This window comes from Phaenicophaeus curvirostris, chromosome 3 (assembly GCF_032191515.1).
Source record: "Phaenicophaeus curvirostris isolate KB17595 chromosome 3, BPBGC_Pcur_1.0, whole genome shotgun sequence".
NCBI lineage: Eukaryota > Metazoa > Chordata > Aves > Cuculiformes > Cuculidae > Phaenicophaeus > Phaenicophaeus curvirostris.
In genome coordinates, this window is record NC_091394.1 from 1,155,271 (window position 1) to 1,227,359 (window position 72,089).

At 36.6% G+C, this 72,089-nt stretch overlaps 1 long non-coding RNA gene across 1 annotated transcript; it reads right to left on the reverse strand.

Annotated features, from left to right (window-relative positions):
* Positions 1-17,506: 17,506 nt before the first annotated feature.
* Positions 17,507-33,286, reverse strand: LOC138718519 (uncharacterized). The gene is made up of 6 exons (XR_011337098.1): positions 33,176-33,286; positions 30,193-30,247; positions 28,386-28,571; positions 25,586-25,707; positions 19,736-19,771; positions 17,507-18,978 (listed from the first exon to the last, which is right to left on the reverse strand). It is a non-coding gene; the product is annotated as an uncharacterized lncRNA (long non-coding RNA).
* Between the last annotated feature and the right edge of the window lie 38,803 nt (positions 33,287-72,089).

The following is a 72,089-nucleotide window of genomic DNA, read 5'->3' on the forward strand; positions in this document are numbered from 1 at the left end:
CAACAAAGTCTTTGTCAGTTAGAGCACAGAAGTGACCATCTTTCTTCCTGAAATCTTTAAAGCATTTGTCAATGTCTCTCTGCTCCTAATAGACTCCTCATTGAGCAGGATCCTTTCTTTGCCCTGCCCTCAAACAAGCATCATTTCTTTTAAGCCTGCAGAAAAGTGAGAGAGAAATCGTTGTTAAAAGTTAATGCTTGGTGAACGATATTCCTCCTGCCTTTCCAGTGAACATCTTCCCTCAGGAACAAAGCATTTTCCAGCTCCGAAGGGTCATTATACTCCAGTCTACTTCTTGTCTAGCTAGGATTTAATGCATTCTTCCTCTGAGAAACACCACACTTACAGTGAAGGAACTGAAGTCCAAGCAGTGAACATGAAAATATCACCAAAAAAATCATGCATTCTCCAAAGACCTATCCAGTCTTCAAATTAGTCTGACATGGAAAATGATTCAAGATCTCTAGATATTTTCCACTTCAAGTAATTTGTGGTGAAGAAGGTGAGAGGAATGATTAGGCCTTGGCCTGTTTTCCTTTGTACTTTTCTGCTTGGTGACCTAAGCTAACCCTAGTATTGATCCTAAAGAAAATAGTGCTATGGTTGAAATAGGACTTGAAAAAGTGAGATTCTGCAATATATTTACTAACAGTCTGTGTGGGTTTACACAAACCAAATCTTGTCGACCTAACTTAATATTTTTTATGAGATTATGGATTTTGTTGGTAAAGGTATTTCTATTAAAGTAATTCTCTTATATTTCTGCAAGCCATTAGATAAAGAAACAGGACATTTCAAAACCAAGCTGCAATGCTTTAAGTGGTATTAACCCTGACAAGCTGGGAAGTCTCAAAACAAGGTAGTAAACCAGCAAAATAAACAATATGACTTTAATTATGGTAAGACAAAAAGTCATTGAGATCAAAGGTTTTATGGCAGCAGCAAATTCCCTTTATGGGAAGTGGTGACAAGAGGTTTTTAAGTTGAATCCTTAGACAGCCTAACAGATAGGTAACTTTTTATTCAGCTTTGCGTGTCAGCATTTCTATTGATATGAATAATGAAAAGCATACAAGAAACTGTGAAGAGTTCACAAGACTTTTTCTTAAATGAAAGTTGAGCAGCATTGGCCTGTGTGCCCATCAGCCCCTCCAGCATATGGTCTGGACTAGTCCTGTTTAGCCTATTATACACAACTCTGCAGTTCAGTAAAATCTTCCATTGAATATCCCCTATTTCACATGTATTCTATCACCTATGCATTGAAACTGAAGATTAACCTCTGAATCTCACTGAGATACAAAATTAACTCTGAACATGATATCCATTCCCTGCTCTGCTCCTTGGGGCATCTAGGTAACGCTTCAGCTTCTTCCATGCAATCAGGAAAAAAGTCCTGAAAAAAAAATACTTGCTCAAGAATAATTCATTTCAGAGCTTTGATAGTTAATTTTAAAGCACAGAGGGATCCACTGCACTCCCATGGTTAGAACTGAACTGAATTTGCAGATAAAGGGGAACTCTTGCAGTTTCCAAGCTCAGCCTTTGACTAGGTAGCAAAGACGTAGTGCATGTCCAGTGCTGACATTCACTAAGTATTCAGTGTGTATTTCACACAATTCTGCATCCTATTTCACATTCCTATTTCATTCTACTAGTTAATGTAAAATCCTTCTCATGTTACTGTTGATAACTTTTCTTCAACTGTGCAGGCTAGAAGTAAAGAAAGAAAGATAATAGACATAGTGGGTTAAATATTTGCAGTGCAGTGCTAGATAATATCCTGACTCATTTGTCCAGGACCATTTTCACATAAATTTGAATGTATTTAGCTAGCTTTTTGGGAAAACACCATTATGAACAGGTTCCATAATAGCAGGTCAGGAATATTCCTTGTGATTGTATACCTAAATAGTTTGATGCTACATAGCTATACGTAGCTGCTCCCTTACCACAGCAGAAAAAAACAGAGCCTTTAACACAGCAGTAAAGATGATATTTAGTGGTACTGGTGTGCAAATTCAAACACATGCTTAAATTTGATGATTTGAACAGGCAGACAGTCATCTTGTGGGAGACACCTAGAAATGGAAAGGCATCATGCCATCTGTTGGTTAGCCACAGTGCTGCCGCTGGGAGGGGTACAAACCCATGCCTCATGTATACCACCACCAAGCAAATTAGAAAAGATCACAGGGAGTCCTTGAAAACAAGCAAGCATATAAAAGAGCAATTGGCACAAAATCTAAATTTGGTTTTCTCTTTATTTGCTCACATCTGCTAACTGAACACATTGCAATTTAATTACACAGCAAAATTACCATTTCCTCACATAGGCTCTGTTGAGAGATTTGCTTCTTCCAAATACGAGTTTTCCTGCATCTCTGTTGATATATGGGGACAGAATGAATGGACATAAGCAGTGCCTGGTGCCCTGATGATTTCCCTTTGTAAGACAATGCTATAAGAATATAATAAGAATTACTTTATTTCCATTTATAATGAAAGTATTTAACATGCTTATTAAGATTGCCCACATTATGGGTGTTAACTGCAGGATATTTTTTTTTGCATACAATATGGGTATGCACTAAGTAAAACACCAGAATACTATCTTATTTTGTAGCATCTACTCTGCAAATATATTTTTATGTGTACTGAATTTACAGTCAAAATATACCAAAAAACACGTTTAAAGGTGCTATAGATTGAAATAAGCGGATTCCTTTTGCCTGGTCCTTCCTGGTGATGGGGGTCTGGGCTCACCAGCTGCTTCCATCACTCCTGAGCTGGCCTTAAACTATATGTAACAAGTGCAGCTTCTGTCTCTACTCCGACAACTCATAATTCTGCTCTCATTTCCTGTGTAAATATTTGAATCACTAAGCTGTAATATGATAGGAATACAATATCCACTCCCTCCAGTACTTCTGAAGATAAAAATTATCTCTACTCAGTTCTTTGGAAAATAACAACACAGTCACCTACTTTTAGTAGGAAGTCTGAAATTGTAAATCCCAAGTGTGTAGAATTTCTTCTCTGAATCCCTGAGAATGCTACCCAAGCCCAAAGTGACCTCTTGTTCCTGTCAACCATTCTCTAAGTTCGGCATCACCGTACTGTTTTCAACCTACGTAGGGCAACTCAATTTTTTTGTACCCAGTACAGAGGGTTTTGGTGCTCAGAATACAAAACTCCATCCCACTCTTGGGACCAGAAATCTAAAAGTTTTCTAAATATCCTACTAGCCTCAATGTCCCTAAGGCTGTCTACATTTTCTTGCTACAGTTATGTTCAGGGAGCTTCAGGTTCCAGGTCCCTTAAATGCTGAGATGGAGCACATGCTGCTGATATCATCTGCTCTATGGGCTTGTGCTTTTTTCCTGTGGAATGAGAATGAGAAGAGATCGGGAAGTGCTGCTGCATTCGTGGACCTTTTATCACTACAGATTTGGGGTGGAGGCAGGATGAATATCTGGAGCCAGGAAAGTGTTGCAGGTCCATAATACCTTCAGTCTGAAATATCTTCTCTGAATTGGGAATAGGATGCCCTAAGAAGGCTAATAAAAAGTATATAAAATACAAAGCCTCTTAATCTTTTCCTATTCCATAAGAGAGAGTAAACAAATCTTTTTGCCTCAAATGGAGCTGAAGCAGTCTTTATAGACGAGAAAATGCTGCCAAGGTGTATGTAATGTTTCTTGTCCTCTGCATTGCTACTTTGCAACTGAACTATTCTACAGTTTCTAGATAAGAATACTTTTTCTGACACAGCACTTTCCTTTTGGAGGCAGGAAAGAAATCCCAGATGTTCCTAGATTTTTTCTTAAAGCATATGCATCTTTTTTTTTTAAAAAACCCTGTCCTTCTGTTGCAGGAAGAGGTCTGACAATCCTTAAGTCTTATGAGATAGTAGACAACACGACAGGACTAAGAAATGTAAATCACAATAATTTCATCTTCCACAAATAAATTTATAAACAAATAAAGTAGTCAATAGAAATATTCCAGCAATATCCCTCTGGTGAATTGCCTTTGTCTGGCTGCCCACCAAGCCGCTCTGTCACTTCATCTTCTTCACTGTATCTCCTCAACAGGACAAGGGGAGAAAATAAGATGAAAATCTTGTGGGTCAAGACACAGACAGGGATATTGCTTACCAGTTACCACCAACAGCAAACCGTAGATATGCTAGGACCTCAGCACCAACAAACCCACACAGGTCAAAGTTCTAATAGCCTCCCTGTATTTACTCAAAAAATGAAGGGAGGAATATCAACAGTTTATTCATGCTAAATTCTATATTTGCAGAATAACTTGAAAGCTAGCCTGCAGAAATAGCAAGCTGGGAAGACAACTGGGCTTCTGCTAGTTATAATTTGAACTTAGGGAATTAGGATGTGTTTGGGCTATTTATCATTCCTTTACTGCAGAGTCTACAAGACCAGTGTAACATAGCCTGTGAAATTTGTTGCAATTTAAAAAGACTAATTTTCCTGTCTCCTGAGGTACCCGTCTCAGTGTCAACTCTAGCTGTCAGCTAAGATGGCAGTAAACATAGGTGGGTGTTGCTTTGGGTTTGAAACACTATGAGGCTGGATTTGTCATAGGGACATGCTATAATCTGTTTTCCTCAGCTAACTTCTTATACCTAAGTATAGACAGTCATATATTCAGTTAAGTAGAGCACTCTGTTCAGTCTACACTGCATTATCTAAGATATCAACTGTCACTTTCCTGGATATTTACGGCTTTAAAAAGCTAAATGTATAGGCTAAATGTATGTATGTTCACAAGGCTTCATGTATGGCATCTCTTATACACTACTGGTTATTCTATGATTCTATGATTCTATGATTCTATCATCACCATAAACTTTATAGTTGCAAGAAGTGAAACTAGCATCTTATGAAGACAAATGTGATATTGTATTTAGCATTTATACTTATGTTTTACTTTACCATAAGCTGAATTTTCTTTTATTCCACTGAAAAACAACAAGACCAATCTGAAACTCACAGAGGATTTCATTATTGTCAGTTTGTTCTAAATGGAAAGAATTTAGATGAGTACCTCGTGGAAAGGTAAATAAAAACAAGAACAAAAATATATTTCTTCTATAATGCAGACCAGTAAATTAATGCTCCAATATTTTATTAACATTTAAAATCTCCTTTCTTCATGCATCAGTTTGCATTTGGGTCATGATCCCACATATCCTTGTAGTCCTAAATCTGTCTATCTTACTGACAAGTTTCTTAATAGCTAAAGTACTCTGTGAGAGAGATTCCTTTTTAAGGTTAGTGACATTTATGGCAACATACACATTAGCTAAAGAATTAGCAATTACACCTTATTCACAGTCATTTGTAGTAATATTACTAAACCCACCTATTTTCTGACTAGTTTTAATAAATAGGACCAAACAATTCTTTCTGGAGTCTTCAGTCTTTTCTAAACACAAGAGAGGTCATTGATAAGGAAAGAGGAAATACTAAATCAACCTGTTATATGAAATGTCTTTGTATTCCTCCTTCAGCACTTAGTCTCTTGTATTACATAAGTCCATAAATAAATGATAAAACCCCCTCAGATTTATTCCTGAGCCCTTCAATCTTATCATGTGTATATTCTGGCATTTTCATAACGTGATAAATGGCTACCGTGGCATTGAATTTATATTGTCATTTTAGTTGCTTGAAAGTAAGCTTCCCCGTAATGCTTTCATAAAACCCAGCAGTGTTAGAAAGATAAACACTGTTTAGCTGCTCAGGGGAAAGGTGAAGTCTCTTGGTCCTGGTTTAAATTATACCTAGTATTTAAAAACCTGTGAGATCACACCTCAAAGGGAGGGGGAGGAAAATCAAGGAACCTGTGCAGAGCATGCCCTGCTGGCAAACCACTGGCTTGTACTGTGGAGACAGCTGCTCTCCAGCCCTCCTGGCTGAATTGTGCTGGAAAGTGCTGCAGTACAGATGGGAAGGAGGGAGTAAAGGAAAAACAGAAAAAAATCAAGCAATGGCAACACTCAAGAAAACTATATTCATGTTAAGAGAGAGAGGAATAAATACAATAAATTATGTGTTAGGCAACAGCCTGCATTTTTACTGAAAATAAATGGCACAAATGGGAGAAAAATACTCTAATTCCTTACTTTATCATGATAGTTTTCAAATTAAACTTCATAGGTATTTTCTTAGGAACACTGTGAATACTCCTACCCCATATTAAATCTTGTAAAAAAATTTAAAGTAGCACACAAATAAATGCTGAAAGTCATAATATAGAAGTTTGACCATCATGTACAGAAGCATAAATATTTTTCATACAAAATACATAGTCACATTGTTATTCTCGTGTGATAGTTGATATCTATTCTATATATATATGTATATATATTACACATAGATGGCTACTTGCTTTCTTTGTTCACGCCAGTTGGACTTCTTATCCACCAGGAAATTTTTCAGTGACATAGGGAAGACTATCTGAGATAGGAAGACTGTCTATGCAGAAAAGATCAAAAATCTTTTGCTGGAACTCAGGAAAAAAAAAGGAAATATGGCCTTTGGAAGACAGGGAAGGATACTCAAAGATACTCAAGAGGACTACGAGGGTGTCATGAGGTTTAGCTGGGAGAAAATTAGAAGGGCCAAAGCCCATCTAGAACTTTATCTGGCTACCTTTGTAAAAGACAATTAAAAATGTTCTATAAAAATATTAGGGATAAAAGGAGGGCTAAGGATAATCTCCATCCTTTACTGGATGTGAGGGGAAAATTAGTAACAAAGGATGAGGAAGGAACTGAGGGACTTAATTTCTTCTTCTCCTCAGTCTTTATTGTTTGCCAGGTTCCAAGCCCTGTGAGCTGGAAGACAGGGGCAGGAAGCAGAAGAAAGACCCATAATACAAGGAGAAATGGTTAGCAACCTGCTACGCCAATTACACACACACACACCAGTCTGTGGGGTCAGGTGGGATCCTGGGATCCGCACAAGTTCACTAAGGGAGCTGGCAGAAGTTCTCACCAAGCTGCTTTCAACAATTTATCAGCAGCCTCCGCTAAATGGGGAGGTCCATGTAGGCTTGATGTTAGCAAAGTTGATACTCTCATACAAGAAGGGCCAAAAGGTGGATCTAGAGAACTACAGCCCTGTCAGCTCTACCTCAGCTCCAGGGAACCCTACAGAGCAGATCAACTCAATTGTCTATCACATTTCAGGATAACCAGGTGATAAGGTCCAGTCAGCCTGGGTTTATGAAAGACAGGTCCTGCCTGACTAACCTGATCTCCCTTTATCACAAGGTGACCTACTTAGTGGAATGACCATAGATGTTGTCTACTGAGACTTTAGTAAGCCTGGGGCACTGTTTTTCAGAGCATTCTCTGGGAGAAACTGGTTGGTTGCTTATAGCCTTCACCAAAAGTCTTGGCAGGCATTGGAACAAGGGAAGTGGTAGAGTCGCCATCCCTGGAAGTATTTGAAAAATGTGTACGTGGAGCTCTTAGGAACATGTTTTTGGGATGGACTTGGCAATGCTAGCTTAAGAGTGGGTGTCTACACTCTTAAAGGTCTTTTCCAATCTAAATGATTCTATAATTCTATTATCTGCACTAGCATCTCTAAAACTCAGCTTCGTCATATAACAAAGTTTTAACACAGTAGTTTTCCTGTGTTGGGCATCAGCACCTTGAGGTATCTGTGTACAATAAACTAGCTAAAAGGACTTATGAGGGTGTGCAACTAGATTGAAATAAAAATGATATTACTAGCTTTGGTAAGAATCAAACTTAACAGTGTACAGCAAATAAATCTACTCTTTGTTTTCAGTTTCATCAAGTTCTACATTTCCTTTATTAGCCTGATTTTTCAACATGGATAACAGCTGATGCATTTTTGAAGGCCCAGGCATATTTCTCACATTATTTTTTTGGGGAGTGAAGAATGTCCTTTCCTGCCTTTGAGGATGCTTTTCCATGTATCCCATAACACTTTCTGACAAAGCGACATAGATGACGCAGGGGAGATAAATCAGTCCATGTTCCTTCCCCAGAGGGGTCTGACATCAAATGCAGGAAGGCTCTGTGGTATATGTAGGTTGTGCCTTACAGCCACCCCAGGGTCAGTTATGTGAATGCATGGAGTGTGCATTAAGGAGCAATTTTTACACTGTTCTATCCTCTGGCCCATATTTCAGTAATCAGTACAAAAATAATACCAGTCCCTTTGTGTCACTGCTTATTTCTGCGAAAAATGCTGAAGCCTTCTTAGTGTTCTTGGTTTGACATATTTTAATCTTTACTAGTGTGTGGATGACTTGATCACTATAAATAATTTCACACAAGTATATGTCATGTACATCTATATCTATACAAAAAACCCACATGCCTGAGTTGCAGCTATTTGGTGAGACTTATCTGAAGCTCTGTATCTGTTCCCCTTTCAAAGAGGTACAGAGATGGCTCAAAAGAGGTCAGAAAAGCAGCAGAAAGGAAAAGCAGGAGATAGTCTCTTGGTCATTCCACAAGCCATGAAACTCCACCTTTCAGAGAGAAAGATTGAAGAAATCTTTGCAAAGGGAAGCTCACAGAATTTCACGTCCCCTTTGGTTCATTCCCTATGAATATCTATGCAGAAGGTAACATTTGACACTTAAAAACTAAGCAAATGAGAAGAGCTTAAGTGCTTGCTTTTGTCTTTGAGCTAATGTCAGGCTACTCTTATTAACGATGTGAATGGGTTCCGTGATTTGAATGTACAACCTGTAATAAAGTGCATTGATCTCTACAGCTCTGTAGTGGTAAAACACATGCAAAACAACTCTTTTTTCTTCATAGTTGGGATTGGGATCCAGAGATTTTGCTTTTCATCCAAATCATTTTCATGCCTTCAAGGTGATAAAAAAGGAAAAAAGAAAACAAACAACAAACCAAAGTGTGTCTAGTAACAGATATATTTATTCTTTATCCCATCTGTGTGTGGAATGGTCAAAAGGAAAAATACCTTGTGTTATTTTGGTACTTCTAATCTGTCAAAAAAGAGGATAAACTTCAAATAAAAAGCTATTTCAGCTGTTGTGAATCTTAGCAAAGGTGAATAGAATGTAAAGATTTGGGTCAAATTCATGCCTGGAATAAATTTTATGTTAATATGTGAATGGGAACTCATAATATTTTCAATGAAATTTGAGTTTCTGGTAGAGACACAGCTGTTTAGACTCTGAGCTTGCCTTTCCTGTTCTGTTTTCCTGCCCTATGACAAACATTATTGAATTCAATTAAGTTGTAAAAATTTGACATTTTATTTTTTAATCTCAAAGTCTGAGAAATGGTTGCAAACTATATTTAGGATTTTCAAGTAATTCAGAACGTTTTATTTCCTACTTTTGACACATCTTGGTTAGAATTCAGCTGTTTCAAAATTGTTTTATTTTAAAGCTGTTGGGTGCTTTCCTACATTGATTTACCTCTTTCCAAGTGTTCTATTTTCTTCTAGTAGTTGTGCTCTGGCTGAACTTTGACAGGTCGATAACCCTTATTTTGGGGCAGCTGCAGAAATTGCCTAGACAAATATTTTCCCAATTTGTCACGCTGGTAGGCATACCTGTTTCTTCCTCTATATCCTTTCCTTTTCTTCACTATTCCCTATTATAACCATCCTGTTAGCACTGTTACCTGTGAAGCAGGATCACTATGCATATCTCTACGGTTAGATTAACAAAAATACTATTAATAGAGAAACAAACTCTTCATAATCATCAACAGCTTTATAGCTCCATTTGTGTGTCTGAGGAGTGGTAATATGAATGATTTCAGGGTTCATAGCACTGCCCTGCTGATCTTGAACAGCATATCCACACTAGGCTTTATAACCCTCTTTGTAATAGACCTTAAAAAACGTCAGCTAGATGTGACTGTGACACATTTCATTTCTGTTTTTCAGAGAGCTGCAAAATTCAGTTACATATGCCGGTTTCCATAATGGAAGGATAACATGTACATCCATTTAATTCCAGCCAATGTCCAATGCACATTTAACATATGGAGGTATCATTCAACAAACATTTCTGTTGAGAAAATGGAATGCTACCTAGACATGCTAGAAAGAAATAAATGCCTTTCAATAAAAACCCTTTTAGCACAGTTGCTGAAAACAATTCCTGCTGGAGACTCAGTTATTACCTGGATTTTAAGAAAAACATCAATTTAATAAACATTTGCCAATGTTCTGGAAGTAAAAAAAAAACCAGCTCTGAAGAGTATCAGTGTTTGAAGACAGTTGATGACTGTCATGTTTTGCCTGAGTAAGGGAAAACGAGGGAATCCCCTCGGATTCCTTAGAATTTGACCAGCCTGCCAGGATCATGCTGACAGCACCACTGGGGCAAATACCTCATAGAAGGGGGATCAGCCTTCGGTCCTTTTCAGCTTGGCCAGCCTGCCAGGATTGCACTGGCAGCATCACTTGAACAAGTCTCTTTCATGCCCTGTATCGATTATTGAAGTTTCCGGGAACTTGTGTATGTATAAATCAAATTCTATTATAAAATTTTGTGGCAGGATAATGATTCGATTGTACCTGATGATAAGATATTGACTGTGAATACAGGTTTGGAGTGATATGTAGTCAAACCCCAAGCACTGATAAGCACCAGCAGCTAGCTTGATGTTAGTAGATAAGCTTGCATAGCAGAATTCTTACCAAACAGGCATCCCTATGGGGGCAAAGACAGGGTCCAATTCATCAGCTGATCCCAGATGTTCCTTTTGATGGGTGTATTCCCTAAAATTTCCTCTTTGTGTTTCATTTTTATAAGGTTTCTAACACTTTGGGGGGAGCTTGAGTGAGTTTAGTCTTCCCTGATAGCAGCTATGTGATTATCTTCACAGTTCCATGTCCATTCTGGTAACAGAGCCTTAATGTGCCACCTTATAGCATCACCCCTTTTTCCATTCCAGCAACCAGAACATTCTGCTTAGCCAGAACAGGCATCAAAAATAGCAACCATAATCCTCTGCTGGAAGCAGCAACTACATTTCACAAGTAAAATCATTTTAATATCACAGCATACCTAACCTTGGGGAAACTTTCAGGAAACCTGGGGTTCTCATACCCCCTTTTTTTCCATTAGTTTTCCACAGATTCCCTGTTCAAGTGGATTTTTAAAATACATTCCAGTAGCTTTTAACAGCAGGTTTCTTCACTGCCAAGGTGATAGACATGAAGCCTAAAAAGGCTGTTGTCATGGAAAGCCAAAATACTGCATTCATTTGCGTGCTATTAAAATAACACATTGATTTTTTTTTTCCTTTTTGTTTATGGCTCAATTCACTTTTGGATGATAAAAATGTTTGTAGTTGTGAGATCTAACATCTCTAGTTTTCCAAAGCATCTGCAGAAGTACACATTGCAAAGAACAAATACGTAGGTTTTCTTGGATGAATAGATGCCTAATTATTAAAAACAGATCATAAAGGTATTGTGGCTCTCAATCTTGAATATCAGCACAGGCATGTATTATTGGATTTGGTGTGACAGTTCTGCAGAAATTACTACACCACTCCAGCAGTTTCCCTCCAGTCTGGCAATTGTTTTGAGAATAATTTTTAAAGATTAACTTCATTAAAATACATTTCTATATATTTATTCAATAGATATATAGTTAAAAGGCTTGGGGAGATGAAAAATTCAGATTTATCTCAACACATAACTATAAACTCTATGCTGGAGTCCAATTTTAATGAGTATCAATCACAGTTGCACAAAATATTTAATAATTCATAATAAGAAATAATTTTGATTAGCTAGTGAGCTAATCCTTTATTTTGAGTCACTGTAATTGACAGTAATAGAAACACTGAAAACATACACCCTGAGAACATGAGCGTATTAACGTTCAGAGCTTCATATTGAGATGTATCTAGATGGGAAAGAACGTAACGGCATCTGAACTTCCTGAAAACTAGTGAAGGCTGGTGGTTGTAATTTCAGGATTCTGCATCATATTTCTAAATATCTTACTCATTAACTGTTGTGCAGTGACATTGTCAGAACAAGACATCCCAGTAGTGTGCTTCTTGTACACAGATTCACTCTGGCTGCCCCCTGCTGCCTTCAGCCCTGCACGTCTTCAGCCAATTCCCTGTGTTGTAAGCTAGAACAAGAATGGACTTAGCAAGCTTAGAGTCCATTTAACACCTCCCTTCAGACAGACGTGAGTGCAAGAACCTCTGAGCTCCACCTTGCAAAGGACCTGACTTTGTCCTTGTACCTTAATTCCTCAGAGGAGTGAAGCAATGCAGGAGAGACGAGGAGCGAAGCAATGCAGGAGAGACGAGGAGCCATAAAAGAAGCTCCCTGAAAACTGGGAAAAGAGGTCTGTCTATTGGCTCATAGTCCAGCCATGTATCTACAGATATTCTACAGTTGGTATCAGGAAGAATTGTGATACTGGCTCTGAAATCACACGTGCAGGTTACATGGAGATATTGAGGAAATAAGCAAATGCTGAAAAATTATAATTGATATTCAGTATTATAGCATGCAGTCATGCAACGGAACACCTTGAGGTTCTTATTAGATGCAGCTGCCTCACACAGAGCAAATTTAATACAGAACGTCATTTATGCTAACAGAAATGGCATTAACCCCCTTTAACATATAACAAGAGGAATTTCATTTATATGTGTCTTAAAATTTTGGATTCAAATTGTGATTTTCTTTGTGCATAAGTTGTCAGACAGGTAAAATCACACACATCATAGATGCTCAGTCTCACTGTGAAGAAAGGATGCCTGCCTTTTAGTCTACTTTGTGCAAAAGAAGGAGAGGATCTGCAGTCTCTTTACTTGTTCCCTTTTCAGTCTGGAAAACTAAACCAGAACTTCACTAAGCGTTATGTTTCTGACTCCAAATACATAAATTTGTAACCTTCTTGGAAATCTCATTGTACAAGAACCACCATCTCTTGAACTTCCTCATGCTGTCTGGTGGCTTTCAACACAAGCATTTTCAGGACCTGGCTGTCAAGAGTTTTGTATGTCTAGACTGTCTCAGTTTGCACGTGGTCATGCTGCTGAAGCTGGACACTACTTCTCAATAGAACAGAGCAAAATCTACATCTCTAAGAGATGCTGTTATCAGCAGTATGCTCAGAGCATATATAAAACAAAGAAAAGGTTGACTTCCTTAGAAATGTAGCCAGATGGGAAGGTAATATTTAGTTTATTTATGCTTTGCTATTCTAACTTCGTAGTTAGAACACCTGCTTAGAAACTTCAACATGGAGTTTTAATATTCTGGTCAATCAGACAAGATTCAAGACCACATTTCCCATCTGCAAGAAGCCTGCAGTCTGAATGGGAACTAGTCTGAATGTGAACTTTTCTTGGGAGTGGAAGGTGAGAGGAATTAAAAAAGAAATGGATGAAAGGAGAGATCTCTACTTCTCTGGCAGAAATAATGCAAAATTCAGAGCATGCAGGAGAATTAATAGAAGAAAAAGTCTGATGGAAAAAGCTAACAGTGAGGGTGCCTATCTGACAGCAGGAAATCTAGGTTCTAACATCTGCTCCCAAGATTCATTCTATTCTCTTTAATCCTGTGTGTCACTTGAAAAAAACTGTCAATTCTGGGAGCAGGAGTTGGCACACGGGACTTCCTTGCTTTCTGGCAGTTCCTCATACTTTATGACATTTTACTGGTGTTGATGTGACATATTACAAAATGTGTTCCTGTACAGTCAGCTTCATTCCCAAAACATATTTCTTGATATAAAATATGGAAAAGCTATATTTTTCACTTTTCATTTTTGTCACTTATGGCCAGATGTTTTCCTTGGTATTTGTAGTACGGTATCGCGTTGCTCACTGATTATTTCTGTCAGTGAGTGCCTGAGTTCTTGACCACATGGATTTCCAGGGAAAGGGAGGTAAGGTACTGCTTGTTTTGCATGCTGTTACTTGCTTCAAATAGCTTCGGGATCATTTTCAATGCAGGTGGTTTGGTTTTTTCTACCTAGGAATAAGAAGTTAAGTCCTCCAATAGTTGGTGTGTTCCTGGACTGAGTAGAGAGTATGAGTTTTATGAAACTAATTTGCTGAAAGTACAAGGAAAATAAACCAATTTGCATCAATAAAACTGAACCGCTTTGCACAGAGAAGTCACTCAGGGAATTGCATCTTTGTATATACCCAGTCTTCACTTCCTTCAAAGTAAGACAAATAAACGTTTTTGTATTCTAAAGAAGTACCTGTAAATGTACAAATTCATCTTTGGGGACTTGATATTTATTACCAGTATTGAATCAACATATGTTGAGCCCTTCCTTCTTTGTGATTTGAAATTAACACCAATGTATTAAGCTAGTTTAATGGCAGCATGGTCTAATGAGAAAACAGTTTACAATCTGCTTTCTGTTTGGTTAAGAGGGCAGGTTTTCAGCAATGGCCACTAAAGCTGTAATCATATTTGTACAAGCATTTATTTCATATATAAAATTCATTGTTGTGTTTGAAAACAACTATTTAGACATATGCATTACTATGGATGCTCTTATATACCAGAGTGGATTTTGAGAATTCAGTATATTTGATGCTTTAATTTGGTTCATGCCACTTAGATGTCCTCCAGGGAGAAAAAAAAATAAAATATCTCTTGTCCATAGGGCCTTTTACATAAAACTAAAACCTCCAGAAGGTGTTGTCTCTGTGGTGATAACTTATATGTTTATAACTTTAAGCTTGGTTTTTCATTCTCATGATTGGAAACAATAACTCTAAGACAAGGTTTTATAAATGTCAGTTATTAACTGCATGTTGTGATTAACTTGGAAGAAAAAAGACGCAGGTGATGTTGTATTGTCACATAATCCCATGGAGTTTAGATGTAGAATACAAGCACAGTTAACTTCATCCACATGACCACACTAAGAATGACCTTTCATCTGCTTGTCTCTGACTTGTAGAGCTTGTATAGCTGCCATCTCCATGAGGCCTCACGCTTTTTTCTTTGTTTGTTCCTTCATGCCACAGAAAATTGTGGAAGTTAATATTATTAACTGCTTTCTAATAATGGAGAATAGAGATGCCAAATAGAGTAATAGGTTGTATGGTTGTATGGTTAGACCAGTGAGGATTGGTATCTTTCGTTGTCTGTCATCATCAAAAGAAGGAAATATAACTAAAAAAATCTTCAAAGATGCATAGAAGGAAATTAAACAGAATTCAATAAAATGAGGAGTGGCATGGAAAAGGCAAATAAAGATTCCCTATCCACTGTCTCTGTTAATAGAAGAGCAAGCAGGGATTCATTGAAGCAAAGGAAAGCCTGATTTCAGACAAAAAAAAAATAAAAAAAAAAGGAGTAGTTCTTTGTTCATTGTATAAAATGCATGAAGGTGCTACAGGTGTCCTGGCTACGCAGTGTTGTGTATGCTTGGAGTTTACACAACCTCATGAACAGTTAATTAATGGAAGAAAAGTCTCAAAAGCAGATTTGTTTTTAGAGTCAGAATATCACGAAGTCCTAGAGAATATTGAAAGATGACAAGTAAATATCACTATGTGCTTCTCTGGGTCGTCTGCTTTTTCTTTAGCATGTGCTAATGGCTGCAGATAGGACACTGAATGGAAAGATTCTCAGTCTGATTTCTTTGACTGTTCTCATCCCTAGTCTGTGTGAAGGTGTCTAGATACATGCAGATCTGTGCACAAATGTTTTGACTGAAAGTTGAGTAGAAGCTCCGTATTAGAGAAAGAAGTTTAACATTGAAGTAATTGAAAACTAAATCTAAAACTAGAAAACTAGATCTTAAAACTACTTAGGAACATTTTTTTCTTCTTAGTCCTACGCTCTCCTATAAATGGAGGATGGGGTCCTGTTACTTATGTTGCAGGTTTTTCCTTGCAATAGATTCTAATAGATTCTAATCTTTGAATTGGACTCTATGACACCTCCTCAAGGAAATCTTCACAAAATTGTCTTTCTTATCTCAATCGCATCCTTACTTTCATGAGAAATGAACACAGTTTTTGCTCCTGCCTGGATTTATTTATATTGCCAGCATTTTCAGTTCTCCATTACAAGTAACCCTAATATGATTAATGCCAGAGCAGACTGTAAAAGTACTAAGAGGGAGGGAGGGGTAAAAACTGGATGGCTGGAATGAAGTCATTCTCTTGTCCTACACTACAAAAATTGAAAAAAAAAAGAAGTATTGTGAACAGATGACTACTAGCTGCCTGAAAAGCAGGCAAGTGAAGAATAACGTATGATGTACAGTTGACATCATAGACTCACAGGGCACTGCAGGTTTTCAGCTCTGCTGGTGAGACAGGATTGAAAAAGTCCAACAGTGTAAGGAGGAAAGATCTCCATACAAATATTCACTGGGACTTGGGGGGAGAGGAAGGGGAGCAGAATTCTGCTAAGACTGGGAGCTACAACAAAGAAAATTAAAATGTTATTAATCCAAAATCTTTTACAGCGCAGTAATCTCAACATCTCAAAAAAAAAAAAAGCATGCAGATTAATTGGTTTGAGACAACATAAATGCAGGGTAGAAACCCTGAGGCACGAGCAACAGCTAGACACTAGAAGTACAAAAAAACTCCCACAAGACCCCAATGCTTTGCAAGTATATTTTTCTTTTTATTTTCCACATTAGGCTGCAGTGGTGTTTAGCCTGTTTCATCGTTTACTGGGAATTTTCTCAGCAGGTTGCAGCTGCCTCGAGAGTGCTGGTCACTTGAACACAGCAAGGAGGCAATGAGGGCAGAGCTAAGCTATACTTCTAAATACCAGGTCTTGAGGTAAAACATATTTTGTCTCAACTTTCAAAAGATGAATGAAAAAAGAGATTTAAGTTTATATGTTTATCTTCTATAATAGGTTCTTTTGTGACAGAGCTTCTGGAAATCAAAGGTAGATAGATGGTTGTCGGCATTCCTGCTTCAGTTCCAGCATGCTGTGTCATCTATCATAGCTTGAAAATTATCATCAAGTGCATTGATAAAGTCAATTTGGTCACAATTTCTCAAATGATGGAAGACTGGTCCTACATTGTGTGTGAGTACGTGTGTGTATGCCTCTCTCTTGAAATATCTGAGGCAGAAGAGGTGACTGAAAGTGATATATTTTATAGAGGTGGTGGGGTCTAGGGAAATTTGATTATGAGGATAATACTTTTGACATCTGTGGGTCCTCAAAGTAAAATCCATGATGCACATATTGAAAATATTACTGAAGAACAGAGGTAGACTCTCTTTGTTAATTTTCTGAATGGTTTATTTATCAATCAGATTTGTTCAAACAAAATTATTCTTAAATTTACATTAAAATCGGCATCTTCTTTTGGGATAAAATAAATAAATAAGTAGATTTGTGTGAGACAGAATCTAGAAAAAAAATCAATGTTTGTCTTTCTTTTTTAAAAGCAATGTTTGTAGTTTTCATAAAACATCAGAAGCAAAACATTTCAATTGACAGAAATATATTCAGCTTGAAGACAATTCCTTTAAATGTTTGATTTTTGAATTTTTTAGAGGAAAAAAGCAAAACAATAATCTTTGAAAGTCTGCTATAAAAAAATTAGAGTTTACATGACAGATAAAAGATATCTCATGATAAAATTTTCTCACATGACCACTTCTAAGTACAAGGCTAAGAATAATTTTATGTCTGTTTCAAGGCTTAGAAAAAAATGACATTTTCAATAACAACTTAAAACAGTGTATAGTAAAAGGATAAAATGGCAACCTCAACAAGTGAATATGAGATACCAATTCAGTTTAGCCATTTTTCTTTCACTTAATTGCAAACCCTTTATGGTGACCTGGATTCAAAATGCTTGAATGCAATGCAACTAACAAAATTTTGTGTATTTCTTTCAATTTATAACAACATTTTAATCTTCAAATCTCTTTAACAATTATTTTGTTGTCTGACTATCCATTGATAAACTTAATCTGTTCTGTAAAGTTTATTTAATTTTTTTGCTTGGGGTGATAGATTAAAAAAAAAGAAAACAAATACGATAGTTAAACATAGAATCATAGAATAACCAGGTTGGAAGAGACCCACCGGATCATCGAGTCCAACTGTTCCCATCAGTCACTAACCCATGTCCCTCAGCACCTCGTCCACCCGTCCCTTAAGCCCCTCCAGGGAAGGTGACTCAACCCCCTCCCTGGGCAGCCTCTGACAGGGACCAATCACCCTTCCTGTGAAAAATTTTTTCCTGATGTCCAGCCTGACCCTCCCCTGGTGGAGCTTGAGGCCATTCCCTCTTGTCCTGTCCCCTGTCACTTGGGAGAAGAGGCCAGCACCCTCCTCCATAGCAAATACATTTTCCTTTCAGTATTGTTTTGCTATCCATATTTATTAAGTAGCTGACTGTGTTTATTTCTTTCAATGGAAAATATTTCTCAGAGCAATTTTAAGTTAGAAAATACTCTCTGAAGATTGCAGTATGCATTCTACAAACAGAAAGAAAAAATCTTAACAAAATGTATCTGGGTTGAAAAATGTTCCGAGATGATGGGGGAAAATTACACTGTTGTCAAAACACTATTCAGTATTTGACAGCATTCATTTTAATGGCAGAGTAGGACAGTCTGTTTGACCAAAAGCTACAGAAACTTTTAGCTATTTGATACATTATTTCTGCCATACACAAGCTTTGAGTGAGCTGCCAATCATTTGTACCTTGTAAGAAAAAAAGGAACTATCCCAGACAAGAGTAGGAGTTAAGCTTTAAGTCTTCCAAACCAAACTTTTCCAAACTCTTTTTTTTGGGGGGAACCTGGTAGAGAGATTCCTTGTGTTCTGTAAGCATAGAGTATACAAGTATTTAAAATGAATTTGTTGCTGAAATTGAAAAACTAATTCTTGTCCCGCACATTCAGTAACCTAAGCACTCAGAAGGCGATCAACTCTATGAGGTCTACTTGATTTGATCCGTCAGGTCTTCCGTGCTCTGTTGCAGAAAACCAGGAGGATTAATCAACTCATATATTCAGACAGAAAACAGTATCACTAGCACAGAAACTGCATAACAGTAATGCAATTTTGCTAGGAAGCCAGACAGCTTTCCCTACAACTCAATTTAGTAAAGCTTAGTGCTACTTCACCTCAGCTTGGTCAGTTGCATCACAGTTAGGAAAATCCTAAAGAGATGCAGAAAGCACTTAGCAAGATTTTCCCATCATTCCATATTTTTCACACCTTTGTTAGTCAGAGCTAACTATTCATAGTACAGTACTGTTTGCAAAAAATATTTAGCTATGTGTTTGTGTCTCTGTATGCAAACAAATTTCTATATTGCAAAAAGAAAACAAAAAGATGCCCTGGTAGTGCTTGTAGAGGATAGGCAGCCAGCACATGAAAATAACATAAGGTAACAATTAGAAGATTACAAGCAGCAGTAACGATAAACAGTGAGCACAGCTGTCTAGCTACTGTCAAGCTTTTTGTGAGCAGCAAGACAAAGGTATGTTTTAACAAATTACTTGATTGTGGATATTTTAAATAATTGGAAAAGAGGAGACGTCACTTGGAGAGTCTACCACTTTTGAAGGATAAAAGAAGAAAGACCACAGTTTTATGGAAAGTGGTCAATCAAGAAAGGCATATGCCAGCCATAAGTCTGTTAGTTCAATGATAGAGAAATATAGAGAAAACATTTCCTATTGAAATGATTTTATTGAGAAAATAATGAATAACGTTGTACTTACCAGTCTGCTCACATTCAGGACACTCAGGGAAGCATTCTGTTATGAACAGGTAAAGAACATATTGTGAGGACATAGGGTAATTCTCCCAAAGACACTGGCAAGATTTTGGGTAAGAGCTTAGCACTGTAATAGATAAAGTAGAAAACAGTAGTGAAGGTAATCACCCCTCCTTTCCCATCCTGCTATGCCAACTTCTCTCTCTTTCTTCCTTTTTCCTTTTTTTTTAAAATAAAAACAAACCCACAACTAAAACTGTAAGAAAAGCACCAAGAGCTGAGCCTTTATTGTTTTATGAAAAGCATTAAGAAAGCTAGATAGCTAACTTGTACATAGAGCTCCAAAGGTTGTTCTACCACACATCAGCACATCTGGATTTTGAGGATGTCTTAGGAACATAAAACATAATTCCCATTCCATTGATATTTTAATATTTCAAATTTGGCTTTTAGTTACAGTTGCAGGAAGAAGTCCAAATTTTCCATTGAACAGGAATTCAGAAATAATGAAACCATTAATTTAGGATAATTTTCTGTCATTTTGATAAGATGAACCATAATCAAGTATGTGCCATTAAATACAATAATGAATTATTATATCATAATAGTGAAGGTAAAGCATTTAACTAGCAAAATTGGAATAACACATTTAAAGGCAAAATGAAATTCTGAAAACTTCTATTTCAACTTCTTTTAAAACAATGTTGATGCTGAAATCAACTCTAAACCACACTGAATTTTAAATCAACCTATTATTAAAAATGATCACATCTTTGACTTTGAAATGCTCCATGGCTCCACAATCCCATTTTTATATACTTTTTGTTGGGTAGTCAACATTTTAGAAACCTGAATTAGGAATAACCATTGAAAATGAATTTCTTTTTTTTTTTACGTTTACAAAATGTCTTCTAGTTAAAACATAAAACAAAAAATCTAAATAAATAATAAATTATTCAAAAGTAAATTTCAAATTTAGACTTCTTTTACCAGTTCGTAGTAAGTTGTTGGTTTTTTTTTTTAAGGAGAGAGATCCTCTCTATATCTAGAGATACAAATGCTACAATTAAATTGTAATATCCTTTACTGAAGTAAATAAAATTCAGGTCTAGGTAGCAAAAGTTGAGATAGACATGTGAAAACATTTTAGTCTAAGTAGAAAGAACTGATGGCTTAGAATCTTTTTTTAATTACGATAAAATGACTCTGACCAACATACTGGATGAAAACCTTTTATTGTGAAAGCCTATACCTATTTCCCTTGAAAACAGATATATGAAACAACACTCTATGATCTACTAACAGTGGTCAATTTGAAAAAGTTTTCTTTTTCTAAAGGCTATGATATAGTTTTCATTTTTTATTGCTTCTCTTTTTTCTTTTTTTCTTTTCTTTTTTTTTTTTGTCATAAGCATAGGTGTAGTTTCTTTAGAAATAAACTCGGGGAGGGGAATGATGCTATTTCCCACACTTTGCTTAGGGGCTTAAAGTACCCTAGTAATAGAGATTGAGGCATTGAGGCTATTATTGTTTCAGCTGCATCAACCATGTACAAGATTAACATTATTGGACATATTTTTCCTAAATGAAAGGTGGATGTTGGGTCCCTCAGTTACCCAGATTTAAGTCAATCATGTGATGTGGGTAAAAGAAGGCCACTTAATTATCTATAACACAAACAATTTGTAGGCCAAGTTGATTATGTTTCTTTACAAAATTGTTGTGAAAGCCAAAGCTAATCCTTAGAAATAGGTCTTTCCTAATCCATTCTTTGTGAAATCAAACCTAATACAGGCCTAGTGTAAATCCAACATCACGAGATGGAGATAATGGTGGGGATTAATGCTGTGCAAAAACCTGGTTCTTCAGTTTGATGGACAAGGGGAAAACAAAACAAAACAAAACACTATTGTGTCAGTTCCAGATTAAATATTTCATGTATTTCTTCTGGCTGATTCATTTATCTTATGGGACATGATTAAACCAGCAAAGAATCCACCAACATAGTGACAATGTGCCATGTACTTTGAAAGAAGTAAAATATTGACTTCTTCCACTGCCAGTTTTGTGACTAGGCTAAAACAGAATTAAAACATCATTAGGGAATACAGAAATAATCTTACAGTCAGAGTTTTGCCTGGAAAGACTGGATTTTTTAATCCTCAAAATTACTACAATTAAATCTGTATTGTCAGTTTGTTATTGTGTTCTGAAAATTCATTTTGGAGAAAAAAATTAGAAACGGTTTGATTTTTTTTCTTAAATGTTATTCAGAGTCTGATATTTTCAGAACATTCCTGCAAAAGGAATACACAAAGAGACTTTCAGGCCCGTGCTGACTCACAAAAAATGAGTGTTTTATCGTGGAACAAATTACAGTAATTTGTAAGTTAACAAAATACTTTACAGTAATTAGCAAGGGGAAATCCCTAGAAAGCTATCACAGGACAGATTTTATTGGATGAATGCCTTTAATAACTAATTCAGGGATCCTTGTATTGACAGGAAGACAACTTTTTATAATGTATTATTAATAACAGCAAAAATCAAGTTGTGTTGAATTTTTTTCCTAACCATTTTTCCTACAAGTTAATGTTATTCAACTTATTGCTAGTTCCCCAGAGGGCCATCTATTTTTAACTAGCACATGATTATAATAAAGCGTACACTATGTTATGATTTATGGGATTTAAGCACAAGGAGAAGAAAACGAGTAGGCCATGACTGTTTACTGAAATTGTTTGCTTGTTTATGATGTTTGTTGAATTCATAAATTAATGAAGACTAAGAGGGTGCTTAGAAACCACATTGACTGAATATAGTTTCAATTTTAGCAACCTCATGGAAGTACATTTGGAAGAATATGCTTCAAATACATGGAAGCATCTTTTACTTTCATAAAAGCAAGTTCTGCCTTTCAGAAACTTTTTTTTAATAGAAGTCCCATCTATAATTAGATTAAGGACTAATAGCCATTATAAACATGTTATAAATATGAGTAAAAATGTCTCAAGGAGAGATACTATAGATAGCCATGACTATGAGCATAGTGACTTCTTTATCTCTACAATATTCAGTTAAAGACATTATAAAAGACTTATCTGTCCTATTAACCGTTAATAGTTGTATTTATGTTTCTGAGTACTTAATACAAAACCTAACCAGCTTTAGAAGGGCAGATCTGCCTCTCTGTGAGCTAGCCAGAGGGAAGGAAGATGCAAACCAGACATCGACAGAAGCTATTACTAATGAGCAGTAAAATAAAAAAAAAAAAAATTAACATAATAGTATTACTTAAAGAAATGACTGAATTGTCCACCTACATTTCACACGTTCTTAAAAAAAAATCACACTTGCATTTTAATTAAACTAACCTTTAATGTAGCGTCATCTACATCTTCTTGCAGTCAAAATAGAAAATGGCACTACTGTCACTGTAGAAACTGCACAGCAAGGGTTCAATTCATGATCTGTTAGCTACTGTTTCTTGTTTTAAGTAAACTGCTGGAAAAAAGCACCCAATCTGACTGAGTGCCCTAAATGTTACTGACTGATTGTTTCAGTTTCCTAAAAAATAGGTGTTGAGTACAACAAACTTCTTCCAGTTCAAGTTGAATTCAGACAATAGTTGTAACCTTTCAAAAATCAGATAAAGTAAAGCATAAGTATTTCAGATTTAGGCATAGCTACATTTCTCATTCCTGAAGATTGTTTTGAGATAAGTTATAGTAACATTAGCTAAAAGAATTTAACAACTAAAAACACAACAGCAAGCCTGATCATTTTAATTGGAAATACTGCTTCTCCTGCACTGAAAAATCTGTTATTTACATAACTCTATTCACAAACAAGTTACACATCACATTTAATTAATTACTGTTCCACTCATCAAAAAGTGCCTATTAGCAACTTGTTTTCTCAAGTAAAAGGAGAAAGAAGAGTGTGTTTATTCTTTTGTGTCACGAGTTTTTCTTCAAATATAATTGACTTAATAGGTCAAGAGATTTTTTGTGCTTTTATTTTTGCATCAGCTACTGAAGAAAGATAATTAAGGAACATTGGTTTATTTTGGCATGTTATTAATATAGTGCTTGGGCAATAATATTATAGAGATCAAGCCATAGTAACATTTCAGGTAGCTCAGTGATTTCATGTTTACAACTCATTATCATTCTCTCTGTTTTAAGTATAATAATTTATCCTCCTGAGTGAACTTCCTAGACTTGTTTTTTATAAATTTTATTTTGAATTTAAGCATTTTTGAATGAAGATAACTTTGAAACTTGTATATTTCATTTATTAATGAAGAACAGTATTGGAGTGACTGAGAATGCAGAAGTAAAACAGATTTCGCCTTTAGTGACTTAGGCATAAGCATTTTTGCAAAATATTTTGAACTCTTAATAAGAGTCTGTTCTTATAAGTTTGGTACATTTTTTACTGTGTTAGAAAGAAATTCACCAAGAAGATGTCTAGGAAGCATTCAGCTCGCATTCTGACCTTGGTAACTTTCTTGATACTGAAAATACTGTTCATATGGGATTAAGTAAGACCCTTGAGAAGCCCCAGCACTTGCACCGAATACATGTTTCTATACTTAGAATCCCCTGTTTTAAGAATATTCAAAGCTGAATGCTTCACTGCCTGTGCATCTTGAACCTACCTGAGTTAGGTCCTTATGTAGCATATCTCTGATTGTAAATGGTTTTAAATAAATGAATATATTAAAATGTTGCCTTTAATATCATTTTTTTCCAGATTCAATTATATCTCTCTGTCTTTTACACTGCATGATTGTTTAGCTTTTTAATGTATGGTACTCAGATCTATGTGCAATTGCAATTGAAGAAATTATTATTGCAATTGAAGTTACTGTGCTACACTATATTACTTTTTTCTTACTGATCCATGCTAAAAGAACAGGGCAGTGGATGTTGAGAATGGGTATATTTTATTTTCTTTACTTGAAATAGGATTGATAGTGGCAAAATCTCAGACTCCTGAGTTAACATCATGAAGGTTATAATGACATTTAGGCTCAGATATCTGTATTTCTGGCTATAACCTTTTGTCCATTAAGAAGAATTTTGACAAGAATTGTTAAATGTTTTGATAAAATTTGAACTGCTTCAACTTTTCTTTTCCCTGCTACCCCAGCACGATGTAGAAATCCTGATTTTTAAGATCTGAGCAGCTTATCAAAATGTACTTACTGAGTAACTACAGACAGAGGTTCTTCACCAGACTGTGCTGCTTCTGAGGAAGTTTACAAGATTGCTACCCTATCCTAAATTAATTTTCCCACAAAGACTGTATATACTTTTCAAACACAAGTCTTGAAGTTGTGATAAATAAACTAAAATCTTTATAATAAGATTGGTCCCACCTGTACATTCCAATCCTTATCCTTGGTCTAAGGAAGCTTCCACAGACCTATCTGCTCACCAGATGTTTTTAGGGTTACAGGAGCATATGAGGTTTGTGGTACTAGGATTGGGTACTTTCAAGAATTGACAGGTTAGTGAGGGGCCACCCAAACTGCACTTTTTCAGCGTGAGCTGGACACTGTTGTCGTTCTTCATTTGTTATGATGGTCTCTTGGAAACTATGATAGCACCGGAGACGCTAAAATTGTTCTCTTACAAATAGTGTCCCGTGGGCCAGTTTATGTGATATCCTAGGGTATGTCCACATTGCATTGCTGCATTTGGTCTTGTCATGTCCTGTTGGGCATTACATCACAAGGCTGGAGACTCTCTCTCTTTCTTCCTAACTCTTTATTGACCAATTCGTATTTAATATTCAATGTGATGTAGGCAGCTTGACTTAGAAAAGATAGAAAACACCTAATTACCTAGTAACAGAGTGTTTCTTTTGGACGCAAAAAGTTGAAATTTCCTATCCTCCCAGGTAGTATAAGGAATCAAGTTTCTCATATCTTTCTTTTCTCAACTTCTGAATATGTTGAATATCGAGCTAAGGAGGAAAAAAGAACAAACATCATCTCCTCTAGTTATTTTCCTGAATCAATCCAGAAATACCCAATTGGAAAACCAATCCAAACATCTTAAACTCTATTTTACTATTCCTACACCATTTTTTTTTTGTCTTGACCCACATCTCCTTCTGATGGTTCAGAGTCCTGCTAAATTTTAGGAAATCCATAAAAAGCTTGCTTTCTCCCATCCATTGTTCAAAGCACTCTAAAGTAAAGACTGCAACATATGTAGCATGTAAATGTGTGGGTGTAGCAGAAATTCCAAGGCACTGGTTTCAATTAAGGAATAAAATGTCAAGGACCTCAAGAGATTCACTTCCAATAGCTTGTTTCTAGTGTTCTACAACAAGATCTTTATGTAAGTGTTTGTAAGAGACTAAAGGGCTTTTGGACATTAACAAGTCATGACAGCAAGCAGGATTCATAAGTAATTTATCAGTCATGGGTCATCTGTAGATGGTAACTCAGGTTCTGAAGAGGACAGCTTTAAGTATATCTTTTAAGGAGTGTAGAAAATATCTTTGATTAAGTGGGAGCAGAAAACAGTCTTAGAAACTTTGTGTAGAACACTTTAGGAACTACAATTGACACACTTATAATGGTTCTCCTAGTTTGGAAAGTAAGCCTTTTGTTGAAAAAATACTTGTAATATATTTCCAACAGGGAGACTCTTTTTCAATAGGAACTTTTTAAGAGTAGCGGTGGTATGAGAATCTTAAAATAATCACAGGATTCACAGGAAGCATCATATACTTAGACCAAAAAATAGATAAACACCTCCCTTATTTATCTATTATTAGAGAAGAAAAAGAGAAAAATTCCAAAAGGTAGGGTAAGGAGAATGAAGGAGGATTATCAGGCTAAACAGAATCATAGAATCATTTAAGCTTTGTACATACTTACATCATTTCTTCCTTTTAATTTCTAAAAAATATTAAAACAATGATAAGACAGTACAAAGAACAAAGAATGTTGACTCAGAATAATAAACAGAAGATTAGACGTAATTATCACGCTAACATGAAGGAAAGAACAAATGCAGTGACAGTCAATTTTAGAACTTGTAAAAACAAATGTCTGCCCTAATAGTCCCTTCTCTAACAAAACATAAAATATGGGTATTATAAAAAAATTGTGAAAGGGAAAAAAACCCACCAAACCTAAAATGCATAAGAAAGAAGTTTAAAACATGCTACTAAATGTATATTTTTTAATTTTTTTAAATTTCTTTTTTTAATTCTAGAGAATTAAAAAGAGAACCTGTTAGATTTCCTTATGTATTTCTCAGTCAAGGTTACTTTGTATTTAACAAAAGAAAAAGCAGGTCCAGGGAGGTTCTTCTCCCTCTGGACTCGACACTGGTGAGACCGCTCCTCGAATCCTGTGTTCAGTTCTGGGCCCCTCACCACAAGAAGGATGTTAAGGCTCTGGAGCGAGTCCAGAGAAGAGCAGCGAAGCTGGTGAGGGGGCTGGAGAACAAGAGGAGCAGCTGAGAGAGCTGGGGGTGTTTAGCCTGGGGAAGAGGAGGCTGAGGGGAGACCTCATTGCTCTCTACAACTAGCTGAGAGGAGGTTGTGGAGAGGAGGGAGCTGGGCTCTTCTCCCAAGTGACAGGGAACAGGACAAGAGGGAATGGCCTCAAGCTCCACCAGGGGAGGGTCTGGCTGGACATTAGGAAAAAAAATTCACAGAAAGGGTCATTGGTCCCTGTCCGAGGCTGCCCAGGGAGGGGGTTGAGTCCCCTTCCCTGGTGGGGTTTAAGGGATGGGTGGACAAGGTGCTGAGGGACATGGGTTAGTGACTGATGGGAATGGTTGGACTCGATGATCCTAAGGGTCTTTTCCAACCTGGTGATTCTATGATAACGTAACCAATATTTTTCAGCTCTAGTCATTAATACTAATTCAGTAAATGAAAGCCTTTCAAACACAGAATTCAATGTCAAATTTTATGAAATCATACTCCCCTGCATAGAAGAAATAGCAAGTAGAGCAGGAAAATATAACCTGCAACTTCTGGTAAATAGTATAAAGATCTAAGGCTGCACACTTCCAGGTGGACCAGTAGGGATGGAACCATGAGGCCGGGAATAAGATCACTGAGCCATATAACAATTTAAGCGGGAGGAGGCCTTTGGAAGTCAGGTAGCCCTATACCTTGTTCGAAGCAGGTCCGGTTAGATCAGGTCACCCAGGGCCTTGTTCAGTCAAGCCTTGGGTATCTTCAAAGACAGACTCTGCAACAGCAGTGAGCAACATGTCCCTGTGTTTAACCGCACTCGGGGTACTTTTTTTTCATTTTTTCTTATACGTAATCTGATTTTCCTGTTTATAGAGGTAGAGATAGGCTATAATCTGACTGACTGTCTACAGAAGCCACTCTTAGGTGACAAGAATCCACTGCCAGATCAGGGAACAAAGCAATGAATAAGAAAGCAAGTAGTCAACTGCATCCATTACAAAATGGTAAAATATTTCTTCTCAGCTGACTCCTTTTACTCATCTTTGATTTGTGTCAAGAACCAAAGTATAACAACATCACTTCCAATGTTCTACTAGTAAATGAAGTAGATTTTCACTACTCCGCTCAACTTAATCTACAGGTATACAATACAATGAGTGTTTTTTTTAAATAAAAGCCTTAGTTTCCTGACATACCACAGAGTAGTGAAGTTCATAGTACACAGACAGAATGTTCACTTTCACTGTTGTCATTCTCAGACAGAGGTGGATCAGCAACAAAACCTTTCACATAGCTGCCATTTTCCTCTTCAATTCCACCAGAAACCTCATTGATAAAAACAGAACAGAGCACAACTGGGACAACTGAGATGAGGGATGACACTGTAGTAAATGAGTAGAGAAGATAAATAGATTAATTCAGGGCATGCACTTACTTTCAGCATTCAAAAGGCAAATAAAGAGAAGCTAGGAGCATTTATTGAAGCTGAAATGCAAAAAATTATTTTAATTTGGTTTATACAATGTATTGATTATGTGAAATTTAATACCTCCAGATACTATAGATTAAAAAATAGGATTAAAATAATACTCATAATGATAAGACGATGATTCATTTTATATTACAAAGGATATTTTTTCTCTGATTAGAGAGCATTTCCTGTCCTTTAAGGCATACTACAGTATAAATTTCCTGTTGTGAAGATGAATTTCTTACACTGTCAGGCTGGGTCATTTGTGACTGCTCAGAAAATTGTTTGTTTTTTTTTTTTTTACTTCATTTTTCCTTGGCTGTTATCTGATAGAAGATACCAGACTAAACATGGTCATTTTCTCATCTAGTCTGATTACCCCTACATTTCTGACTAAAGACAACGATATAACTTCTGCCCAAGGTTAACTGTGTCTGAGGTTACAAACCAAAAGAGCTTAATAGTTTCAAAAAACAGTCCCTTAGGAACACTTATCCACATTGTAGAAGAGCCACAGAGGTCAGCACAGTTTTTATTTTTGATTCATGGCAGGTGAAAACACTGTAACAGCAGGGAAGCGAAAATAAAAATGCAGTAGGAAAAATGTGTGTGGTGTGTAGGATTTTTTAATTAATGCTACTGAATATTTATTTTTGCTACACTTTACAAATTGTTTAAGAAAGGACCATTCGTAATTATTAATAGGTGTTTGACAGTATTAAGAAGTGCTTAATACCGATGAGCTGGAATTTACATTCTCTTCGTTTTCTTGCCTGTGACTTAATTACATTGTTTTTGTTTTCCAATACAGTGACAATTTGGCTGTCCTATGACTGGGATTTGCATTCATCTTCATTGTGAAAAAGGAGTATAGCTTTCCAGGCAAATCTTCAAACATCATTTCCCCACTCGTAGGACTGAGTTGTTTAAAATCGAACACTATTGTACTATTAATTTGGTACCATTTACTTTTGAGCAGCATAGTAATGTCAGAACATCAAAGGTAATGCTGGGTATTTTACTAATTGTAATAAAGTGACATCAAGCATAAAACATCTGTATTCACCAAATGTATGTGCTGAATCCAATTTCATTACATCATGTCGGAAGTGAAGAAAATGGCAATCAAGAGATAATGTGTTTTGTGGCCCAGTCTTGAGTACAAAACCCTCATACAATGTTCCTTGCAGAAATTCATAAGATTTATCTCTTCAAATAAATTAAAAGCAATATCAATCAAAAGGCTTTTCATTTTTAATTTTTAAACAGCAACATGTTCATTTTCTGATTCTGAAGAGGAAGTCAGTCCCCTACATTTGATGAGGCAAAAAGGTCAGTTTAAAATGATACTTAAGACCATCAGTCATCATGCTGCCAACACAAAGTACCTGCTAGATACCACCTTTTGGAATCAAGTTGTGAAGGACATATCTCTGAGGACATCACATTTTAGTAAGATGGATTCTCACCATGAATCTCTCTTACCAATCTCTCTCATCAATCTCTCTATGAAATGGGGTTACCCTACTTACTGTCTTCGTTACTTCTTTCCACATATTTTTCTGATGCCACTTTCCAGCAGAACTACTGTAAAAGAAAGATGTGATTACTAGTTCAACTATATTTCAGGAAATTATATAGTCTTTGTTTTACTAGGCAAGTCAAAATATGAAAAGCTCAATGGAGATCAGCTCCCATTACAGTAAACTTCTTCAAATTCAGTCTGTTTTGCTCACAGTAATTGGCCTGAAATCTTCCTATCTTTATCTTGACCTGCAATCTCTTGATCTTATTTTTTTCCCCATACTGTTGTAGAGGGGGAGTGGGAGTGCAGTTGTCTGGTCACCATAAAGCCAACCACAGTCAACCCACTACAATCTTAAATCAATTTTAGTAATATATTTACTCAGTTGAAAAATGTTAATATTTCTTTTGCAGTTCAAATATTAAAGTTTTAAAGTTACTCTTAAACAAGATTTTCATTAAGTAGCTAAGATGAATTCCCAGCTGGAGGTGGTGTTTTCAGCTTCATCAAAATCCACGGAATTGCATTTGTTCCCATCAGTACAAAATTCGACTCCTGTATCCAACATTCTTTTTCCTCATGTGTACTTGCTAGCAAACTTAGAGTTAACTCGATATGAATGACTGAATGCCTGTCTCCAAAACATTCCCTGGCACTGTTAATTTAATGAAACAAGCATAGCCTAACACATCTTTTAGATCAGTTTCATGTGGATGACAGTATTTCTATGTGCGGGCATGACTGCCTAGAAAACGGAGAAGGATGAGGCCAGGTCAGAGTGTAAGAACTCTGGGCTGCCATCAGAAATAAAAAAGCATTCCAAAAAAAGAGTATGGAACATTATGTCTTAACATACTATCATCCAAAATGAGCAAAGCACAACATACATGCTATTACAGTTTGCAAGCTTAGCCTTCAATGAGAGTAATTAAAGATCTTAGTAATATATATTTTTATATATATATATCTCTTTTATTAGATTATAGTCTTAAATTCTTAAATGTGTGACTGTCAGTATCCTTCACAGTAGGGATAGCTTTTAAAAGGCACAGCTCCAAATAAATTGCACTCTGTGCAGTGATAGCCTTAAATTTCTGTGGGTTAGGGTGGAATTTTTAGCCTGATTATTTTAAAGCAGTGTGCTCACTTCCCAGTGTCACCTTGAGCAAATATGCCCAAAGGAAGCTTATCATTCAGTGAGCCTCAATTAAGGCTGGGGGCGGGGGAAACCCACTTAAGAGCTGTCATTATTTCTTTTCTAAATTGAATGGCCTCCCCATGGAAATACTGGAAGTCATGTTGCATGGGGCTTTTGAATCAAAATTTTAAAAAAAGACTAAAAACATTACAATGAGCAATTTTGAACTGGCAGTAGATGGACCAGATAACTCTTAGTTTATTTCCTTCGCATTTTTTAAAAATTACTATGATTATCAGAGTAAGTAAGAATCTTCACAGAGAACCACTCAATATTTATTTCTCAGTACTAAAATGTCAGGCTGTTTGACTGCAATGAAATACAATTAAAGTGACACTACTTCAATTTATATGTGAAAAATCTGACTCAGCCTTGGAAATGTGCTGGCTTTAAGCAGTTTACACAGTCATTTTAGTCTGGTTAAATTTCTGAACATGCTATTAAAGAAAGTTGCAATACAATACAATGCCCTAAGATCCTTCCTGGATGGATCAACCTGTTATGGTGCCCACTATTTTTCTTCTCTGGTTACTAAACAGAGTGAAGGTAGTTTTTCTTTGCCACTGTTTTACATTGTGGATTATTTTACAATTGAAAGTAGCTGCTCCAATGGCCTTCATTTTCTTAAATTACTTGCAATAGGAAATGCAATTGAAATTTGGAAAATGCTGATACTGAAAACTAGCTTCTGTTATTAGTGTTATGGTTGGACTCGGTGATCCGGTGGGTCTCTTCCAACCTGGTTGTTCTATGATTCTATGGTTGTTCTATGATGCGTTGGAGAATATCCTTTTAAAACTTTTCCTATTTATTCTGGGGAGAAAATACTCTGTTCTTGGAGGAAAAAACTACAGCTGGCCATGGATAATGTTGTCTCACATTTAAAGAAACTGCTAGGACCACTTCAGAGTCAGACAAAGAATTAAGTACTTTTAGATGCGTATAGGTAAGTAAAAATCATGTAGTTGTCCGTTGTTTTCAGTTCAGAAGTTACTTGCATTTGAAATGCTTCTGTAAATTTTCCAGTAAATCAGAACAGAACACTCTGAGGAAGAATTAAATTAAACTGGAAAGGAATGGAATTTTCCTGTGAAAGGAAAACTAGGACTAAAGGCAATACTCCAAAAAGCAGAAAATTATGTCTGGATGAGAAGATAAAGAAACTAAATAGCAGATTAAAAAGCTTACATGAATCTTCTTCAACAATCAACGATATGCAAAAGCTTATGAAGAAAAGAAAATCAGATCAAAAATGCAGAGAATGAGTTTTATAGATTTTCTTTAAACTCCAGAGGGACTAAAGCAAACATTAACAGCATGAATCAGTATGGAAGACTCACTATTATATGTAAAAGCTAGTTTTCTCTGTTTATGAACATCCTCCTAATTTGTGCATCTGATTCCTTTTATGTCATTACTGTTGGTAGGCTCCTGTGCAGTTCTGAGACTCTTATGCGCATCTTTCACTGAATCATTTTCAGCTTTCTACAGTCTATAGTAATTAGCTGGTCATGCTTATATCTTGTTTTATGGTGCAATGCTTCTTTCAAGTAATTCTTCTCGCCTGGTCTTTTAAGATGTTAACACAGCTTTTAGCTTTTGTCTTTTTAGATTATGATTGGACACAAAATGCTTCATATTGCCATCTTTTTTCTAGTATTTCTACAACGATAGCCTGGACAACGTCTTGAAAAAGAAGTCTTACTTATAGGCCCTAACAGCTACTTTGAGCATCCTAAAAGGCCCACCAACGCAAATAATTAAACTTAATTTTCATAAAATACTTACTCACATTTTGCTGACATTTCACCTGCCTTCTCCGGCAGCCCCGGCAGCAGGACGGGGAGTTCTGGGGTGAGTTGAGGACTTTTGGAGGCGCTGGGAGCTCCCCGGAGCCGGGAGAATCCCAGACACACCCGGGGGGCCCTGCCGGCCCCACCCGCCGGTCCCGCGGGGCCTGACGGGAGGGGGCGGCCCCGGCGGCCTCCGCGGGGGATTTAAACAGACCCCTGGGAGCGCCGAGAAGAGCAGCGGGGCAGTTCGAGCAGTCAGGGCGCTGAGAGGACCTAGGGACTAGGCAGAAGACACCGAGGACCATGGTGGTCGCCCGGCAGAAGGTTAAAGCCGCTCCAGGTGCTGCAGCAGGCAGGGTGGATGCTGCCACCCAGCCAGAGCTGCAGTGGGTGCAGCAGCTCCCCAGCCCCTGGGCTGCAGGCAGGGCCCCCTCCCACACCGGCTCCTGCCTCTGGGACTGGCCCCACTGGTGAAAGCTGCGCTCGAGGGGGGGAACTCCTTCCCATGGTGGAGGAGCTAAGGGAGGAGGTGAAGAGGCTGAGGACCATCAGGGAGTGTGAGAGGGAGATAGACCAGTGGAGCAGGGCCCTCTCACTAACTCAGCGGCTGCTGGGGCTGGTGTGTCTGAACACCACCCACCTGCAAACTGCAGGGTTGGGGGAACAAGAGATGGGGAAGGGCAGCAAGTTCCTGCCAGAGGAAGGAAACCTGCTCCCCTCACCCAGACAGCAAAGCCCCAGATCCCCCTGGTGAACAAGTACCAGGTGCTGCAGGTGGAATCTAACCCTGAGGATGAGGATGGTGGTTCCCACAGCCTAGAATCCTTCCCTAGGCTGCACCATCCTCAGAAAAAGATAAAAACATCCTCCATTAAGAAGAAGAGGAGGGTGATTGTTGTAGGGGACTCCCTCCTGAAAGGAATGGAGGGACCCATTTGCAGACCAGACCTGCTCCACAGAGAGGTCTGCTGCTTACCGGGGGCATCAGGGAAGGAGGGAGCTAGAAAACTTCCTTCCCTGGTCCACGAGACAGACTACTATCCTCTGATAGTCCAATCTGTTAACGATGGTCTAGCAAACAAAAAGGCCAAAACCATCAAGAATGACTTCAGGGCCATTGGGAAAGTGATGGAGGGCTCTGGGGCACAAGTAGTGTTCTGCTCCATCCCAAGGCTAAATGGAGAGGAGGGGGAAGCCAGGAAGAAGAATTTGATTAATACCTGGCTCCGAGCCTGGTGTGAGGAGAGGGGCTTTGGCTTCTTTGATCATGGGGTGGCTCACGCACCCCCAGGCTTTCTCGCTAAGGATGGGACACGTGTGTCTCCTTGGGGGACTAAAGCCCTTGCTAGAAACCTAGCTAAGCTCATAAATCGAGCTTTAAACTAGATGTGAAGGGGGAGGGGGTTGAGCCCAGGCTAGACAGGGACAAGCCTGGATGTGGGGAATTGGTGATTGGGAGAGGGTGTGCTGGTGAGGACCACCAGTACCTCACCACACAAATTGGGGGAGAACACACCTCGGGGTGCTAAGGGAGATGCAGGCACTCTGGAGCTAGCTACTCCAGTGACCAGGCAATTGGGAATGAACTCTGTTCCCTCTAAGAGGGCTGAAGGCTCAGCAGCCCAGCTGAAGGGCATTTACACCAATGCACACAGCATGGGGAATAAGAAGGAAGAGCTGGAAGCTGTCTTAGGGCAAGGAGCCTATGATGTCGTTGCCATCACAGAAACGTGGTGGGACGACTCATATAACTGGAGTGCAGCTATGGTGGGTACAAACTCTTCAGGAGGGATAGGAAGGGCAGGAGAGGAGGCGGGGTAGCCCTCTTTGTAAGGGAGGACTTGGACTCCATTGAGATGGATTGTGGCAATCAGGAGGTTGAGTGTCTGTGGGTTAAAATCAGAGGAGCCCACCAGAAGGTAGATTTTGTGATGGGAGTCTGTTACAGACCACCCAGCCAAGGAGAAGCAGCTGATGAGTTCTTCTATAAACAGCTGGGGTCAATCTCTAGATCAATGCATTAGGAAAAATTCTTCACAGAAAGGGTCATTGGGCACTGGAACAGGCTGCCCAGGGAGGGGGTTGAGTCACCTTCCCTGGAGGGGTTTAAGGCATGTGTGGACGAGGTGCTGAGGGACATGGTTTAGTGTTTGATAGGAATGGTTGGACTCGATGATCCGATGGGTCTCTTCCAACCTGGTTATTCTATGATTCTATGATTCTAAGTGGCCTAAGTTTAAAAAATATTTTACAGATAGTGAACTGGTTGTTCTTATTTCACTGAAAATGATAACAGTGTCTTTTATTATAGCTTTCAAAATATGACTAAAGTGTTCACTACAGATGGGGAAAAAACCACTCTTTGGGGGGAGTGTTTCATTTACAGAGGGGTCAGTTAAAGAAGTGAAGGGGGGTTGTTTTCTGCTCCTAGAGGTACCAGTCTGAGGTATTCCATAACCTTACACTAAAAAGCCCATCTCATATTTACTCAGGAGTAAAAGCTCATTTACTTTCCTGTTCTGACTCCAGAGACAGGAGCAGCCAGGCTTAATTTTTTTATTGTTTGACCTTACTAAGGAAAAGAGTGAGGAAGAGCACTTGAGGTGGGGGCCTCCAGGCTCAGGTGACTTCAGGTGTCACCCTGATTCTCTTTTTTTATTCAATGATGTATGCTGAATGGCAGTCATTAATCAATTTTCCTTAATAATTTCAAGGGGCTTGCCTGAACTTTTCATTCTATTGTCCCAAAGTACAGAAATATTATAGGATAAAACTGAGAAACAGATGCTAACTGGCAACTTTAGAAACAAGAAAGAAAGCCATCATCTGTTTTCACAAATTTCAAGAAACTCAGCTGCTATCAGGAAGCTTTTGGAAATATTTTCTAAAAGAGAAATAAAAATAATAAAATTAAAATTAAACAAGATGAAGGCTTATATAAAGTAACAATTCACTAGGGAAAGTTAAACCTTACACACAATGGTATATAAGACTTCATTAACCTGGCATTTAAGATAAAAAATCATACTAGAAAATAAAATAAGTTTTAATTCTCTGCTGACTGTCCTCTGAAACTCTCAAACCCTTATACTCTATGCATTAGCTAAAGATTTGTTCTGCCAAGAGCAGTGTTAACATTAACAGCTGCAGGCTGACAGTTCACATTAACTGTTGCAACTTCGAAGAGCATGACCCCTGTCTTAGACGTCTCTTGTTCTATCTTATCAGACATAATACAGAGGGAAAAATTGTGTTACCAAGAAAATCCCAAGGACCAAAAAAGTCGTCAGCAGCAAAAGTGCTAACCTACATTTTTCTGTCAGCTTTACAGGAGGAGTTGTAACAGAATATTCAATAACTATAAATTCCAACTACTTCTGGTACGCTTCTCCTGACCTACCTGGAGAAGTGCTAAAGTGGATTTCTTGCTACAAGAAACTTGCCACAGTTGTGCTTTCTGCTGGCCAATTCTCTCTCAAGTGACACCTCATCAAGAACCCCCAACGTAGCCCAGTCAATATGATTTGCAGTGAGTATAAGAGATTGCGGGCTTTGCGCTGCCCCAGCAGCACAGGGTTTCAAGGCTCCTCTGGGCATGATGTGGCTCCAGCTGGGTTCAATTTGGTTTAGCAGTTGCAGAGAGGAACAGCGCCTATTGACTCCGTTGTTTTGGCTTTGCCTTGTGATCCCCAGAACAGCACCAGACTGACAGATACTGGGAATCATAGGTGGCAAACAGCAGCCCTTCATAGTGATCACACCTGGGAAATGATGGGAAGGCATTCATTGGTGTTAAAATAAGGTTTATGAGTGATGCCAGGCTAAGAAAGTGGAAGCTTCTGTCTTTATACCCCTCCTTGTAAGTATCTCAGGATGCCAATACTTTGATGCAAACACCACCAGTCCTTACACTAAACCCACTTTGCAGCTTTCTCTCCTTCCTGAGAAAGCCTGAAACCATCCATCTTTGTATCCAGAGGGACATTGGAAGGGTGAACATCAAGCAAAAAAAAAAAAAAGAATGAGATTGGTACGTATTTTTTATAATGCTTTTAAGGGTATTACTAATGAGGCTTTTCTGCATTAATTGGGACTATAAGTGATAGTACTGTCATAACCAGACTAATATTAACTGCTGTGTTTTGATTAGATTGTTAAGATTTTAATTAGACTTACAATGTATTCTTAGTTGTCTGTGATAGTTCCCTCTTGCCTATAACAATATCAGTCATCAAATGTGCCAGGTAAGAGAAAATAGTTGTTAATATGTCCTTGGTTTTAAAGATAGTTTTTATACTGTCTCAGTTTATTATACTTGAAGAGGAAGTAGGGCAGCAAAGAAGGCTCTGAAACATATTTGATGTGTGACATTAATGGTTGTCATAAAGGATAAAGGCTAAAAATCCAAAAAACTATTTCCTATACTATACATTTTGAAAATTATCAGTAGATTTATGAGAAACAGATGTTTAAAATCACAATAAGCTTGGCTCCATAAGCTGGCATGTACATTTTACCTGAAAAATAGGAGTGACATGGATCACTAAAAAGGATCTCTGAAATATAGATCACTCTTCTCATTGCTGAGGCTCAGGTGATGGTTTTGATAAAAGCAAGGCATGGGAGGAGGGAAGGAATTAATTCTTTTTTGACCTCTGTATTCACAAAGAATCCAAGGTGGTATCCTAGCATCACATAGACATCAACTAAAACATCTCATATGAGAACAGGATGAGAGAGTTGTGCTTGTTTACCTCAGAGAAAAGAAGACTCTGGGAAGAACTTGTATCAGCCTTCCAACCTTTCAAAGCATCTGCAGGAAAGAAGTAGAGGGGATCTTTATGAGGGAATGTAGTGATAGGATGAGGGGGGTAATGGTTTTAAGGTAAAAGAGGGTAGATTTAGATTAGGTATTAGGAAGAATTTTTTTCCTGTGAGGGTGTGATGTTGTTAAAGTGTGTCATGCTTTTGTCTGATATACACCCTTCCTGTCCTTGCCTTGCTTTGCCTTACCTTGTCCTGGCGATCAGTATGTTTGGAAAGAAAAGAGAGGACAGGGAGAGCAATGTCTGCATCCAATCCTACTATAGAATGAATCAAATACAGCGCTGCTCACCAGACCTAGTAGCTACCTCATTATTGCAGTTCATTTTTCCATAAGACCATGTTTTTACTTATTTGGCGTTATTTATACTGCCTCCAGCTCTGTTATCCCCTTTCTTCACCTCAGCTTTTCTCCTCATTCTACCACACATTTGGCACTTCAATGTGACCTAATCAAAACGCAACATTCAGTATCACTTCTCCTTTCTGACATTCTCCTCACTTGAGACTGTGCCTTGTCTGAAGGGTACAGACTAACATCTCAACAATTTCATTTTCCCAGGTAAAGCTACAGGGTTTAATTGTTGGTGTATGTGTTTTGGTGGTAGGAGTTGGTTTGTTGGTTTTTTCCACATTCAATAAGATATAATAAGAACCACTGTATATGGTTCAAGGCACCAACAGGGACGGAGAGGGTGTTGCCTCAAAAAGGGGGCATTGTAGGAGCTGAAAACACTTGAAAAAATGACTAAATGCAATAGTTTCCACTGAAATAATCAGGAAATGAGCTAAGTTCACAGACTTGAAAAAAGGCATTACTAGACATATTCTTTCCTTGTCAATGTAGGACAAATATTTGAAACCACGCAATGCACTTTTAAGAGTGCTCCAGGGTACTCAGTCTCTTCTGCTCCTCTTTCTATAAAGAGTTCTAAAATTACTTACTGGACTGAGTGGAAGGATGTAAATATCTAGGTAAATAACTAGGTAAATGCTTAAACTCCTAGTCACGGGTTAGATTCAGTTATCCTGTATGAACAGAGTGAACGAAACTTATCAGAGAAGACAAAGTAACCCACAAAAACATTACTTAAAGTTTTAAAATTAGTTTTACTAAGAAATAGAAAATGGCAATTCTCTATGAAAGTACCAAGAAACTGAGTGTCTATCTTCCTTATCCCACGTGACTGTTGCACTTGTCAATTATGGGCTAAATTAAATGACTGGATAAACTGGATTGTTCCAAACTGGAGAGTCAATTCATGTCTCATCTTGTTATTTTGCTGTTTCTCCCAAGGTGTTTGAAGATGACAGAAAGGTTCCTTTCTTGTCAAGTAAAATTGGGGTCATCCAAAGCACTTATTCTCTTTCACTATGTGAATGAAAAATAAGTAAAAAAATATTACACAACAAGCAAGGAAAGAATCAAGCCATAAATAAGGTAGAGAGGTTGTAAAGTGCTGCCAACTTAAATAGCATTTTATATTTTCTTTGCTTTTATTTGTATGTGTGAGTAGCTACATAAAATGCAAGGTGGTATAAACCCGAGCTTTATGTCTTAAGACTTGTCTCAAGTGATTCTAACCTACAAAGGACATACCATAATCATATCAACAGTGCATGTATCAGATGGTTAACCAGGCCTGTATGTTAAATAACCTGTCATCTCAGTCTATTCCTACTTGACAACATCTCAAACAGCACAAGGCCATCTTCATCATTGGTGTGAATTGTTATCCAGGCTTAAAGCATTAGTGTGTAAGAGAAAGACTGAAAGCCCAAGCTGTGTTAGCTTCTCAGCCTGGGAGAATATCAATAATGGATGGCAGAAATGCCTTTGGAGATGCTACATTTGAAACATTAATTCTGTGATGCAACACTAGGTTTTCTGTGATGGTTAATCGGAATCTTCTTCTGGAAGTTGTGTTAGCCAGACAAAAACATACTGTGTCCTGCTGCACTGAGTAGGAATTTCTTGATGTTTGGGTGTCTCTTTAAACACATGAAGTTGCTAACTTCAAAAACATCTAAAGCAAAGGTTGAGGAATTACCCATTTTTTTTGGTCTTGATTTAGAACTTTTTTTTAGGAGCTATCACATCTCCTGCATTGAGCCTTAATTCATTAACTAACTATCACTGAACAGAATAAACCAATGTTTAAAATAAGCCCTAAGCTTCTTGCATCTTCAAGTTTAACCCGCTAGAGTGAAAAAGAAATGAAAATCCAAACAACTAAAAAAAACAACCTGCAATTTTACAAAAGGTGCAAAACAATTCTCTGCCTGTGTTAAATGGGATTATTGATAAATGACTGCTCAAATGCCTCCATCAATTCCAACAGCTAAAAGGAGAAATTTCTGCTGGTGAAGAGGTCTCTGAGGCAGTCCCTGTGATGATGCTGTCTCGACCTCATTACTCTTACCAGGGAATTTCTTATGTCTACTTGAATTCCATTTCAAAAGCAAGCTTCCTCTGTTTCTTCACTCCTGCAACAGATTAAATCTGTTTACCTTCAGAATACTGCCTGGTAGAATACATGGAAAGGACGTGTTGCTCTGGGTGGAAATTTTAAGAGGTATTTTTCTGTTATTGATGTATCTAGATAATGCTGTCTGTCACTGGGGCTCAGGCTCATTTTTTCTTTGGCCATACTCCAGAATAATTGGCAAATAATTTCACAGAAAGATGTTTTATGTCTATCTTTAAACCAAATAAATGAAATAACACTTGAGAAATTACTAGAAAATTACTTTTTCTATTGTTTTGCCTTTAAAAAAAATGAATGAATATTATTGAATGAAATAAGAGAAAACGAAATCCCAGCCCTTCTATTTTAATTCTTTTTTTTTTCATAAACTTCAAACGAGTAACTGCTGGTTTTCAATATGGTCTGGCATTGGGCCTTAATTCATTAACTACCTATCACTGAACAGAATAAATCAATGTTTAAAGTAAAAATATAGTGCCAGTTATTTCAGTGGGATTCTATATATATTCTGCAAATTAACGTATACCATCAACACAGATTTTGTCCTCTCTTAAATATCACAAGAAAAGGACTAGTTTGTGTGTTTTCAACATCGCCATACACAATATTACGGAGGAAGACACAAACACTGACTCAAATAGTTGTAAACATTGTAGAGGAAGTCTGAAATAAAAAGGAAAATATGATTCTTCTTTCCATTTCTCATATAAGCTGCCTTATATAAGTCACTTGTAGCTATGAATGTAGGTTAATTCTCCATGTAGTGTATCTATGACCTTCAAACTACTGTCTTGAGTAGCTTACAGAGAGCCTCACTGCAAAATATTCAGTGTGCCCTTAGGTTTGTGTATGTATCAGAGCAGCACCTGCCAGTAAAGCCAGTCATATCGTGTGCTTAGAGCACTTGCTTGTGTATATTATTTTAAAGGTAACAACAGAAATGAACTAATAAATAATTTAAAATTAAGTGTAGCATCTTTTGTACCTTCCAAAATGGACTACCATTTGTGAATGGATCCTCGAGGGAGAAAAAGTGTTATCTTTTGTTCTAACAGCTATCTCATAGCCAATTTTATAACAATGACATGTTAGGAACTTTTAATTGGTCTTAGCAAAGTCTTTTTTTCTGCACTGAAATAAATCAAACAACATCCTATCAGGAAATATCAGAGTATTAAACTCATAGAGATTTGGTTGAGATGGCAGTGGGATTCTCCGCTTTATCTGAGTAACTCAGGGTTTAAATCCATTATCAGTAGTAAATGCTACTGCGATTCATTCAATAACCTACTCATTAGACAATCTTCTCTCACAAAGAAAATCCCAGATAATCTCTTCACATCATATTGCCAATGGGTCAGTCTTTATCATTTAGGCATAGAATGATCTTTTCTTCCTATAGCAAGATCAGAAAGAAAATACTGATGCCTGTTTGATTCAGAATTTGCTGCATACGAGACTGGTAGTGGCTTTTTTCCTTCAGAGTCAGAACACACAAACAGCAAAATCCTCACTAAGGTATAACACACATAAATCTAGTGCACGCACTCATTATACTCCAAAACCCAGGAGCTGGGTTTTGGTATTGGGTTTTGATTTTTACTTTTCCGGAATAAACTAAGTTTGACAGTTGCATTAAAAAGTTGTCTATATGTTTTTCTATATAGGTTTATTCAACATTAAAAAATAATGAAGTTAAGTAACTTTCTTCTCATATTAAATGTATTTTCTGCAGTTTGTGTGCTTTTTAAGCTTTGTTAATACAGCAGATTTTATTAGAGTTTAAAAAAATAATTAAACAGCTATGAATGCTTACTCTTAAGTCCATCCAGTCTTCTATATGCTTAAAATATGCATTTGTTTATTATTAATTATATTTCCTTTGGAAAGTATCTACACTTGCATGAAGATTAAAATATTGACCAAAGTAATTTGGAACTTGAGTCAACATGTGCCTATGACATCAAATATTAATTAAGAGGGTGGTTTAAATTCTTTCTATTAGTTACAATCATAGACAAATGAACAAATATTTTCACACAAATATTAATAAAGTATAATCTAGAACGATGGCATTAAAATGAACTCCACAGCCTACTCATAATTCCTAATATAATGAGGCAACAAATAAAGCTTATTACTCTGCATGTATTTTGAAATAAAAAATGAATAATGACCGCTAGAGTATTAAAAAATATCTTTGTTCTAGAAGAATGAGAACATAGAAACATTCCAGATCAGTATAAGTTACCTGGCATCTATGTGTCAGAAACAGCTGCTGCTGGTGCTTTTGTAATATTTTGGATGATGGAGAAGAGAAATCTCACATGACTAGGGGACCATTGATTCTCTATATTCTTTTTTTTCAAGGTATCTTTCTGCAAAAGATATATTGATTTAGGTTTTTTCAGTATATTTATCAAAATATCTCTCTTCGTAGCATCAATAATATTTTACACAGTGAAATTGAAAGGAACTTATAGTGAGGATGAACCACATCTGATTTAAAGCCTTTTACTACCTGTGAGTAAAGCAGTTAGTGCTTGGGAGCCTTAAAAAAATCTGTTTGATGATTTCTTTTGCTACATCTTGGGTCATTGACCGAGGCCATCTCTGAAAAGGTCATTTATGGAAGTTTTATCTTAAGCTGTTGTGTCCAAAGAAAGTACCAGACTAAACTGGTATTGATTTTTCTTGTGCTACAACATTATTCACAGGAGTAACTATTGAAGAGTCTATTGATAGAAACATGCCATATGTCGGTGACTAAATAAGACAGAACTATAGGCAAGCTAATTATTTAGTGTCATCTGTCCTTAATGCACAAGGAAATTGGACCAAATCACCTTAAACTGTCTGTATGAGATGAAATACAGAAGTTAAAGGTGTGCAAAAGTCTGTGTGAGCCAAAACTCTGCCAACTAAATCAAATACATCAGGCTTGCAATTATGTGGGGTTTCTCTACTTTAAACATGTCCTGAGTGGTTACTTCTTGCAGAAGGCTGGGAGGGAAAACCAGCATACTGTGCTATGAATATCTTAAAATACTGAAAGATAAAAATAAGTCATAACATTCCTAAAATATTTTCAACAAATCAAAATGGTTTGGAGATTTTCAGTGTTCTAATATTTGAGCAATGCCGACAGCTTCACCTTGCAGAAGAAAGAGCCATTTCAGCCTGATCTGGAGTCACCCTCCCAAGCTTTATGTTTAGCCCATTGTTTCATTATAATTTGTTAAAGGAGAATTTACTAAATAAGCAACTATAACCCTTTATGAAAGCTCCAGTGTGTTGCAGGTTAGGTAGTGTATATACACACATGCACACCAGCAAATTTACACTTTTTGACACCTTAAAGGGTTGTCAAAAGTCATGGCAGCTTCAAACGTGTCTGCTTTCTAGCAGTACATTTAACTGTATAACTTTTTGTCATTTTATTTCCCTTTGTAGTTTTGCTGACTGCTACCACATTTATTCATGAGACATATCAAAGAAGATAGATAACAGAAATAAAAAGAAAGTAAATTCATAATCACATTCAAAGGTAGTGTATAACAGACTTTGAAACCTATTTTTTTTTATGTATGACATATTTTCTCTTGTGGTATCTTATATTTATTTAACTTGATAGCCTAAATGTGGGTAAGATTGAAAAAGGAACAAATCAGAGAGGGAAACATTAAATGAAGATTTCCTGCTGCTTCTGCAGAAGAAATTTGAGTATATGGATTAATCCAGTCTCTCTCTCAATGTATATAATAAATCATATATGAAATCCAAATAGGGTGGAATAATCCATTCTTTTGATCTCAATATCTGGTATATTTTTAATTTATTTGGTGGTGTTAAAGGAGGAAAGGGGAACATTTTCACTAGCTGATGACAGGATAAGTGCTCAGCATGGACTACTGACTAGTAAAATCCTTCTCTTATTGAAAGGGAGAAGCTTCAAACTGAGCACGTATGAGAAAAGGGGCTGTCAGGAATGCTAAATCATTTCTTATTTGTTTCCTACTATACTTTCTCACATTTTGTGTGACCTCCAGGATGGTCTTTTGAAAGCAAGGTTTGTAGCTGAATCTCCTTGTGAATCATGTACTTCAGAAAAGAGAGTCCTTCCTGAGGAGGACTTCTATATTTTGCTGGGTTTTATACATCAATCACTCATAACAAACAGCCGTCCTCTCCCGCTAGCAATCCTGATGGGTAGGGCAGGGATTTTCAGTGTCAGGTCAAAAACCCTCTCTGGTTTGCACATATTTATGCTCCTCTCAGCAGGAGCAGCACACACCTCTGGCAAATGCTCCCAGCTGCCGGCACCTGAGCTCAAGTTTAGGGTCATTAATTCAGCCAATGAGTTCATCCAAAGTCATCATGACACGCTGATTACAGGGACAAGTCCCTCATGGAGGTCGGGGCTTCCCACTGGGGAGAGAGTACTGAGACCTGCAAATTAATCTCTCTCGTCACCACGTGTTGATCAGAAAGAAAAATACACAGAACGATACAGGCAAGATCATGGTCCACGGAATGACAGTTCTACCAAGTTAAAGCTATTATGGCCCATCCTATCTGGGAACCTAGTCTGCAGGGATCTTCTGAACAGGTTAGAATTGCTCTGTATTAGTATTTTAATATTTTTTTAGCTATTATTTTAGAAATCTTTCATAAGAAGGAACATATTTCCTCCTTACCAGTTTCCAAACATGAAGTTAGAAATCACATCCAATCTTGCTTGAATTGGTTTAGTGGCACTTGCCAGAGTAAGTTTAGTTCCAGTAAAAGTGTGAACAACAAAATTGTCTTATATCAGCTTAGCTGGGTTAATTTTCTGTTGTTTCTGCAGACAGTATCTCAACAGTAGAAGGATATGGAACTGTTGTAATGGGTCCAGAGGAGGCCACAAAGATGATCAGAGGGCTGGAGCATCTGTGCTATGAGGACAGGTTGAGAGAGTTGGGGCTGTTCAGCCTGGAGAAGAGTGGCCTTCCAGTACCTGAAGGGAGTGTACAAGAAAGCTGGGGAAGAACTTTTTACAAGGGCATGCAGTGATAGGATGAAAGGGAATGGGTTTAAATGAGAAGGGGGAAGATTTAGACTAGACATTAGGAAGATATTCTTCACTTTGAGGGTGGTGACGCCCTGGCCCAGGTTGCCCAGGGAAGTTGTGGCTGCCCCATCCCTGGAATTGTTCAAGATCAGGCTGGATGGGGTCTTGAGCAGCCTGGTCTGGTGGGAGGTGTCCCTGCCCACGGCAGGGGGGCTGGAACTGGATGATCTTTAAGGTCCCTTCCAACCCAAACTATTCTATGATTCTATGGTATTTAAAAAGAAAATAAAACTTAATTTGGAAAGGAAGATTTATGAAGAATTTTATCTCCTTTTCGTCTCCACCTGCCTCCCTCTGCCCCAACAGATGTAGGTGCCCAAGCATTTGTAAAACAAACGGCAGAGGAAGCATCAGGGAGTTTATAGCTTGGTACCTACAAGTCTGAGATCTCTTCCTTTGAACATAGTTAATTCTGATTCTCTCTAGGATTTCTTCGATATTTCTGAGACCTTTAGGCTTGGTGGGATTGAAGGAAGGTTGGACTACTGTATGAAGCCCGCTGAGCAGGAGACATGAGCTGTTTTGCTGATTTCAAAAGAGGATTTGAGATTGTCCTGGATAACCGAAGTTATATTTTTTACCAAGGGGAGATATAAACAGCTATTTAGCAATGAAGCAGGAGAAAAGGTGTATCAGCATATTCTGCCATGAAGAAATTTGCATAAACAGCATTTTCTGTGGCAGATATTTTCAAATTTATAACCGTGCGGTATTTTCTAGTATGGACAGAACAGCAACAAATTATAAATGAAAAAAACTTTTGGAATATTTACTCTTTTTTGAAATTATTAAATATATACCTGACTGGGTAGCCATGGTTAAACTACATTCTCTCTTAAATTATAAAAAATTCATTTCCATTTGGTGAAGAATTTCAGATGCCATTTCTTTTAGAGGAGTTATTAGGCTGTTAACAAAGATTTTATGTACAGTGGGACTGTCCTTAGAGATTATAGTTGTAGTTCAATAAATTTTCTCTCCCACCACGTTCTACTTGTTCAGCTACTTTAAGATGCTCTGTAACAACACGATATAGCTTCATCTGCAGCACTTCTCAGTTTGGGGGCAGACGGGAGGAAGACGTTTATAAATTCTCTACTCAGAAACTAGATCCTAACAAATAATTATTCAGAATCTATGAGTTACAATGAAAACAGCAAGAGAAAAAAAGAAAAGTATATCCAAATGCCTTCAAAGCTCTGAATACACAGTTGTCAATCAGTTTTTACTACATTCCTATGAAGAAGTTGCTTACTAATAAATTGACATGAATCCCATAGACTCAAAAAGAGACTCAGTAAGAAATCCAGAATTAGCTTCAGTCACTAAATAAAAGTTCTGATATATACTTGAGCCTTTACTGCCTATTGCTTTTACTTAAAGGACCCCACATTTTGAATCAGTATGTTCTTGGTGTGTAAAAGTGGACAAAGCTGTTGTGTAATTTTGTTAGAAATCTGTCCAAGCAACACATCCATATCACCTAATCTTTTTCTTTGATATCAAAGTTATTGTGTGTCCAACCGTCAGTCATGTATGCTCTGAAGTTTGCACAGCACATTCTATGTTTTTGTGCAATGCTATAATTCCATGATAGTGTGGAAAGAAAATAAAAGTATCATTTTAAGACACAGCTCATTGAACTCATTTTAATTAAAACTTTTTGAAATAGATTTTATAAACATCTGAATCCTAGCTGCAGATTAGTTGTCTGTTTACTGGATGAATGCATTAGACACTTCTTGTTTTGCATACTTAGAAATTACAACCCTATTTTATCCTGAAGGTATTTTACTTTATGATGTCCATTTTAAGCAGCCTATTTCATGAATTAGCTGCCAGTGTAGGGCATACACCAAATCCAATGTGAGGTACCCACATAATTTGTTCTGCATGATGAAATCTCCCAAGAAAGCTGCAGTGCAGAAATGCCTTCCACCAGTAGAGAAGAGAAAGCCATGAATTCAGAGTGCCACCCCCCCAAAAAAAATTAAAGAATTAACAAAACTCTGACATGTTACTAGTACACAATGTTTAGCACAAAATGTTTAATTTAAAAAACATAGGTAGACTGGCAATAATTTTTTTTTAAAGAACAGCTTAGAAGTGAATAATGTCTGTACACAGTAGCATTACTGTAAATCATGAACTTAATTTCTAAAAATTCCCTGAAATATATAGGGAGGAATTTTTGGAAACACCATTTATCAAAAACTTTCCAACCTGGGCATACAGGTAATTCCTCAACATTTCTGCCAAACAGAGCTAACCAAATTTGATATACCGCCTGATTGTTACAACCTCTTCAGCTAAGCTTGTTCCCTGTTGAGTTCAAATCCATTAAATGCACAAGCATAAATGTATATCAACTTTTGTTTAACTGTTTTGCAATTTACCTATGGTCTGCAGCAGCTTTCAAAAGTCTCTAAGGCAAAATGATCTGAATCTGTGCATTAAAGTTTAAAGGGTTCCAGGTAACCTTTCCTCTCTGTTTTTGAGAGCTTTCTGAATTTGAAGTAGAGAACAGCCTGCTACTCACTAGAACCTTCTTTAAGTTGAAAAGATCAAAATGGAAGTATTAGAGGAAGTAAATATTTGCTATTCAATAATGTGTATCTGAATATTTAGCTATGTTATACTTTCGAATCTTGCTGTTACATAAATATGCAACATTATTCATTAGTATATAGGATTGATATAATGAGTTGTGACATATTCCTCCTTTTTTGTTTTTTTTTAAATTCTGTTTAGGATAAGGTCCAAGCATACTAAGCCTGCCAAGCTGTGTCAGATTCATGTGTCCATCTAGAAAATGATTTTGCAGTACACAATGCATAGACATGGAGTTGAGGAAAAAAACAAGGACAGTGATTCTTCCTCAACCTGCTCTTAAAGCTTTTGCCATTTAGCACTTCATGAACTGGCTGCTCAATGCAAACTACCATGTTCAAAGCTATAGTTGATTAGGTTTCTTCACGAACCGCTACTAAACCTTTCAGAGACCTTTCATCCTCCAGAAAAATGTGGAAATCATTTTCACAGAGTGAGTAAGGAAGTTGTTGGAAAAATATTTCTGCTAGTTTGTCCTGAATATAATTCTTGTTTCAGTGGTTATTTTCAACATCTTGTACTGGGGAAGAAACTGGGGAAATAATTATCTAATAGTCCATATAGTTTTCCAAAATAATACTTTTAATCTATCAGTTTTGTTGATAAGCATAGCACTCTCTATCCTCTGTACATTTTCTAGTTCTATTTGACCCTTTTTTTTGAGGGACCAGAGCTGATTCTATGCCCAAGATAGATGCATTTTCATCTTTATCCACAAAGATTTTAAGATTTCTTTTCCTGAGAGGCGATAGCTAATTTGGAACTCATCTCTGTTTTCCTGTGTACAGTTCATGTGTTTTCTCCTGTGAACATTACTTTGCGTTAATTGTCTCCAGACTCCTCCTGCCATTTTATTGCCTAACCACTCCGCACTTTTGCACCTCTTTGAGCTTAACATTACGTGACAAGCCTAAATATGTTCATATCAATGAACTCTGTCCTCTCATTTGTAAGCTGTTCTTTGCAATATTTTGTGATACAGTAGATGTCAGAGAACCTGTAAATATCATTAGGGAAACTTGCTTGAAACTGCCACTCATTGTGAAAATTTCTACCTTTTCTTTAACTTTTTATTAATTTATAACAACATCAACTGCAGAAACCTAACCTACACTGTCATTTAGTGGAAAAGTGCTGCAGTTTTCAGTACCAATTACACTTTCTCTATCAATATTCTTATAATCAGTGTAACCGTGGAAGCAGCTAAAGTCTTCAGAAGGCATTCTATACAGTAAATAGAAAATCTGAGATATAATATATCCTTTTAAAAATAAATAAATTGTCCCTCTTCAATCAATTATTTACCAAAACCTGCTACAAGACCATTTCAAGTTAATAAAACAGCTGAGGAATGATTGTATTGAAGTGCACAGTGAAATTATAACTAGTTCTGGGCTCAGGGATGAAGAATTAAGCATTATTAGATCACGGCTGGCTTTGAGAAACTATAGGAATAGCAAAGGAGAAGCATGACCTAAGGAATCTGATCAGTTTCACAGTACAGCAAATCACAATTTGATTTGTCATTGCAAGGGAGAGACAATCCTAGAACTGGGTTGTCTTTTTTTTTTTTAAAATACATCTCTGTACTACAGAATAATCTTATTGTGATTGTCAAGAGAGATTTGTTTTCAATAAGAGGAGGTTCAGAACACTTTAGAGTAACTGCTACTGTAAAATACTTGGCTCTTCATAGCCCAGAGCACTGTGTCTCAGAATTTCTTACCTATTATTATCATATAGATAAAGAAAATCATTAAGATTTTGGAAAGTACTGAGTTCCTGTTTCTGCAATAACATGTTAACATAACAAAAATCAATGGATGCTTTGAAAGCACTGACATGAAACGATAATTTAAAGGTTAAAAGCTTAAGAAATTAAGAACTTGTGCTTAACTATAAAAAAAATTACTTATCTCTTCCCTTCTGGCATATTGAGAAAAAGAAGCTGGAATACTCCCATTTAGTGTTTGAAACAATTAATTCTTCAATCTGGTAGCAAAACAAGCAGGCACAACCCTCTAAGTTTTGCTTAAACTTAACAAGTAAGAAAATTTTCATTTTAACAGAGACAAGACATTTATCAGATCTGAAAGAGAGCATTTTAATTAATTGGGGGCATCTTACACAAAAGCAAAGAATGAACAGCAAAGAACTGGGCAAATTAGAGCTTTTGCATTTCTTTACTGATTTAAGTTTTACTAGGGACAAATTATTCTAACTATTTTGCTGCCAACTGGGTAGAACACCTGCGCATAAAACCTACGTATCCGTGAACTTGTCAGCATGTATTTCTAAAACCAGCAAACAGCATACAAACACACAAACAAAAAAAAACACAGGAAAGGAGCACCTGAAGTCTGCCCACATTTCATTAGAGTGAACTATGCATATTCCTGGGCAGTAGATAACATGGATTTAAACTTCCTTGGTCAAAGGGAAGGAAATTAATGATGTTATGCAGCTATTGGTTGGTGCCCCAAGACTCTAAATTCTGAGGAATCACAGGAGTACTGCTATGATTTCTAGCTTTATGAAAAGCATGGAGTGCAGATTCTAATTTTCACCATTTCCCCATTGTTACAGGCTCATGAATTCAAATAAAATGTTGCCTACTGGGTCAAACTGAGTTTTTATTTAAAAAAAGTCTGAATAAAAGTGTTAAAAGAATTTTGTAGCTGTTCAGCAGTTAAACTCACTGCTAAATGTGGCTTAACAAAGGATCACAGTAAATTGTCCCCTAGTGGATTACCACGAAAACACAGAGGCAGATATACAACCAAATTCTTTTTCTTGAATTTAACCAGAAAGAGAAAAAAAATAATAAAAGGAGTGTGATATCACATATATCTCAACTCGCAGAGGCACTTACTGTTTGTATCATGGGAACTTTCTGTGATACAGGTTCATTTTGCAGTCTCACAGCTCAGCAAAATGAGGGACTGAGGAAGATTGTCACCTCTATGTTGAACTTTTAGTAAAGGATAAGCTCAGAAACTCTATCTCTTTTCCTGACTTGCAGGTTAAAAAGCAAGTATTGCAAGAAAAATCTGGTCCTTGCCTGCAGTCATCAGGCAGGAGACTGAATAGTAGGTTGAGACTATGCACCTGGCAAGTGCAGGTGGTAGGGTGGAACGGTCAGTTAATGGTGATTTCTTTAGACCTTAATGCAAAGAACAGCAAAGTAATGGAAGCCGTGGTCTAAATGAAGTTTAGAAAAAGGAAACAAAAGATTCCTTCTCAGTTTCTGCTGCCGTGAAGTTTCTATTCACGCTCACACACACAATTCACAATTTGTAATTCAGAATATATCACAATCCTTTAAAGTCCTTTTTCTTGAAATGGAAACATTTAAGTACCTGATTTAATTTCTGGGAAAGGAAAAACATGCAGTAGAGTAGACTCATAGACTCATAGAATAGTTTGGGTTGGAAGGGACCATAGTTCCAACCCCCCTGTGATGGGCAACTGGTGCAATCAGTACACTGACAGGCAATCAGCTCTGTATTTTCAAAGCAGATGATTACCATATTTTGTTTTTGTATGTTTTAATTTGAAATTTTGTTTTAAACAAGGCGATTCAAATCTCCCTTCTTTTTCAGTTGACCACCTGAAGGTCCACATCCAAGAGGCCCACAAAATGCACTTACTACTCATTAATTCTGCAACACGTTAGTGTATTGGAAAAGAATGAAGTGTTGTGGTTTGTTACAGTAATGTACAGTTCATAATAAAATGAAATCACTGAAGAAATTGTAGCGTTTAGTAAAAGGTGAACTCAGGTAGACACATGCTGTCTTCTCCGATACGATGTGTAAAGAGCAGAAAACAAAAGATGAGTTTTAAAAAAATTAGATGAAGAAAGTATTTGATGTTAAGTTATGTCCAAGGGGACAGGAATAGGTTTGTGATTTTTTTTTTCTCTTTTTTTTTGTTTAGGCGGTTTTGCTTTGAAAGGTCATGAACATTTTCATGCCTTATACTTGCTTTGAATTTTACTTCTAAGCTCTTAGATTTCCATGTGCATCTCCCTGTAGTTAAAGGAATGGAATATTTCAGGCACTTAATTCACATAGCATTAAGCCAAGACAAAACCATGAAAATGCCATGGTCCAATTTAGTGAAGATTTATCTTTCACTGGGAATAGTCCAATTACAACTGAAATGAGACTGGAAATAATCTTTTCTTCTATAAACCTTGCACCTGGAAGACAATACATCTGTTTAATATCTTATGACTTCTATAATTCTGTGGTGCACCTGAAACTGTTCTAGCCGTAGTCACATGAGGCTTCTCTCCTATTTCTTCTATAAAGTTAGCTTAATTATTATGAATAGCTGCCACCTATTTATTCCTATGACTATTTTTCCAACCAAAAAAAATCTATGTATTATGGCTAGTTTACCTCATATTTGAATACATCTAAGAGTAAAAGAATTGAGATTCTAGATAATTAATTCAAGATTAAAAGGAAAAGATCATTTTCCACTAGCAAACCACTCTATCTATTGTTCTTAAATATTTTCAGATTGTGTTGGCTATCACTATGTTAATAATCAAGCAGAAGCTTATTTAAGAGAATGAAAAAAACCCAACATTAAATCTTTGAAAAGAAGAGTTGAGGTGTTTTTCTCAAATCTCCAACTAATGAATACAGTGTTATTCTATATTTCAGCACACAGTTCTCCATTAATTAATATTGCATGTAAATTGTTACTGTGATCATACTTTACTGTTATTGTAACTAAATAGGAAATCTTCTTTAGATGACAAGTTATTTACTCATTTTCATTGAGAAATCAGCAACTCAGTGTCAACACACAGATTAGTGAATAAGAATGATTGCATCTGCAGCACCTCAGGGGGAATATTCCAATATTTTTAAGTGAGCAATTATTTTGTTCCTGTTTTCACTGTCATATTTGTTAGATCTTCTTTCCCTAAGAAGTCTTCCGAGAAAGGACATCTCCAAGTTGCTAGGGGTTTATCAAAGACTAAACATAGTTTATTTTCAGAGACTTTGGTGTTTTAGCTACGGCTATTTTGGAGCAAAACCTCACTGAACTTTGAGATTTCTGTAATTCATTTCCCTCCTCTTATCAGACTTAAATTTCAACTCCCTATTTTCTCTATTTAGCCTTGTTCTTTGAACGCACAGTTGCTGGTAGACCAGCTAATCAGGTACAGGCTATTTTTGGCTTCTAACTGTTGTTTTCAGAGGATCTCTTCAACATATCTATGTAAATCAACTGCTTTTGTCATGCTGGTTTGGCAGAAATATTTGGCTACTCCAGGAACAGTATGTGCAAATTAGATCTACTAATTGTGCTCGCAATAGAACAGGCTTCTCACCCACTCTTTGTCACATACATTTTGCAGGAAACAAAAAATATTTCTTAGCATTAATGCCAGCAGATAAGACTATGAATTCATAGAGATATCAGTAGAGCCAGGAAGTACTTATCTGAATGTGCTTCAGAAAAAAAAAATACCATCTTCCACAATTTTAAATTAGCCAGTCATGCAAATTTTAAAACCCAATTACGTTATGTGTGGAATACTTGAAATCCTTAGAGATAAATTTTAAAACTTACAGTCAAAATGTTACAGCTGCCTTACTTAGTATTGTAATAAAACATTCCCGATGAATATTTTATAAAACAAAAAATATTGTTAGTAAAATGTTTTAATGTTAAATAACCTTAAGAAATATATATCATTAGTGAAATATGCACAGTATCTTTTAAATGCCTTCAGTTATTCATATGACATAAAGCTAGTCCGATTACTTCCAGAGCAAGTCAATTTGTTTGAGGATCAGTAACCAGACTAGACAACATTTCTCGACCCACACTTATATCACAATGGACTTGAGAAAAGCCAAAGAAAAAAGCATCAACACTGACATCTTCAAGCATCTTTTAGAAAGGACTTTGTAGGAAAATACCTCTTAACTGCAGTCCTCATTTAAGAAATTGGATCCAGTGATGTTTTCCAGTCATGCATTCCTTCCTTGCTGCCTTTTCTGGAATCTTGCCAAATTTGATAAAACTTTCAAAAAACCAGTACCACTTACTGCCAGCATTTTTTCTCTAAAATTTATCTTATCAGTTTTTGGTATTCATGATTAAAGGGTGCTTTGTTTCATAAATGATCTTATCCTTTGTCAGTTAAGTAGAATAGGTTTGATATGATTTTCAAAATAGACACCTACTCACTATGACATTTCTTTACATTTCACCTGTACTTCTAGTGAAAACTAGTCTTATTTCACAGTGAATATTTATGCAAGAAATATTTTTGTTGTTGTTATTTTGATTGGGCCACATAGCTCTTAATCCTGAAACTGAGGTTATTTGGAGCACAGGGGGGTGTAGATTACTCTTTACGCCTGTCTGAATCGATCTGCCTTCAATTCCAAACGAAGAACTCAATGCAGGACAAATAAAATTTGCACAAAATCACCGTCGTAGAACTAAAACCTCCACTTTCTTTTCTTCCTCTTTCTGACTATTCTTTCCAAAAGCCCTTTTCTTAGCAGCCTTCTCCCTTTCCTCTGAAACACAGGGGTGTGTTTTAGGGATATTGTTGCAGGGTACCTGTTAGATAAAAGCAATCATGATGAAAAACCAGAAATAAATGATTACCAAGGAACATTTCATTGATGCAAGACTGAAAGAGACAAAAAATGCTAGGTTAAGACTTGTATTTTCTTTCAAACTGAGCAGAATATAACTTTTCTTGATAATTTATTCTGTAAATTGCAGCAGCAGCAATATTAAGACAACATAAGAATCACATTCTGAAATATCATTTTCATTATCAAGAATAATTATCATGCAACAATTTTTTAACATCTTCTGGTTCATCTTAATTATAGGAAGGCTTATAATACTTGTTATGGTGGATTTAATTCACTCCAAGTGACAAATGCAAATCATTATCATAATAAGCAAATATAAATCAGATACCAGCTTTTCTCTGTACTGTATTGTATGACACTCAGTCACATCTTTATACTTTCTAATTTCTTAGGGAAAAATATTGATGCCTGTTGTAGGTTACGGATACAAGTAATCATGGATATATTACTGGAATAAAGATGCTAATCTAAAATACGACGACAATCATGACTTTGTTTTATTTAGAAATTAGTCTTAATTTTAAGTGAAGTTAAACATGTTCATATCTTCCTGAATATCTTAAAAGTATTGTTTATTGGTATATGGGGTTCTTGGATTTTATTTGCTTATAAGCATATAAGCATGCTTGTTAGTTAATTTTTAAACCACCTAAAGTCGTCATTTAGACTGCCCTTCTTAATTAGGACAAGCACACCTAAACATTTCCTTCACTGTAATGTAATTTCATGGTCTCAGTGCAGGCCAGTTTTAGACTATAATCAACTGAGTAAAAGTACCTACTTAATTCCTTAGATGCTTAAATTATTTCAAAATTGGCGTCTTAGAGGCAGGACTAGACTCTGCCTAATCCACAAGCCTACACATGTAGAAAAATCTTAGATATACTTCTAAGCTTTCATTTTAACCTTAATTCATACAACAATTTGAACTCAGATTGACTTCTGAGCCTGAACAACTTGATTTGGTTCCTTAGGAATACAATCTAATTATTTTACCTTTTAAAATATACTAAGTATCCTAATGTGGGAGTGAATATTACTAGAGGAAAATTGCAGATGATTGTAGAGCTATAATGGGAAGGAAGAGAGACACTACAAAGCTACACATCCTATCAGTGTATGGTTAGCATAGTAACGAGCAGCATTGTTTTGGAAAATTGACAATATATTAATATTTCAGCTAGTTTATATTTGTAGAATATGAATATAATGTGTGAAATATTATGCAGAGAACAAACTTCAGGCATAGGAAGTACTCTCAGACATAAGCAAATGCAAAGACCATGGAAATATATTTCTTTTAAATTCTTTAAAGTGTAATGTTCTAAGGTGTTACGAAACTTTAGTAAACATAAGTTTTCTGGAAATAAATGTGAATGTCACATGAACTGGCTGTTCTGCATTTAATAATAAATGCTCTCGTTTATTAATTGAAGTATTAACATTTGAGATATCACACATATATATGGAATTTCAGACACTTTCTTATGGTACTGCAGCGACCCACTGTTCATATATTATGGAGCGTGGCAGAGTAAAGGAGGGGAGTCTTTTAATCATTGTTATTCCCAGTCCAACAAAGCTGCAGATTTACAGGATGTTGTCTGTTGCTCAACTTCAGATGGTTTTTATTGATACCCCTTTTGACTGCAATGCAACTCAGCTTCTCTATGCAGCTGATTTCCTTTAGTGCTTTGGTGCTAAGAGCTGTACAAATGACTAAACATATAACACTACAAGCACAGTTTTGCAGAAAGCAAAAACTACAGATGCAGCATCATTGGGATCAGAAATTATTTCATATCTCATTCTCATTCTCAAAATCATTCTTCTTATGTTAAAACAGTCTTATTGTTTGTCTTTTCGGTTCTAGGAGGATTAAGCTGCAAATGGCTCAGTGCAACATTTACAGTCTCCTGCATGCAAATGATTTCAACAATAACACCTGTCCCTGTCAAGCTGTGCTGGGACACTGTGCATTGAGGTGTTTAAAAAATGACACCGTGACAGTGGATATCATCTAACATGCTCAAGGTAACAGGCTCCTGGCTTAATCACAAGGGGCTGGAGTCAGGGCATAATCAGTGATGGGTCCTTCACTGTAGGATTTGCTCCTCGCCTGGGTTCATTGGAGCCTGAATCTTGCTGATTTCTCAGGCATGCCACAGGACCCTTTTGTTCTCTGAGGCTTTTCCAGAGGCAAGAAATAAAATGAGGAGAGTTTTCAGGTGATTTGACAGGATCTGGAGAGTTATTGTCAGTTTTACTTTAAATGTAGTGCATGACGATGTCTGTAAATATGCAGAGAGTGGGAAGGCTGGCACACAGCTTCTAGCACAAGGAAACAGCTCATTGCAGACTGGATTAAACTCCATGCAAAAAAATGTTATTAGGTTCCAGGGATACAAAATTTAGAAACACCTCCATGCTCAGGTTTATTTAAATTACTTAGCACTTATATCTGGTTAACTAATGCTTCAATATATGGACCCCTCATTCACAAGATCTTGTGAAAGGTGGGGCTCATGTGGCTTAAATGAAGCTCCACTGACTAAGAAGTTTGCCTGAGCTAAAGAACTGAGCCTTTATGCATTTAACTTAGCTCTGAAGAAATTGATTGTCTGTTTTTCAAATAATGTGGTTTTTTTCTTTATTTATTCACTACTTTTAAATATGGCTAAATAAAAATATTTTAAGCCAAAAGAAAATTAAAAACTACTTTATTTTAAAATTTTGTGTATGCTTTTAAGCTGAGAACATTTTGCCACAGCCTGCTGCTAATCTTTCTTCAACAACAAGCAAGTACATTTCCTCATCAATAAATTGACTTGTTGATAAGTTTGGCAGTGAAGCCAAAGAATTGATGGACATGTTCTAGCAGATTAGGATTACTTGCAGTGCAAGTGCTTGTTCTTTAATTTCACCAAGGATTTAAAAGAGTAAAGAGGAAAAAGAAAAAAATATTTTTCTTTGTACACCGTTGGGTAGTTCATTAAGAAAAAAAAAGCAGTATATGAAGAGAAAAGCTCACTCTTTTCTCTAAGAAAAATAACTTTCTTGAAGGAAATGTTTCTTTTGGTTTGACGTATCACAAACTATCCTCTTTTGAGATAAGAAAGGGGAGAAGGCATTTCATGAAAGAATTTAAAGTTTCAAATTTGATTCCTACCCAACCTCCTACTCAAACTGAAATTTAACAAACTTTTCAAAGGCTTTCATGAAGAAAAGGAGAAAGAAGCTGAAAGAGACCACCTGAGTAATCAATGTTCTTGACCAGAATAGCAAGAGTTCAGTTGAACTGCATAAATGTATTTTAGCAGCTTCCAGACATTTCCATTTTCTATTTAGAAACATTTTGTCTCAATATTCTCAGTCAGCTTTTTTCCTTTTCTGAAAAGCAAAAAATATGACCAACAAAAAAGTATAAAAATCAGTTGCAAGAACTGGATTCAGTATAAGTGTAGACTATGCGAATCTGCCAGTTGGCATCTGCATACAATGGTGTGAGAAATGTACATGAGTCAAAAAGGTAAACTGAGGCATGCACCTTGTGAAACAGCATTTTTTATTTATTTATTCATCATTGCAATCATGGGAGTGCCTTCTGCAAGAAGGAAAGTGCTCGACTTTGTGGAAAAATAAAGAGGTGTATATGCAGTTTCTTTCAAGGCAAGACCAGCCTCTCCCAAAATTTACAACCCATCCCAAAGCTTTTACAAGGCGGTTACCAGTCTAATTTTAACATATTAAATTTTTTACCCAGTACATTGTTTATAAGCTCTTACATTCCTAAGAATATCTTGTGCTGTATCAGAAGGATACCTGAAGATAATATATCAATTTTCTTTAACTACTTGTTCAGCCATTTCTTAGTGAAAAACTTCTTATACAATCATATTTTGCGAAAGTGTTATAAATTCAATTTAGCAAACTCTCCATCTTAATGCTAAAACTTCCATTTTTTAAAAACACAAGTAGCCTAACTCTCACAATGGGAGAAGAGGCATAACGTGGGTAGGACAGTCTCATCTCAGGCTCTGCAGCTGTTAGGAGGAAGATTTGCACATATTTTATACCTCTGACTCTTCCATCCAGTGTGAAAAGATCTGAAATCATGCAACATTTTTAATTGGGCTGTTCAGTTACAGAGAGTATGAGAAAGTTTTTGCCTTAGAAAGCAAAGCATGAGACAAAGGAGGACAGAGAATAAGATTGGTCCAGTGATGTATATTCAACAGTAATGCCATGTTAAAGGAGCACAAATAACAAATTAACCCAGTACTGTCCTTTACTATTTTTATAGTCCAAAGCAAAAGCTGATCGAGTATGTCATAGTTAGGTGATGCTAGTAATTTTTATTTAGCCAAATACAACAATTATACTTAAGTTCATGTTATAATTTCATGCTTTTTGAAACAGAGACTCTGTGAAAAATGATAATATTTTGAAGGATATCCTTTTTCAGGATGCATTCTCGTAATTTGCCAGATATTCATCGGCTTGAGTGGAAGTCCACTGAAATCCATTAATTAAAACTAATGGAGCATCTGTCCCAGCTCTGCTTCCCTCTTCATAATTATGTCCCCTGTAGAGCTATTAAAAGAGAGGAAGAACAAACTTGAACTGTAATTTTGTGTGGCTAAAATAACCAGTTGTCTTGTGTCAGAATATTTATTAGTGTTAATTACCCAGACTGATATTTAGATTTCAAGTCGATTTTGAGGAGTCAGGTTTATTTAGATTTGAAATAGTATGATTAGCAGATTTTCTGTTAAAGACAAACAAATCAAAATTACTGTTTGATATTAAACATGAAATATCCCCATGATAGCTTTATTCAGTAAAATTAATGAATAATCATATTTAAGACTCATCCATCCAGAAACCATTACAAATTTTGATTAGCCATAATATTTTGAGGTTCTGTAGGTTGTGGTTTTTTCTTTACTAGAGAGTAGTATGTTGGTCTCTTGTATACTGCATGACTCAGTCCTGTGTGAAATTCAGAACTTATATTTGCACTGTCAATAGCATCAGAAAAAAAAATAATTGGTGTGATATGAAATCTAGACAGCTGTGCTAATCACATTTTAAGGTTTCTCTCATAGGTGACTGACCATCAGTTTTTTAAATGGAGCTCATCACTTCTCTCTCCTGGGTTTTATGGCCATTTTAATGTATTTTATTGTTATTACAGATGTATGCTGCTGCCTTGTTTCTCTTCATATGTGAAAGCTGAAAAAGGTTTTATACCCTGGTAGCTAAGAGATTTGGTCATGAAGCATTTTATTTGTTGGCTTACAGGAGTCAAAATAGAGTACATTCAGCAAACAGGTAGCATGGCCATGAAACTAGTTTCCAGGATGCAGCAGATTTAGGTCCCTTCTCCTTGGAAATGTTAGATTTCCTCTGAGTGTATATAAATGTTTGATTCCATCACTCCTGAAGTCTATACATGAATTCAAGTTCATTTAAGACTATTTTTAGAGCATGAGAGAAATCAGACGTCCCAGACCCTGAAGAATTTCAGTGTTACAACGTGTACTTTTATCTCATTTGGTGGTGAGAATTGTTGGATTGACATATTTTGAAACATAAAGCTTTCAATTGCAATATATAGCAATATATTATTCTTAATTTCATTTAAGCTTTAAAAAAACCCAAAACATAAAAAAGCCCAACTCAGGAATATTAAGTGGAACATTCCTATGCCATTCATGTTTTTAAGGGATATGCAGGAGCCCTGTAACCAGAAATGCTCATTTTTCTAAGTATAGGATAAATGCTTTTAAGTTAATATTGATTCTGATAGTCGTAAAATTGCAATAAACAGTCTTCATTTTAAAGATAAGAAATATAAAAAATCAATAGCAATCCTAAAATGAATGTACTCATAATGAATGCTATTGGTGCTTGTAGTAAAAAATCAACATAGAAAATCAGCAGCTTACTCCCAGAGTCATCAGTATGAAAAATTGCTCCAGTTAGCTTTGATCCATCATCACAACTCTCTGACTTACAAATACTTCACATGTTCAAAACTGGTCAATGATTCACTGCACAGTCACTAAAACCAACATCAGTAGTTGCAGAGATCCTAAGTGCTATAAGAAGAAAGATAATTTTCAATTGTACCAAGCTGTAACAGAGATAAAAACAAATTTTCAGGACTAATATCATAAAAAATAAGTTGCATTTAAAACCATTCTCCTTGATACAATACAAAGATGGCATGCATTATTTCCAGTATCTAGATACACTTTGGGTGACTACATCCACGATGCAAGAATGTTATTTAATGTAAAGCATAATTTCTCCCCTTCTGTATCATTGCTATTTGTTACTACAGTCACAATCAGTGATAGGAAGTGGCTACACCCAACCAAGACAGGCACTGAGCATCAATCATTACTTAATCTAGAACTGAACATGTGATATAAGTTATGGTAGAAAGCACATCCATTTTTCCAACCACGAATCAAAATGGTTTTTTTAATAAATACTATGCCAACTTCTGACATAAAAAAACAACACTTGTATTCTTCTCAGTCATTGTTTTCTGTGTAAAAAGGCTTGAGATGTGAAGAGTGAATACTCATATATGAGAAACGCAGGTAAAAGTGGTGTAAATTGGCATATCGATACCGAAAAATAAGAGCTTTCTTGAGGATTATTACACCTGGAAGAGAATAAAGAATAGGATAATATGAAAACTAGTTGCATTTCCTCAAACTGTGTTTAAAGCTAGGCTCCCCTTGCATATGTCCTGAAAATTAATTGCTTAAGTAGAGCACTTAGATTTTTACTATATGATAATTTCCGTTCTGACAGGTAGAGTTGGATTAGTGGGATGGGAGGAGAGACATTAACAATGAGGTCATTTTAAACTGCCCTTGTTTCACTTTAAAATGAGCATCCAGACCAGATATAGGCCAATCTCTTCCTAAAACTAGATTTTTTTTTCAGTTTGTCTGCATACCACTGCATTTATATCTAATTCAGCCTTCATCCAGAGGTCTTTTTAATGTCGAACAGTTAAAAGGAAGTTCTTTCGCTTTTTCAGTAGAACAAAATTAATTGATTTAGCCAATGCTGACAAAATTCGTACAAGGTGAGTATTAATCAAATCATGATAGCAGACTGCAGGAACCATATATCAGTTCTGATATTATGAAAAAAAAATCAGTGTTTCCAGTTTCTGAAAATAAATGCCATAGTAGTCTCAATTTGGATTTTTAATTTGTTAGTATCACATTGTAGCAGTGACGGTTAATCTTAGAAGATCTGACTCTTCGAAATTTCCTCATGGAAACTGTAAATACTACTTTTCTTTATGCTATCACCAAGAGAAAAATTTATAAAATTTTAAAGAAATGTTATTAGTAATTCCAACCGCTTTGCAAGGTGCGTGTTATCAAGATAATTTAAACATTAAAAACATAAAACTGATTAATGAAACTAGTCCTCTTCCTGTTAAAAACCATCTAGACTTAGATTTTGTGTCACACGGATCTGGAAGAGAGAAGACCTGCATCAACATGCTTTATGTCATCTTCAGCTTTGCAAAAGCTACGTAGCAGGTATGAAAGTGCCATGTTGAAATACAAAACCTCCTCTTCTGCTCTTCAGAACTCATGTAAAATTATTTTAAAAAAGCACAAATACTATGTAGGTTGTAGTATGTAATATTCAATATGCAAAGTGTAATATGATACTATGATACTACGCTGGGTTTTGATGTTTGAAGAAAGACATAGGCTTGTACCTGCCAAAGGAAATTTCTCTCTGGATGTATGGCATCCACATTTTGCCAGTCTGGAAAATATTTAATATCGACAAAAACATTAAACTCACCTCTGATATGCTAAAAGACATTGGTAAGACTAAATTCCAGTAAATTAAAAAGGCAGCAAAAGTTATGTGCTTTGTCTGATAAAAAAATATTATATTGACCAAGTGAAAACCCTTTTCTAGAACCATCAATTTTTGACTTTGTTATTCAGTGCTTTAGCAACTAATGAGAGTGGAATAATACTATTTTGACATACATTGTAATAACAATGTGCATACCTTTATTTTACTTTTTGCCTGAACTTCTATTTGTACATAGATTTTTGACATTTAATTAATTCTAGCACTGGGAAGACTGTACATTTGCATTTTATTTCTTAAAAATAGCTATTTTAGTACAAAGGTTCTCTTGGACACACTTTATATTAAGGTTACGCTTATAAGTGGCTGATCAGTTTTCAACAATTGCTATTGCCACTGGTTAATTGCACATTACTGGAGAAAGTTTGGTTATAAAGCAGATTGATAAGCAGTTGCAACACATTTTGCAGATGAGCTTATATGTAATTAAAGCGCATGAGCTCCACTCCACAGTATGCCTATTACAATCTATGTTAATTATTTATTCAACTTTTTAAAATTGTACTGCTATAATGAAGTACAAATTTTACCATTACTCATAGACAGTACAAAGGTTATATGTGCAAATTTAGTTGCTACACTAATTTTTCCACTAGCTTAAGGATCTTACTGTCAATTATAAGAAAATTATTCTTAAGAAAATGTTTAGCCTTAGTGATTTTATACTAATATAGAATATCAGTCTTGAATATGAAAGTAATGAGAGTGTACTCTACAAAATTTAAAGGATTTATATTAAGGCCACATAGACTTGTACGCTGAAAATGAAAGAGGGGCCAGCACTTTCTCACAGGCAGTGGTTAGATTATTGTTGCCGACAATATTATTACGGTACTGAAATCTCTGGACTAGAATTGCTTTCCTTCCATGAGCTTTTGCAATTCATATAAATTTATTTATTTTCAAGGTATTCTAGTAGATAAATTCTCATGCTGAAGCGTACCAACCCTACTCATCTACTTTCCTGTTCTATCATATCCTCTTAGTAGAACAGACATTTGCTAAAAGCATTTGACAGAGCTCATTTTTGACCTGTGAAGGAAGAAATCCGAGCCAAAATATTCTTTCTTGTTCTGCGAAGGAATTACATCTTTTCAGCCATTTTTGCAGTTCTAATCACTTCCTTGACAAATACAATTCCTATGGTTTATGCAATAGAAAACTATCAGAAATTCCACTCAACTTGTGTTAACCTTTTCCCAGCAGCAGAGGCAGGGGGTTGAATTTCAGGGCAGAACTGGCACCTTTCAGTAAATCTCCTTGCATAACCTTCGTGCTGCTTTCTTTGCAGTCATTAGATGTTGCTAATCATGCACAAAAATTACACTCAAATACTTTTGCAGTATCTGGAGTCTACATTATCTTAAAGTCCGAGACAAGACCACTTTGCAGTGATCCAATCTTCCTTCAAAATACATTTGATAGTATAAATAGTTCCACAAATATAAAGAGTAGTTCTGAAATTTGTTAAAGGCAGAGGTAAATTCCCAAGATGTCTGAACTTGTTCAGATATGGACTGTTGTTGTAGATCCATCTCTAGTCCTGTTTTAAATAAATTTTCAAAACTGAGTAGGGAAGAAGGAAAAATTTATTTAGAAAACAAACATACATATTCAGTCCCTGGCCAAGAGAAATAATAAAACTGAACAAATTAAAACAGACACTCACAAGAAAACTTTAGCTCTTCACATCTTAATCCAGACCCCAAATTCACTCATGTGCTTTACATTACAAATGTACATTTTCCACAGTCAGGGTAAAATGAAAGTCAAATCAACCTCCCCTTAGAACAAACAGGACAAAACCCTGACTTCTTGGAGCAGAAAAAGTGCAGTCATCTCAAACATTTGGATTTTTTTCCTTCTTCTCCCTCGAGAAAAAAAATATTTTCATAGCAGGAATGATTCTCAAAAATAAACTTTACACATGGCCTAAACATCATGGTAGTCATGGTAACTTGATCTTAACAGTAAGACATCTTGATTAAAAAAAATAAACATAACAGAAAGCAAGCTGCAAAACTTGTCTTAAAAGCAGTTCTGAAATAACTTCTCTGAGGTAAATGATGATGAAGCCTTTGTTCCTGTTATATGGTTTGAGATGCTTCCCTCTGTATGAAAGCAGCGTGTTTGCTCTGAACTTGTTTCAAAGTGTTTATTTAGCTACATATTTTTTTCAGTGGAGAGTAAATATCAAAGCCTAGGTATACAAGTTTAACTCTTACAATGTATAACTAACTGGAGAAGTTTATTTCCCACCTTGCTATTTACCCCCTTGCATACATGGTTTTCCCTATAAGGAAGAAATAGCCCCACCATGTGTGTAGTGGTGATTTCTAAAAGTATTTCCATTTGTTTCTATGAGTGGCCAAGTAGATATTCAAATCCAATTTTCTAGAAGTATTGCATCATTTGCAACAAAACAGAGTTGAATTAGACATTCAGATATCTTTGACTCTCTGGCTTTAATTACTTTTTTAAAAAAAGTGTAATTCCTAGAAGGATTTGGCTTAACTGATGCTGAGGTAAGAACCTTGTCACTACACCTGTCTGTAGACTCCCTAAAAGACAACTCAGAAACGTGAGAAAATAACCTTATATCTTTAAAGTTGCCTTTTCATTTCAGCCACAACCTTGTGTAGTAATTATACATGTTTTTCACTAGGCTAATCACTGTCCCTGAGGTTAGAGGGAGTCAGGAAGAGACATTCAGATAATTCTGAAATAGTTAATACAATCTTAAGCAAATACTGTTCTTTCACCTTAAAACACATATATTATCTGAAGACCCATTGAACCATGCAAATCTACAGGTTTATAACACTATAATTATTTTTTGTTATTTTCCTCTTTTCTAAAAAAATCTCTTTCCTTTTCAGGTTCAACCATCAGAAAAGTTTGAGAATTATTTACGTTGTAAACTAGATTCTTTGTCTAGTGAATATACAAACTATATTCCCACGCTTTCAAAGAGAAATGAATTGCTGAACCTCTTACTTGCCATTGTTCAAACAGATGAAACTACGAGCAAATGTGAAATTTTGAAAATTATATAAAGTGTTTAATTTTCTTGAGTTCTTAAACAAGATAATGCTGCAACTCACAGACCAATCCTCCCAGTATAAGTTGCAGTAGACTAGGGAGAATGGCAACGTGATGATTAACACCTGCTGGGCTCTGGCCCTGAAATGTCATCACTTGAGAAATAACTATCCCTGTGCTGTCAGTACAAAGAAATTATTTTCTTTTTCCTACTCTTAAGAAAAATTTTTTTCAAAAAAGCCCTTCTGCCCTAATTTCTACTTCCCCTTCACTGAAAGTAGAAAAACTCTAGGGAAATGTACTTTGTGATTGAGGCATCAACAATTAAACTAATTGTTACTCCTACGTGTTGCATTAAAAGACAAGCCAAAAAAATCACTGGCTGTTTCCCCAGCAAGAAGTCTAAAAGACTGAGGATGGATGGATGCATGGATGGATGGATGGATGGATGGATGGATGGATGGATTGCAAGCAGTTGTGAGTAAGTATGACTGGAAGCTTCTGAATACGTTTAAATAAAAAAAAAAAAATTGCAAAAAGCTAACTCACTCTAATATGAATGGAGATTATTTTGCTTTGGTTGGCTTCATTACTTCCTCTTCTTGGCCATGATTTTCAGCAATGTGCCTGATATTTTCTGAGAAGAATGCTGACACAAAAGCATTATCACCTTCATAGAAACAAAGTGTCTGCTAAATTTTCTGATTATAAACAGTAGTAACAACAAAAGAACTGCCATACAAATTTTACAAAAATTGACTGATATGTTTGGTAACTAGTAAGCTAATAAAAATAATTAGCAGTCCTAAAAATACACTTATATAAACTGATCTCCTATTAATTACTATTTTGAGGTTCAGAATCATCAGAACAACAGCAACATATATACCCCACTGAGAATGCAAATAAAAAGTGTACTGAAAATATTGCTTCTTTTTCACTACAGGATTTCTATTTAAAGTCTGAGTTTGCATTCCTAGCAACCTTGGTAATACGGATTTTTTATGAGAGGTATGGAATTTCTCCAGGATGCTGGTCACAGCACTAGACTAATGAAGAATGTGCAGTTATGACAGCTCTCATAATTAGTTCTTTGCTCCAACAAATTTTCTGTCATGTCTGCTGGTGAGACTTTTTCTTTATATCTTGTGGAATGATTTGGCACATTCTTTCCAAAATAAAATTAAGTTATTTACTAATTCTCTCTCCCTTTTCATGCTTTTTGGGTTGTTTCTCCTGGCAACATAGAAGCACTTGTCAGGTATTTAAATAAACAACAACTCCATAGATGACCTGTTTTTCAGAATTCATTTCAGTGTAAAGCAAAAGAGGATCCTTTATAGATTGTAACAGGTTTACTGAGAATTATGCTAAGTCTCACCCTGGTTTACAGTCATTGACACTAAATTCAAATCAATGCAGCAGCTTATCCCATTATTAAGATATTCTTTAAGCTTTGTTCTTGACAATAGCCGTTGATAGCAAAAATACAAACCAGCAGCAAAGTGCTAAAGATACTATCAATCTTTGTATGAGCCTGATGAAATTATCTCAAGACAGAAAAAAATAACTTAAGCTTCACAGCAGACTGGAATACTGAGAAAGTGTTTGCTCTGTTTGAAAGCAGATCATTGCAGAACATGCACTTATCAAAAGGAAGAAAAGTCAGCAGTGGCTTCGCAGTGTGTACCTACTGGATTATTTGACTAAAGTCAGGCTTCATTGCCACTAGGTAAATAAACAAACCTGACTTTCAGTGATCACTGACTTGCCTCTCACAAATGCCTGAGAAGCACGAAGAACATATATAACTTATGTTCTGTTCTATCAGAGCATCATTTTCTTGGGAATTAAGTGTCTTACCGTCTGCATTTTGGAGTTGTTCATGTGTTCTTTGTATTGCAAAGGCTATTTCTCACCAACAGTCCTCTCTTTCCCCCTTACTAATTGAGCTGTCATCATTCATATTACTGAAAGTGCTTTGTCCTATTTGAAATTAATATCTTCTGCAGAATGTTATTTCATTTTCATTTGACGTAAACCAGGTGGAATTTGCAAGTGGAGTTTACATCAATCTCTAAAATGGCACAGCAGACAACTAAAACAAATTTGCTTTATTTAATGTCAACAGGACTTGATATTTTTCAAGTAGTTGATGATTCGTAATATCCATATATAACAACTTCAGAACCTGAAAAAGCTGAAAATTAATTTTCCTCGGGAAGCAAGGAACAAAGTGAAACAACATGCTTGCGAGCTTAAATTGCAAAGTACATACACCTGGGCTAATGATAATGCTTTGGAATTCTGCCCTGACAGCCTTTTCATCATGTTCTCTGCAATGGAAAATATCACATCTTTATGAGCTGGTAAACAGTTATTTTTTTATATATATATATATATATATCTGTGTGTGTACGTGCACACAGACACACACAGGTAAAACCAAATGTTTTCATCCTGCCTAAGTAAAAATGCTGTCAAAGAGAGAGCATCTACCCAGTGATCTACTAGGTGATGGGGCAGAAAAAGGAGTGTATAAAAGTTACATGCTGTCATTGTCACCTCAGAAGTCCAAAAGGAAAATACAATATTCTAGATGTATCAGTGCCTAGAAATAAAACTAGGTTCCAATAGTTTCAATGAAAGCTGAATGTGAGGGGAAAGGCCTGGAAAACATCTTACTTAAATGTTGGGCCTCATCCTCATGTTCTAATTAACCTGGATGAAAAGTGGAAAGAAAGGAGTCTTTAGCATAAATACAGTTTTCTGCAGTCCTGATATCCAATCCATTTGCTTGTGTAAATAGCAAATGCCACAAAAAAAGGCTGCAACGTTGTCTTACTTGTGGTTTGTGAGTCATCATTCCAAAGACCTGCTGAGGGCTTTTTGAATTGTATGAGGCAGTGTCCTTGCCCTTGTTCAGGACACAGGGCAAGTTGCCTAGGACAGTGCTGCAGACTAGGAGAAGTCTGGCTGGAAAGCTGCCTGGAGGAGAGGGACCTGGGGGTGTTGGTTGACAGCGACTGAACAGGAGCCAGCAGTGGCCCAGGTGGCCAAGAAGGCCAATGGCATCTTGGCTTGGATCAGAAACGGCGTGACCAGCAGGGCCAGGGAGGTTCTTCTCCCTCTGTACTCGGCACTGGTGAGACCGCTCCTCGAATCCTGTGTTCAGTTCTGGGCCCCTCACCACAAGAAGGATGTGGAGGCTCTGGAGAGAGTCCAGAGAAGAGCAACGAAGCTGGTGAGGGGGCTGGAGAACAGGCCTTATGAGGAGCGGCTGAGAGAGCTGGGGGTGTTTAGCCTGGAGAAGAGGAGGCTGAGGGGAGACCTCATTGCTCCCTACAACTACCTGAAAGGAGGTTGTGGAGAGGAGGGTGCTGGGCTCTTCTTCCAAGGGACAGGGGACAGGACGAGAGGGAATGGCCTCAAGCTCCACCAGGGGAGGGTCAGGCTGGACATTAGGAAAAAAAATTTCACAGAAAGGGTGATTGGTCCCTGGCAGAGGCTGCCCAGGGAGGGGGTTGAGTCCCCTTCCCTGGAGGGGTTTAAGGGACGGGTGGACGAGGTGCTGAGGGCCATGGGTTAGTGATTGATGGGAATGGTTGGACTCAATGATCTGGTGGGTCTTTTCCAGCCTGGTTATTCTATGATTCTGTGATTCTATATATTCTTATGCCAATGGCTGAAACACGCAGCATGAGAGTATTTTTTATCAAGGGTATTTAGAGTTGCTGATGACCAAATGTCAGTGAGCAATGAAAGGTCACTGAAACAGCTAAGTATGATGAATGTTAATGGAGCAACTAGTGAATTAAAAAATATAAAAATGAAAACATTCTAATATTAGAACAGGAATTTGTGTTATGGATAACTTGGTTTCAGTTACATAGTTTTGAGGAGTCCAGCCTTTTTAAAGAGTTAGTGTTTCCTTCTTTATTGCCTTCTGAAAACCAGTACAGAGTGTGAACAAATATGTACACATATAGGAAACTCACACAGGTGCATATAAATACACACACATCCATATACAGATATTCATATATGCATACAGAGGAGATGTGCTCATAATACACAAAATATGAAAGGGGTTAGTAAATTCTATAGTAAGTATGGATGCTAATGCTTGCCTGAACAGTAGAGACTTTTTAGAGTGCATATGAAATGCATGCTCTGAATGGTAGTTTAGGTGGGAAAAGTCTCAGACACAAAATCCATCTCTCAAATGACAAGGTTAAAACAAGGTGAACATGTATTAAATGAAAAGACAATATACAATATTTTTTTAAAAGGGATGGCCACCATCCCATTTCTGTCAATGACGCTGAGGGTACTGAAAGGGACCTCTATGTCTAGCAAAATCAAGAATCTTTATAAAATAATAAATATATAGCCACAGTCATAGGTCACTACTACTCAAACTCCACTCCTTGGTATATTCCAGCTCATATAAACTGTTGCTGAAGGAGTACAGAAATAAAAAATAATAACTCAACCGGCAATTTTTTTCTGCTCACTTAGTGCTGATCTTGATCCTACAAATGATTTATAATAATAACTTTATAGGTGTACTTAGTAACTGCCTCTGTGGTGCACTTCCATGAACGAAGATACTCTTTCAAATGAAGCATTTGCAGAATCACTGTCTTAGATAACAAAATCTTCACATGCTTGCTCTGTTTGGTGTGATTATCAAGAAAATAACAATGAATTAAATTACATACTTACTTTTCCTACAATCTTATTTTCTCATTCATAAAATGGCTCTGTGCAGGAAGGCCTCTTGCACCTTACACTGAACTCTTTCAGAGCCCATTGAATGTATTAAAGCTTTAAAAACTCTATTTTAAAGCACTTCAAATCAGGAAGAAAAATGAGAAGTAAACCTGACTTCTTGCATCCCTGACTGTTCAATATCAATATCAATATCAATATCAATATCAATATCAATATCAATCATTAGCAACATCTATATCAATATCATCAATATCAATACCAATATCAATCTTCATTAGAGGAGCAAGGCAGTTATCTTGATTTACACCAACTAAGTATAAAATCGTAAGATTAAACAGAATAGTTTAGATCCACATTTTCTATTTCTCAGTTTCATCTTTAGAGAATTGGAGACAAAAATGCCCATGAAATTAAATGCTTTAGAATTTGTTAAAGGGCTCATTCAAGACAAGGAATTAATTTCCCTTAAATGCTAAGAACAAAAGGAATTAATGAGTTATCATTTCTGTGTTTAATTATTTTCAGTTACTGTAGTGGGTTAATTTATATACTATATTTAAATACAATGTAGGCTTCCCTTTCATCTTTCAGCTGGCCTGACTTCTAAACACATGAAAACAATTCTATCGAGCCATATGGATATTTAAATAGCTATATCTGAAAGTACAGCTCAAAGCCCAAGTGCTTAATGTGGAAACACTTAGTAGATAAATTGTCCCTGGGGATGGCACAATGTACTTAATCAGAAATAAAATTATAACTTAGAAAGAAAGCTTGCAAATAGAAAAAAAGATATGTATAGAAATCATCAACAATACAGACAGTGAGATTCAGTGTATCCTCAGCAAGCTTGCAAATGACAACAAGCTGAATCATGCAGTTGCCACATTGGAAGGATGGGATGTCATCCAGAGGGATCTGGACAGGATGGAGATGTGGGGCTGTGAGAACCTCATGATGTTCAACAAGGCCACGTGCAAGGTCCTACACCTGGGTTGGGGTAATCCCTGATTTCAATACAAGATGGAGGATGATGTGATTGAGAGCAGCCCTGCAGAGAAGGTCTTGGGGGTGCTGGTCAATGAGAAGCTCGACATGAGCTGGCAATGCGCGCTCACAGTCCAGAAGACCAACCATATCCTGGGCTGCATCAAAAGAAGTGCGGCCAACAGGTCAAGGGAGGGGTGCCCTACTATTCCTCTCTTCCGAGACCTCATCTGGAGTGCTGTGTCCAGTTCTGGAATCCTCAACATAAGAAGGATATAGAACTGTTGGTACGGGTCCAGATGAGGGCCACAGAGATGATCAGAGGGCTGGAGAATGTCCCATATGAGGACAGGCTGAGAGTTGGGGTTGTTCAACCCAAAGAAGAGAAGGCTCTGAGGAAATCTTATAGCAAACTTCCAGTATCTGAAGGGGGCTACAAGAAAGCTGGAGAGGGACTATTTGCAAAGGCTTGTAGCGAACATCTTGCAATTACTACCTAAATATCGTCAGCTTTCTCCCTGAAATATTTGTATAA